At 31.8% G+C, this 72,089-nt stretch overlaps 1 long non-coding RNA gene across 1 annotated transcript; it reads left to right on the top strand.

Moving 5' to 3' along the window:
- The first annotated feature begins 17,033 nt into the window (after window positions 1-17,033).
- LOC146993015 (uncharacterized) lies at window positions 17,034-32,817 on the top strand. The gene is made up of 3 exons (XR_015038983.1): window positions 17,034-17,158; window positions 22,257-22,374; window positions 32,680-32,817. It is a non-coding gene; the product is annotated as an uncharacterized LOC146993015 (long non-coding RNA).
- The last annotated feature ends 39,272 nt before the right edge of the window (window positions 32,818-72,089 follow it).

Genomic DNA, 72,089 nt, shown 5'->3' with positions numbered 1-72,089 from the left:
AGTGTATATGTATAGCTCTTTTAATGTTAATAAATTGCGAGTTTGATTCTTACTCTTTTTTCATCTGTTATGTCACTAATTCTGTGTGGGAATTAAGATATTTTAATATATAACACCTGCTTCAAAGCTAACAGTAAAGCTTATTTTGTTTATTTGTCATTTAAAATTACCTGCTTATTATCTTTTGGTGCCATCCTTCTACCAGCGCTGAAATTATTTACTCTTCTCGAAGATCATTATCCGTAATAACTGTCTAAATTCTTTTCCCTTCGTTGTTCATGTTGTACCCATACATTAAAAACCCCTTTTGCTTACTGTACTTCTGTCATATTAGGGAAATCATTTGCTTTTCTATCGACTGCAGTCATGATTTTAGTTACAGTGTAGCACATTGCTGGAATTTAAAACAAAGAAGGTACTTTTGAAGTACAGTAAGACCCCGCTTAACGCTGTTTCGTTTAGAGCTGTTTCGGTTTAGCGCTCTTTTATTTCAACCCGGGGATTCTCCGAAATTGTGCGCAGCGCTAGGTTTCCAAATAACATATCCGAAACAGTGTAGTTGTGTTTCTTGCTTTGTGGGCGCATTTTTATCATTTGAAATATTTGTTGACATTATTGTAAGTTTAAATTTGTATAATACTATAACGATTAATACAGTGACAAATATTATGATCTTTAGTTTTTATCATGGGTGATAATAAAAAACAAGAAAAGAAAGCAACCAGAAAAAGCATTTCACTGGAAACTCAAATGCAAGTGATTAGAAGATTAGATTCTGGTGAACATCAATCTCAAATTAGTGCTGCATTGATTTTGGCAACTTCAACAATAAGGACAATCCTTAAGAATAAAGAAAAAATACTGTCATCGGCAACTGCAACTACGTCAAGCTCTGCAACTAGAATCACCCGTTCTAGAAATAACATTATAGAGGAAATGGAAAAACGACTGTCTATATGGATTGACGACGAAATTGAACGCAATATGCCATTAAGCCAATCTATCATAATGCCTTCTTGACAAAAAGGCAGAAAATTGGAAACCCAGAATAGACTGAATGATCTGACTGAGAATTGTATTTGTTTTTAAAAGTATATGCGTTTATATTGTTTTTATTTTTGTAAGAAATAAATGTTTGATTTTATTTTTATTAAACAAACATAATTGAATTTAATGCCTAACCATTTTTTATCCGTCTTCCCCTAACCCCATTATTTACATGTTAAGATAGCCTCTCTTAGCGCTGTTTCGCATTACGCTCTACTTCGATGGAACGTATCCCCCACGTTAAGCGGGGTCTTACTGTATTATATATTAAGAAACAATATTAGATATTTCTCTTTGTGTATAATTATTCTTTAATATCAAAGTAGTTAAAATCTAATGATTCCTTTTTTTCCCCCCTTGGCCTCTTCTAGTGTAATTTGTCATCATTTTTGTGCCCTCTTGGATTGCAGAACATGATATCGTGAAAGAAAAAGAATGAAGATGAAAAGAACAGAGAAATAGTGCAGAGGAAAAATACATCTGTGGCTGGTAATTCTTGTTTTATATCAACTTTATTTCCACTAGAAATGCTTGAATGTTATAATTTGTGCATCCCTTTTCACATGTTGCTTTATATTGGAGTTTTACTAGTTGTTTATTTTACATGAACGCTTCACATTATGTTTTAATGTTCAGGGTAGCATTTATGCATTAATTTCTTAGGTTTTGAATTCCGTATTGAAGTGTTTGAATTGGTGCTTTCTTTATATTGTGTTGTAATATTCGAAGTGAGGTCGAACTGTTAATCACACTATAATTATCAGAAGTCTGAGATTTGTTAGGGTTCTGTTGCTTTGTAGTGGTTTCAAAATTACTGCTGTAGTGTAATTTTTTCACAAGTGGCCTACTTTCGCATTACCAGGAGGAGGCTAAACCTTTTCCTCTCTGTGTGGCCTAATATTTTCCCTGTCCAACGGGGTCTTCTCTTCCCAACAGGTCAGTGTAATTGCACTGCCTGTGTATAAACCAATTTTGTTTCACTTTTTTTCTGAATTTAGAGTCTCTCTATCAAGTGCGGTTTCTCTTAAAACCATTCAAAGTTAAATGTTGAAGAAAAAAATGTAAATAAAAATTTAATGAGTACTCGTAAAGAAAATTAGTGGAGCCAAATTGTCTTCTGTTAAGGCTGCTCAAAATGTGCTTTTTCGTAGTTGTTTTAAGCATACATTATTATATTTTTTAGTTAATCTGAACTATTTTGGCATATTGTGAAGTTTTATGAACCAATTTGCGAAGATCTATTTAAAATTGATTTCATAAGTAAAAGTTTATTTTGAAATAAAATCAGAGATGTTTTATTATTTTATTAGTAAAATTCTGCAGATTAACTTTCAGCTTTGTTTTGAAAAGCACTCTGAAAGTTTCTTTTGGACTTCTTTCCATTTATTTGCAAATGCGTGACAGAATTATTTTTTGAAAAAGCTGATGTCTTTTGCTTATACGAATGACTGATGCAACTGTAACCGCGTCGCTGTAAAGAGCACATGTTTCCTAGTAGCTCTTTTAAAGTATCCTGTTTTTTCTTTAATTGGGTCATTGTCTGCTAGAAGATCAGACGTTGCTTTTGTGTTATTTAACAATTCCTTCATCTTATCTTCAGTTAAAAGCTCTACTTCGTAATGAGCGCTTTTATTATCAAGGGGTTTTATAAGCACCCAATTCTTCTTTTGTAATTTTCTGATTCATTGTTTGACTTCTCTGTCTTCCATATGTAAAATTCTTCAGCATCCTTTGCTTTTGAGATTTGTAAGATTTTTTGGACTTCAATTTAAGTCGATGGAAATTGTTTAAAGTAGCAGATAAATTCTTTGCGGTGTTGATGGATGAATGTCGAACCACGTATGAATGAAATTCTAGCAGTGGACAAATTAAATGGAATCCTTTAAGGTACTGCTATGCGCGAAATCACGCTTTACAAGTCTGCGCTCAGCACGTACCTGCCGTATTAAAAATGATAGACTACGAAACATCACTTGAAGAATCATATGAGGTATGTGGAATGTAGATTGGGTGTTTAGTTGTGATAGGTAAACAGTCTATACAGATGACCGGAAATAATAAAAGTTTAGATGGGTTAATATAAAGTATTTTATTCATGGACCATGGATTAGTCATAAACAGTACTTGTGTAAAAACAGATTAAAGTATATGAATTCGCTGTTTAAGAAAGGGATTCCTCTCTCAAAGTATGCAGTCTGTATGATAGCTGGAATAGCGAGGTGTTGCGTCTCCAGGGAAACAAAATCTGTTATTCTGTAATTTTTACTGAAAATGCTTGTTTAAACTTTGTTACCTAGATAACCTATTTTTAACTCTTTCTGTATGAAAACGAAACCAAATACAGACAAAGAAATAAAATTGCATTCCTTCCTTTGGTGCAGTTATGTGCAACTTTAACAAAGTATAAAAATGTGTGGTATAATATGTTAAAGAAATGTATACTCTTTGTATTATTTACAAAAAATTCAGCAAGATGAAAATTAAATATAGGGAAATTATATTTTAATGTGAAATTATACACTGCATTTCTTCTGAGAGTGTTTTTTCCCTCTGGTACATACCATGTTATGGCTAAATCCATGCAGTCCGGATGTTTGTTTGTTATCCTGTATCTGAACATTGATTTTAACAAGTTCGTTGTTGAAAATCCTCCTTTACATTTATAAGTAGATCGAAAGCAGGAATTTATCTTTTTAAAAGTTTAACAGTTCATGATTTTTCTGATCTAGGACAATTCAAATGGCTTTTTGTGATATTCTTGATCTTATTTAGGATGAAAATCAGTTATTTCCAATTCTAGATCTGTAGAATTGTTATTTAACTTATTTGCAATCTTTTACCATTTTTCTTAAATACTAGTATTATGTAATGGGTTTGAAGTGAATGAAGTAGTTGGCCTAATTTTTAAGTACACTCAAAACATCTAATTTAGAAACTAATTTAAGCTCAATGAAATTTTCCAAATGTTTGTTTCAGTTTTCTTATATTTCACGCTTTAGTTCTCCAGATTTTCAAAGTGGTAAAACGTACATTACATTATGTTAAAAATGTATATCCCTTATATTTGTGTAATATTTTCACAAAATTAATTTTGATTTAAAATACCCTTGAATTCAAAGACTTTAGTTCTCTCCCCCCTCAAGTTTAAGATTTTGGTTATTATGTCTGTAAGAATGACTAATGACCAATTATCTGCAATAATTTCTTCATAAGTTTTGTTTCTGTATTTTTAAAATTCTTCTATGAAACTTTTGTAACAGAAGGTGGGATGGAACCCAGGCAGCCAGACAGAATGTCCCTTCCCTGAGTGAAAATTTCTATCATTTCACTGAAAGTGACATTATAATATTTCAGAATAAACCCTCGTAACACTAATAAATGTATGTAGATTTTTTTTTAATGTTTATATAATGCGTGTTTGGTTCTTACAATATTTTGAGCTATTATATTACTAATTCTGTATGTGAATTAAGACAGTTTAATATAGAACACCTGCTTCAAGGCTAAAAGTAAAGTATTGGAATTATGTTTTACCTTTCGTGTGTTTTCAGACGTAGGTACTATTCTACAATTATTCTACAATTTACGGAATTTCTCGGTATTGGACATCTCACATAGCTGACAAAATTTCATTCCTATGTTTAGGTTTTATAGTACAATAAGTTGAGCATCCCTACATTAGTATATGACTTTCATTCGTTCGAAAGAAAAAAAGAGTATCTTAGTTTTCTTGAATTTTTGGTCAAAATTTTAGTATGTAGGTAATTGCAATAGCTCTTCCACGAAATTGCATTTAAATTTTTTGCGACTCTTCAAAATGTTGTTTGATTCAATGGTATTTGATGTGTTTTGGCTTGCTGTATTAAAGCTGGGCTCGAACCCGGGCAGCTAGACAGTATGTTCTTTCCCTGTGTGAAATATTGCTATAATTTCATTAAAGTGGCGTGGTAATATTTCAGCATAATTCCTTGTACATTGGACTAAGCGTTCCTCTCTCATAGATGGGGTTACCTAAGTACAGAACTTAAAATTAGAAACGGTTCGTACGTTAAAATTCTGATGAAATATTTCTTTTATGGTTTATGACATTTGTTTCCAATATGTTCTTCGAAATCTGTTTTTAGAATGTTGTTTTTGAGCCCTTTCTAAAAAAAAAAAATCTATAAAAGTGTATATGTATAGCTCTTTTAATGTTAATATATTGCGAGTTTGATTCTTACTCTTTTTTCATCTGTTATGTCACTAATTCTGTGTGGGAATTAAGATATTTTAATATATAACACCTGCTTCAAAGCTAACAGTAAAGCTTATTTTGTTTATTTGTCATTTAAAATTACCTGCTTATTATCTTTTGGTGCCATCCTTCTACCAGCGCTGAAATTATTTACTCTTCTCGCAGATCATTATCCGTAATAACTGTCTAAATTCTTTTCCCTTCGTTGTTCATGTTGTACCCATACATTAAAAACCCCTTTTGCTTACTGTACTTCTGTCATATTAGGGAAATCATTTGCTTTTCTATCGACTGCAGTCATGATTTTAGTTACAGTGTAGCACATTGCTGGAATTTAAAACAAAGAAGGTACTTTTGAAGTACAGTAAGACCCCGCTTAACGCTGTTTCGTTTAGAGCTGTTTCGGTTTAGCGCTCTTTTATTTCAACCCGGGGATTCTCCGAAATTGTGCGCAGCGCTAGGTTTCCAAATAACATATCCGAAACAGTGTAGTTGTGTTTCTTGCTTTGTGGGCGCATTTTTATCATTTGAAATATTTGTTGACATTATTGTAAGTTTAAATTTGTATAATACTATAACGATTAATACAGTGACAAATATTATGATCTTTAGTTTTTATCATGGGTGATAATAAAAAACAAGAAAAGAAAGCAACCAGAAAAAGCATTTCACTGGAAACTCAAATGCAAGTGATTAGAAGATTAGATTCTGGTGAACATCAATCTCAAATTAGTGCTGCATTGATTTTGGCAACTTCAACAATAAGGACAATCCTTAAGAATAAAGAAAAAATACTGTCATCGGCAACTGCAACTATGTCAAGCTCTGCAACTAGAATCACCCGTTCTAGAAATAACATTATAGAGGAAATGGAAAAACGACTGTCTATATGGATTGACGACGAAATTGAATGCAATATGCCATTAAGCCAATCTATCATAATGCCTTCTTGACAAAAAGGCAGAAAATTGGAAACCCAGAATCGACTGAATGATCTGACTGAGAATTGTATTTGTTTTTAAAAGTATATGCGTTTATATTGTTTTTATTTTTGTAAGAAATAAATGTTTGATTTTATTTTTATTAAACAAACATAATTGAATTTAATGCCTAACCATTTTTTATCCGTCTTCCCCTAACCCCATTATTTACATGTTAAGATAGCCTCTCTCAGCGCTGTTTCGCATTACGCTCTACTTCGATGGAACGTATCCCCCACGTTAAGCGGGGTCTTACTGTATTATATATTAAGAAACAATATTAGATATTTCTCTTTGTGTATAATTATTCTTTAATATCAAAGTAGTTAAAATCTAATGATTCCTTTTTTTCCCCCCTTGGCCTCTTCTAGTGTAATTTGTCATCATTTTTGTGCCCTCTTGGATTGCAGAACATGATATCGTGAAAGAAAAAGAATGAAGATGAAAAGAACAGAGAAATAGTGCAGAGGAAAAATACATCTGTGGCTGGTAATTCTTGTTTTATATCAACTTTATTTCCACTAGAAATGCTTGAATGTTATAATTTGTGCATCCCTTTTCACATGTTCCTTTATATTGGAGTTTTACTAGTTGTTTATTTTACATGAACGCTTCACATTATGTTTTAATGTTCAGGGTAGCATTTATGCATTAATTTCTTAGGTTTTGAATTCCGTATTGAAGTGTTTGAATTGGTGCTTTCTTTATATTGTATTGTAATATTCGAAGTGAGGTCGAACTGTTAATCACACTATAATTATCAGAAGCCTGAGATTTGTTAGGGTTCTGTTGCTTTGTAGTGGTTTCAAAATTACTGCTGTAGTGTAATTTTTTCACAAGTGGCCTACTTTCGCATTACCAGGAGGAGGCTAAACCTTTTCCTCTCTGTGTGGCCTAATATTTACCCTGTCCAACGGGGTCTTCTCTTCCCAACAGGTCAGTGTAATTGCACTGCCTGTGTATAAACCAATTTTGTTTCACTTTTTTTCTGAATTTAGAGTTACTCTGTCAAGTGCGGTTTCACTTAAAACCATTCAAAGTTAAATGTTGAAAAAAAAAATGTAAATAAAAATTTAATGAGTACTCGTAAAGAAAATTAGTGGAGCCAAATTGTCTTCTGTTAAGGCTGCTCAAAATGTGCTTTTTCGTAGTTGTTTTAAGCATACATTATTATATTTTTTAGTTAATCTGAACTATTTTGGCATATTGTGAAGTTTTATGAACCAATTTGCGAAGATCTATTTAAAATTGATTCCATAAGTAAAAGTTCATTTTGAAATAAAATCAGAGATGTTTTATTATTTTATTAGTAAAATTCTGCAGATTAACTTTCAGCTTTGTTTTGAAAAGCACTCTGAAAGTTTCTTTTGGACTTCTTTCCATTCTCTTGGCAAATGCGTGACAGAATTATTTTTTGAAAAAGCTGATGTCTTTTGCTTATACGAATGACTGATGCAACTGTAACCGCGTCGCTGTAAAGAGCCCATGTTTCCCAGTAGCTCTTTTAAAGTATCCTGTTTTTTCTTTAATTTGGTCATTGTCTGCTAGAAGATCAGACGTTGCTTTTGTGTTATTTAACAATTCCTTCATCTTATCTTCAGTTAAAAGCTCTACTTCTTAATGAGCGCTTTTATTATCAAGGGGTTTTATAAGCACCCAATTCTTCTTTTGTAATTTTCTGATTCATTGTTTGACTTCTCTGTCTTCCATATGTAAAATTCTTCAGCATCCTTTGCTTTTGAGATTTGTAAGATTTTTTGGACTTCAATTTAAGTCGATGGAAATTGTTTAAAGTAGCAGATAAATTCTTTGCGGTGTTGATGGATGAATGTCGAACCACGTATGAATGAAATTCTAGCAGTGGACAAATTAAATGGAATCCTTTAAGGTACTGCTATATGCGAAATCACGCTTTACAAGTCTGCGCTCAGCACGTACCTGCCGTATTAAAAATGATAGACTACGAAACATCACTTGAAGAATCATATGAGGTATGTGGAATGTAGATTGGGTGTTTAGTTGTGATAGGTAAACAGTCTATACAGATGACCGGAAATAATAAAAGTTTAGATGGGTTAATATAAAGTATTTTACTCCTGGACCATGGATTAGTCATAAACAGTACTTGTGTAAAAACAGATTAAAGTATATGAATTCCCTGTTTAAGAAAGGGGTTCCTCTCTGAAAGTATGCAGTCTGTATGATAGCTGGAATAGCGAGGTGTTGCTTCTCCAGGGAAACAAAATCTGTTATTCTGTAATTTTTGCTGAAAATGCTTGTTTAAACTTTGTTACCTAGATAACCTATTTTTAACTCTTTCTGTATGAAAACGAAACCAAATACAGACAAAGAAATAAAATTGCATTCCTTCCTTTGGTGCAGTTATGTGCAACTTTAACAAAGTATAAAAATGTGTGGTATAATATGTTAAAGAAATGTATACTCTTTGTATTATTTACAAAAAATTCAGCAAGATGAAAATTAAATATAGGGAAATTATATTTTAATGTGAAATTATACACTGCATTTCTTCTGAGAGTGTTTTTTCCCTCTGGTACATACCATGTTATGGCTAAATCCATGCAGTCCGGATGTTTGTTTGTTATCCTGTATCTGAACATTGATTTTAACAAGTTCGTTGTTGAAAATCCTCCTTTACATTTATAAGTAGATCGAAAGCAGGAATTTATCTTTTTAAAAGTTTAACAGTTCATGATTTTTCTGATCTAGGACAATTCAAATGGCTTTTTGTGATATTCTTGATCTTATTTAGGATGAAAATCAGTTATTTCCAATTCTAGATCTGTAGAATTGTTATTTAACTTATTTGCAATCTTTTACCATTTTTCTTAAATACTAGTATTATGTAATGGGTTTGAAGTGAATGAAGTAGTTGGCCTAATTTTTAAGTACACTCAAAACATCTAATTTAGAAACTAATTTAAGCTCAATGAAATTTTCCAAATGTTTGTTTCAGTTTTCTTATATTTCACGCTTTAGTTCTCCAGATTTTCAAAGTGGTAAAACGTACATTACATTATGTTAAAAATGTATATCCCTTATATTTGTGTAATATTTTCACAAAATTAATTTTGATTTAAAATACCCTTGAATTCAAAGACTTTAGTTCTCTCCCCCCTCAAGTTTAAGATTTTGGTTATTATGTCTGTAAGAATGACTAATGACCAATTATCTGCAATAATTTCTTCATAAGTTTTGTTTCTGTATTTTTAAAATTCTTCTATGAAACTTTTGTAACAGAAGGTGGGATGGAACCCAGGCAGCCAGACAGAATGTCCCTTCCCTGAGTGAAAATTTCTATCATTTCACTGAAAGTGACATTATAATATTTCAGAATAAACCCTCGTAACACTAATAAATGTATGTAGATTTTTTTTTAATGTTTATATAATGCGTGTTTGGTTCTTACAATATTTTGAGCTATTATATTACTAATTCTGTATGTGAATTAAGACAGTTTAATATAGAACACCTGCTTCAAGGCTAAAAGTAAAGTATTGGAATTATGTTTTACCTTTCGTGTGTTTTCAGACGTAGGTTCTATTCTACAATTTACGGAATTTCTCGGTATTGGACATCTCACATAGCTGACAAAATTTCATTCCTATGTTTAGGTTTTATAGTACAATAAGTTGAGCATCCCTACATTAGTATATGACTTTCATTCGTTCGAAAGAAAAAAAGAGTATCTTAGTTTTCTTGAATTTTTGGTCAAAATTTTAGTATGTAGGTAATTGCAATAGCTCTTCCACGAAATTGCATTTAAATTTTTTGCGACTCTTCAAAATGTTGTTTGATTCAATGGTATTTGATGTGTTTTGGCTTGCTGTATTAAAGCTGGGCTCGAACCCGGGCAGCTAGACAGTATGTTCTTTCCCTGTGTGAAATATTGCTATAATTTCATTAAAGTGGCGTGGTAATATTTCAGCATAATTCCTTGTACATTGGACTAAGCGTTCCTCTCTCATAGATGGGGTTACCTAAGTACAGAACTTAAAATTAGAAACGGTTCGTACGTTAAAATTCTGATGAAATATTTCTTTTATGGTTTATGACATTTGTTTCCAATATGTTCTTCGAAATCTGTTTTTAGAATGTTGTTTTTGAGCCCTTTCTAAAAAAAAAAAATCTATAAAAGTGTATATGTATAGCTCTTTTAATGTTAATATATTGCGAGTTTGATTCTTACTCTTTTTTCATCTGTTATGTCACTAATTCTGTGTGGGAATTAAGATATTTTAATATATAACACCTGCTTCAAAGCTAACAGTAAAGCTTATTTTGTTTATTTGTCATTTAAAATTACCTGCTTATTATCTTTTGGTGCAATCCTTCTACCAGCGCTGAAATTATTTACTCTTCTCGAAGATCATTATCCGTAATAACTGTCTAAATTCTTTTCCCTTCGTTGTTCATGTTGTACCCATACATTAAAAACCCCTTTTGCTTACTGTACTTCTGTCATATTAGGGAAATCATTTGCTTTTCTATCGACTGCAGTCATGATTTTAGTTACAGTGTAGCACATTGCTGGAATTTAAAACAAAGAAGGTACTTTTGAAGTACAGTAAGACCCCGCTTAACGCTGTTTCGTTTAGAGCTGTTTCGGTTTAGCGCTCTTTTATTTCAACCCGGGGATTCTCCGAAATTGTGCGCAGCGCTAGGTTTCCAAATAACATATCCGAAACAGTGTAGTTGTGTTTCTTGCTTTGTGGGCGCATTTTTATCATTTGAAATATTTGTTGACATTATTGTAAGTTTAAATTTGTATAATACTATAACGATTAATACAGTGACAAATATTATGATCTTTAGTTTTTATCATGGGTGATAATAAAAAACAAGAAAAGAAAGCAACCAGAAAAAGCATTTCACTGGAAACTCAAATGCAAGTGATTAGAAGACTAGATTCTGGTGAACGTCAATCTCAAATTAGTGCTGCATTGATTTTGGCAACTTCAACAATAAGGACAATCCTTAAGAATAAAGAAAAAATACTGTCATCGGCAACTGCAACTACGTCAAGCTCTGCAACTAGAATCACCCGTTCTAGAAATAACATTACAGAGGAAATGGAAAAACGACTGTCTATATGGATTGACGACGAAATTGAACGCAATATGCCATTAAGCCAATCTATCATAATGCCTTCTTGACAAAAAGGCAGAAAATTGGAAACCCAGAATAGACTGAATGATCTGACTGAGAATTGTATTTGTTTTTAAAAGTATATGCGTTTATATTGTTTTTATTTTTGTAAGAAATAAATGTTTGATTTTATTTTTATTAAACAAACATAATTGAATTTAATGCCTAACCATTTTTTATCCGTCTTCCCCTAACCCCATTATTTACATGTTAAGATAGCCTCTCTTAGCGCTGTTTCGCATTACGCTCTACTTCGATGGAACGTATCCCCCACGTTAAGCGGGGTCTTACTGTATTATATATTAAGAAACAATATTAGATATTTCTCTTTGTGTATAATTATTCTTTAATATCAAAGTAGTTAAAATCTAATGATTCCTTTTTTTCCCCCCTTGGCCTCTTCTAGTGTAATTTGTCATCATTTTTGTGCCCTCTTGGATTGCAGAACATGATATCGTGAAAGAAAAAGAATGAAGATGAAAAGAACAGAGAAATAGTGCAGAGGAAAAATACATCTGTGGCTGGTAATTCTTGTTTTATATCAACTTTATTTCCACTAGAAATGCTTGAATGTTATAATTTGTGCATCCCTTTTCACATGTTGCTTTATATTGGAGTTTTACTAGTTGTTTATTTTACATGAACGCTTCACATTATGTTTTAATGTTCAGGGTAGCATTTATGCATTAATTTCTTAGGTTTTGAATTCCGTATTGAAGTGTTTGAATTGGTGCTTTCTTTATATTGTGTTGTAATATTCGAAGTGAGGTCGAACTGTTAATCACACTATAATTATCAGAAGTCTGAGATTTGTTAGGGTTCTGTTGCTTTGTAGTGGTTTCAAAATTACTGCTGTAGTGTAATTTTTTCACAAGTGGCCTACTTTCGCATTACCAGGAGGAGGCTAAACCTTTTCCTCTCTGTGTGGCCTAATATTTTCCCTGTCCAACGGGGTCTTCTCTTCCCAACAGGTCAGTGTAATTGCACTGCCTGTGTATAAACCAATTTTGTTTCACTTTTTTTCTGAATTTAGAGTCTCTCTATCAAGTGCGGTTTCTCTTAAAACCATTCAAAGTTAAATGTTGAAGAAAAAAATGTAAATAAAAATTTAATGAGTACTCGTAAAGAAAATTAGTGGAGCCAAATTGTCTTCTGTTAAGGCTGCTCAAAATGTGCTTTTTCGTAGTTGTTTTAAGCATACATTATTATATTTTTTAGTTAATCTGAACTATTTTGGCATATTGTGAAGTTTTATGAACCAATTTGCGAAGATCTATTTAAAATTGATTCCATAAGTAAAAGTTCATTTTGAAATAAAATCAGAGATGTTTTATTATTTTATTAGTAAAATTCTGCAGATTAACTTTCAGCTTTGTTTTGAAAAGCACTCTGAAAGTTTCTTTTGGACTTCTTTCCATTCTCTTGGCAAATGCGTGACAGAATTATTTTTTGAAAAAGCTGATGTCTTTTGCTTATACGAATGACTGATGCAACTGTAACCGCGTCGCTGTAAAGAGCCCATGTTTCCCAGTAGCTCTTTTAAAGTATCCTGTTTTTTCTTTAATTTGGTCATTGTCTGCTAGAAGATCAGACGTTGCTTTTGTGTTATTTAACAATTCCTTCATCTTATCTTCAGTTAAAAGCTCTACTTCTTAATGAGCGCTTTTATTATCAAGGGGTTTTATAAGCACCCAATTCTTCTTTTGTAATTTTCTGATTCATTGTTTGACTTCTCTGTCTTCCATATGTAAAATTCTTCAGCATCCTTTGCTTTTGAGATTTGTAAGATTTTTTGGACTTCAATTTAAGTCGATGGAAATTGTTTAAAGTAGCAGATAAATTCTTTGCGGTGTTGATGGATGAATGTCGAACCACGTATGAATGAAATTCTAGCAGTGGACAAATTAAATGGAATCCTTTAAGGTACTGCTATATGCGAAATCACGCTTTACAAGTCTGCGCTCAGCACGTACCTGCCGTATTAAAAATGATAGACTACGAAACATCACTTGAAGAATCATATGAGGTATGTGGAATGTAGATTGGGTGTTTAGTTGTGATAGGTAAACAGTCTATACAGATGACCGGAAATAATAAAAGTTTAGATGGGTTAATATAAAGTATTTTACTCCTGGACCATGGATTAGTCATAAACAGTACTTGTGTAAAAACAGATTAAAGTATATGAATTCGCTGTTTAAGAAAGGGATTCCTCTCTCAAAGTATGCAGTCTGTATGATAGCTGGAATAGCGAGGTGTTGCTTCTCCAGGGAAACAAAATCTGTTATTCTGTAATTTTTGCTGAAAATGCTTGTTTAAACTTTGTTACCTAGATAACCTATTTTTAACTCTTTCTGTATGAAAACGAAACCAAATACAGACAAAGAAATAAAATTGCATTCCTTCCTTTGGTGCAGTTATGTGCAACTTTAACAAAGTATAAAAATGTGTGGTATAATATGTTAAAGAAATGTATACTCTTTGTATTATTTACAAAAAATTCAGCAAGATGAAAATTAAATATAGGGAAATTATATTTTAATGTGAAATTATACACTGCATTTCTTCTGAGAGTGTTTTTTCCCTCTGGTACATACCATGTTATGGCTAAATCCATGCAGTCCGGATGTTTGTTTGTTATCCTGTATCTGAACATTGATTTTAACAAGTTCGTTGTTGAAAATCCTCCTTTACATTTATAAGTAGATCGAAAGCAGGAATTTATCTTTTTAAAAGTTTAACAGTTCATGATTTTTCTGATCTAGGACAATTCAAATGGCTTTTTGTGATATTCTTGATCTTATTTAGGATGAAAATCAGTTATTTCCAATTCTAGATCTGTAGAATTGTTATTTAACTTATTTGCAATCTTTTACCATTTTTCTTAAATACTAGTATTATGTAATGGGTTTGAAGTGAATGAAGTAGTTGGCCTAATTTTTAAGTACACTCAAAACATCTAATTTAGAAACTAATTTAAGCTCAATGAAATTTTCCAAATGTTTGTTTCAGTTTTCTTATATTTCACGCTTTAGTTCTCCAGATTTTCAAAGTGGTAAAACGTACATTACATTATGTTAAAAATGTATATCCCTTATATTTGTGTAATATTTTCACAAAATTAATTTTGATTTAAAATACCCTTGAATTCAAAGACTTTAGTTCTCTCCCCCCTCAAGTTTAAGATTTTGGTTATTATGTCTGTAAGAATGACTAATGACCAATTATCTGCAATAATTTCTTCATAAGTTTTGTTTCTGTATTTTTAAAATTCTTCTATGAAACTTTTGTAACAGAAGGTGGGATGGAACCCAGGCAGCCAGACAGAATGTCCCTTCCCTGAGTGAAAATTTCTATCATTTCACTGAAAGTGACATTATAATATTTCAGAATAAACCCTCGTAACACTAATAAATGTATGTAGATTTTTTTTTAATGTTTATATAATGCGTGTTTGGTTCTTACAATATTTTGAGCTATTATATTACTAATTCTGTATGTGAATTAAGACAGTTTAATATAGAACACCTGCTTCAAGGCTAAAAGTAAAGTATTGGAATTATGTTTTACCTTTCGTGTGTTTTCAGACGTAGGTTCTATTCTACAATTTACGGAATTTCTCGGTATTGGACATCTCACATAGCTGACAAAATTTCATTCCTATGTTTAGGTTTTATAGTACAATAAGTTGAGCATCCCTACATTAGTATATGACTTTCATTCGTTCGAAAGAAAAAAAGAGTATCTTAGTTTTCTTGAATTTTTGGTCAAAATTTTAGTATGTAGGTAATTGCAATAGCTCTTCCACGAAATTGCATTTAAATTTTTTGCGACTCTTCAAAATGTTGTTTGATTCAATGGTATTTGATGTGTTTTGGCTTGCTGTATTAAAGCTGGGCTCGAACCCGGGCAGCTAGACAGTATGTTCTTTCCCTGTGTGAAATATTGCTATAATTTCATTAAAGTGGCGTGGTAATATTTCAGCATAATTCCTTGTACATTGGACTAAGCGTTCCTCTCTCATAGATGGGGTTACCTAAGTACAGAACTTAAAATTAGAAACGGTTCGTACGTTAAAATTCTGATGAAATATTTCTTTTATGGTTTATGACATTTGTTTCCAATATGTTCTTCGAAATCTGTTTTTAGAATGTTGTTTTTGAGCCCTTTCTAAAAAAAAAAAATCTATAAAAGTGTATATGTATAGCTCTTTTAATGTTAATATATTGCGAGTTTGATTCTTACTCTTTTTTCATCTGTTATGTCACTAATTCTGTGTGGGAATTAAGATATTTTAATATATAACACCTGCTTCAAAGCTAACAGTAAAGCTTATTTTGTTTATTTGTCATTTAAAATTACCTGCTTATTATCTTTTGGTGCCATCCTTCTACCAGCGCTGAAATTATTTACTCTTCTCGAAGATCATTATCCGTAATAACTGTCTAAATTCTTTTCCCTTCGTTGTTCATGTTGTACCCATACATTAAAAACCCCTTTTGCTTACTGTACTTCTGTCATATTAGGGAAATCATTTGCTTTTCTATCGACTGCAGTCATGATTTTAGTTACAGTGTAGCACATTGCTGGAATTTAAAACAAAGAAGGTACTTTTGAAGTACAGTAAGACCCCGCTTAACGCTGTTTCGTTTAGAGCTGTTTCGGTTTAGCGCTCTTTTATTTCAACCCGGGGATTCTCCGAAATTGTGCGCAGCGCTAGGTTTCCAAATAACATATCCGAAACAGTGTAGTTGTGTTTCTTGCTTTGTGGGCGCATTTTTATCATTTGAAATATTTGTTGACATTATTGTAAGTTTAAATTTGTATAATACTATAACGATTAATACAGTGACAAATATTATGATCTTTAGTTTTTATCATGGGTGATAATAAAAAACAAGAAAAGAAAGCAACCAGAAAAAGCATTTCACTGGAAACTCAAATGCAAGTGATTAGAAGATTAGATTCTGGTGAACGTCAATCTCAAATTAGTGCTGCATTGATTTTGGCAACTTCAACAATAAGGACAATCCTTAAGAATAAAGAAAAAATACTGTCATCGGCAACTGCAACTACGTCAAGCTCTGCAACTAGAATCACCCGTTCTAGAAATAACATTATAGAGGAAATGGAAAAACGACTGTCTATATGGATTGACGACGAAATTGAACGCAATATGCCATTAAGCCAATCTATCATAATGCCTTCTTGACAAAAAGGCAGAAAATTGGAAACCCAGAATAGACTGAATGATCTGACTGAGAATTGTATTTGTTTTTAAAAGTATATGCGTTTATATTGTTTTTATTTTTGTAAGAAATAAATGTTTGATTTTATTTTTATTAAACAAACATAATTGAATTTAATGCCTAACCATTTTTTATCCGTCTTCCCCTAACCCCATTATTTACATGTTAAGATAGCCTCTCTTAGCGCTGTTTCGCATTACGCTCTACTTCGATGGAACGTATCCCCCACGTTAAGCGGGGTCTTACTGTATTATATATTAAGAAACAATATTAGATATTTCTCTTTGTGTATAATTATTCTTTAATATCAAAGTAGTTAAAATCTAATGATTCCTTTTTTTCCCCCCTTGGCCTCTTCTAGTGTAATTTGTCATCATTTTTGTGCCCTCTTGGATTGCAGAACATGATATCGTGAAAGAAAAAGAATGAAGATGAAAAGAACAGAGAAATAGTGCAGAGGAAAAATACATCTGTGGCTGGTAATTCTTGTTTTATATCAACTTTATTTCCACTAGAAATGCTTGAATGTTATAATTTGTGCATCCCTTTTCACATGTTGCTTTATATTGGAGTTTTACTAGTTGTTTATTTTACATGAACGCTTCACATTATGTTTTAATGTTCAGGGTAGCATTTATGCATTAATTTCTTAGGTTTTGAATTCCGTATTGAAGTGTTTGAATTGGTGCTTTCTTTATATTGTGTTGTAATATTCGAAGTGAGGTCGAACTGTTAATCACACTATAATTATCAGAAGTCTGAGATTTGTTAGGGTTCTGTTGCTTTGTAGTGGTTTCAAAATTACTGCTGTAGTGTAATTTTTTCACAAGTGGCCTACTTTCGCATTACCAGGAGGAGGCTAAACCTTTTCCTCTCTGTGTGGCCTAATATTTTCCCTGTCCAACGGGGTCTTCTCTTCCCAACAGGTCAGTGTAATTGCACTGCCTGTGTATAAACCAATTTTGTTTCACTTTTTTTCTGAATTTAGAGTCTCTCTATCAAGTGCGGTTTCTCTTAAAACCATTCAAAGTTAAATGTTGAAGAAAAAAATGTAAATAAAAATTTAATGAGTACTCGTAAAGAAAATTAGTGGAGCCAAATTGTCTTCTGTTAAGGCTGCTCAAAATGTGCTTTTTCGTAGTTGTTTTAAGCATACATTATTATATTTTTTAGTTAATCTGAACTATTTTGGCATATTGTGAAGTTTTATGAACCAATTTGCGAAGATCTATTTAAAATTGATTTCATAAGTAAAAGTTCATTTTGAAATAAAATCAGAGATGTTTTATTATTTTATTAGTAAAATTCTGCAGATTAACTTTCAGCTTTGTTTTGAAAAGCACTCTGAAAGTTTCTTTTGGACTTCTTTCCATTTATTTGCAAATGCGTGACAGAATTATTTTTTGAAAAAGCTGATGTCTTTTGCTTATACGAATGACTGATGCAACTGTAACCGCGTCGCTGTAAAGAGCACATGTTTCCTAGTAGCTCTTTTAAAGTATCCTGTTTTTTCTTTAATTGGGTCATTGTCTGCTAGAAGATCAGACGTTGCTTTTGTGTTATTTAACAATTCCTTCATCTTATCTTCAGTTAAAAGCTCTACTTCGTAATGAGCGCTTTTATTATCAAGGGGTTTTATAAGCACCCAATTCTTCTTTTGTAATTTTCTGATTCATTGTTTGACTTCTCTGTCTTCCATATGTAAAATTCTTCAGCATCCTTTGCTTTTGAGATTTGTAAGATTTTTTGGACTTCAATTTAAGTCGATGGAAATTGTTTAAAGTAGCAGATAAATTCTTTGCGGTGTTGATGGATGAATGTCGAACCACGTATGAATGAAATTCTAGCAGTGGACAAATTAAATGGAATCCTTTAAGGTACTGCTATGCGCGAAATCACGCTTTACAAGTCTGCGCTCAGCACGTACCTGCCGTATTAAAAATGATAGACTACGAAACATCACTTGAAGAATCATATGAGGTATGTGGAATGTAGATTGGGTGTTTAGTTGTGATAGGTAAACAGTCTATACAGATGACCGGAAATAATAAAAGTTTAGATGGGTTAATATAAAGTATTTTACTCATGGACCATGGATTAGTCATAAACAGTACTTGTGTAAAAACAGATTAAAGTATATGAATTCGCTGTTTAAGAAAGGGATTCCTCTCTCAAAGTATGCAGTCTGTATGATAGCTGGAATAGCGAGGTGTTGCGTCTCCAGGGAAACAAAATCTGTTATTCTGTAATTTTTACTGAAAATGCTTGTTTAAACTTTGTTACCTAGATAACCTATTTTTAACTCTTTCTGTATGAAAACGAAACCAAATACAGACAAAGAAATAAAATTGCATTCCTTCCTTTGGTGCAGTTATGTGCAACTTTAACAAAGTATAAAAATGTGTGGTATAATATGTTAAAGAAATGTATACTCTTTGTATTATTTACAAAAAATTCAGCAAGATGAAAATTAAATATAGGGAAATTATATTTTAATGTGAAATTATACACTGCATTTCTTCTGAGAGTGTTTTTTCCCTCTGGTACATACCATGTTATGGCTAAATCCATGCAGTCCGGATGTTTGTTTGTTATCCTGTATCTGAACATTGATTTTAACAAGTTCGTTGTTGAAAATCCTCCTTTACATTTATAAGTAGATCGAAAGCAGGAATTTATCTTTTTAAAAGTTTAACAGTTCATGATTTTTCTGATCTAGGACAATTCAAATGGCTTTTTGTGATATTCTTGATCTTATTTAGGATGAAAATCAGTTATTTCCAATTCTAGATCTGTAGAATTGTTATTTAACTTATTTGCAATCTTTTACCATTTTTCTTAAATACTAGTATTATGTAATGGGTTTGAAGTGAATGAAGTAGTTGGCCTAATTTTTAAGTACACTCAAAACATCTAATTTAGAAACTAATTTAAGCTCAATGAAATTTTCCAAATGTTTGTTTCAGTTTTCTTATATTTCACGCTTTAGTTCTCCAGATTTTCAAAGTGGTAAAACGTACATTACATTATGTTAAAAATGTATATCCCTTATATTTGTGTAATATTTTCACAAAATTAATTTTGATTTAAAATACCCTTGAATTCAAAGACTTTAGTTCTCTCCCCCCTCAAGTTTAAGATTTTGGTTATTATGTCTGTAAGAATGACTAATGACCAATTATCTGCAATAATTTCTTCATAAGTTTTGTTTCTGTATTTTTAAAATTCTTCTATGAAACTTTTGTAACAGAAGGTGGGATGGAACCCAGGCAGCCAGACAGAATGTCCCTTCCCTGAGTGAAAATTTCTATCATTTCACTGAAAGTGACATTATAATATTTCAGAATAAACCCTCGTAACACTAATAAATGTATGTAGATTTTTTTTTAATGTTTATATAATGCGTGTTTGGTTCTTACAATATTTTGAGCTATTATATTACTAATTCTGTATGTGAATTAAGACAGTTTAATATAGAACACCTGCTTCAAGGCTAAAAGTAAAGTATTGGAATTATGTTTTACCTTTCGTGTGTTTTCAGACGTAGGTACTATTCTACAATTATTCTACAATTTACGGAATTTCTCGGTATTGGACATCTCACATAGCTGACAAAATTTCATTCCTATGTTTAGGTTTTATAGTACAATAAGTTGAGCATCCCTACATTAGTATATGACTTTCATTCGTTCGAAAGAAAAAAAGAGTATCTTAGTTTTCTTGAATTTTTGGTCAAAATTTTAGTATGTAGGTAATTGCAATAGCTCTTCCACGAAATTGCATTTAAATTTTTTGCGACTCTTCAAAATGTTGTTTGATTCAATGGTATTTGATGTGTTTTGGCTTGCTGTATTAAAGCTGGGCTCGAACCCGGGCAGCTAGACAATATGTTCTTTCCCTGTGTGAAATATTGCTATAATTTCATTAAAGTGGCGTGGTAATATTTCAGCATAATTCCTTGTACATTGGACTAAGTGTTCCTCTCTCATAGATGAGGTTACCTAAGTACAGAACTTAAAATTAGAAACGGTTCGTACGTTAAAATTCTGATGAAATATTTCTTTTATGGTTTATGACATTTGTTTCCAATATGTTCTTCGAAATCTGTTTTTAGAATGTTGTTTTTGAGCCCTTTCTAAAAAAAAAAAAAATCTATAAAAGTGTATATGTATAGCTCTTTTAATGTTAATAAATTGCGAGTTTGATTCTTACTCTTTTTTCATCTGTTATGTCACTAATTCTGTGTGGGAATTAAGATATGTTAATATATAACACCTGCTTCAAAGCTAACAGTAAAGCTTATTTTGTTTATTTGTCATTTAAAATTACCTGCTTATTATCTTTTGGTGCCATCCTTCTACCAGCGCTGAAATTATTTACTCTTCTCGAAGATCATTATCCGTAATAACTGTCTAAATTCTTTTCCCTTCGTTGTTCATGTTGTACCCATACATTAAAAACCCCTTTTGCTTACTGTACTTCTGTCATATTAGGGAAATCATTTGCTTTTCTATCGACTGCAGTCATGATTTTAGTTACAGTGTAGCACATTGCTGGAATTTAAAACAAAGAAGGTACTTTTGAAGTACAGTAAGACCCCGCTTAACGCTGTTTCGTTTAGAGCTGTTTCGGTTTAGCGCTCTTTTATTTCAACCCGGGGATTCTCCGAAATTGTGCGCAGCGCTAGGTTTCCAAATAACATATCCGAAACAGTGTAGTTGTGTTTCTTGCTTTGTGGGCGCATTTTTATCATTTGAAATATTTGTTGACATTATTGTAAGTTTAAATTTGTATAATACTATAACGATTAATACAGTGACAAATATTATGATCTTTAGTTTTTATCATGGGTGATAATAAAAAACAAGAAAAGAAAGCAACCAGAAAAAGCATTTCACTGGAAACTCAAATGCAAGTGATTAGAAGATTAGATTCTGGTGAACGTCAATCTCAAATTAGTGCTGCATTGATTTTGGCAACTTCAACAATAAGGACAATCCTTAAGAATAAAGAAAAAATACTGTCATCGGCAACTGCAACTACGTCAAGCTCTGCAACTAGAATCACCCGTTCTAGAAATAACATTATAGAGGAAATGGAAAAACGACTGTCTATATGGATTGAAGACGAAATTGAACGCAATATACCATTAAGCCAATCTATCATAATGCCTTCTTGACAAAAAGGCAGAAAATTGGAAACCCAGAATAGACTGAATGATCTGACTGAGAATTGTATTTGTTTTTAAAAGTATATGCGTTTATATTGTTTTTATTTTTGTAAGAAATAAATGTTTGATTTTATTTTTATTAAACAAACATTATTAAATTTAATTCCTAACCATTTTTTATCCGTCTTCCCCTAAGCCCATTATTTACATGTTAAGATAGCCTCTCTTAGCGCTGTTTCGCATTACGCTCTACTTCGATGGAACGTATCCCCCACATTAAGCGGGGTCTTACTGTATTATATATTAAGAAACAATATTAGATATTTCTCTTTGTGTATAATTATTCTTTAATATCAAAGTAGTTAAAATCTAATGATTCCTTTTTTTCCCCCCTTGGCCTCTTCTAGTGTAATTTGTCATCATTTTTGTGCCCACTTGGATTGCAGAACATGATATCGTGAAAGAAAAAGAACGAAGATGAAAAGAACAGAGAAATAGTGCAGAGGAAAAATACATCTGTGGCTGGTAATTCTTGTTTTATATCAACTTTATTTCCACTAGAAATGCTTGAATGTTATAACTTGTACGTCCCTTTTTGCTTTATATTGGAGTTTTACTAGTTGTTTATTTTACATGAACGCTTCACATTATGTTTTAATGTTCAGGGTAGCATTTATGCGTTAATTTCTTAGGTTTTGAATTCCATATTGAAGTGTTTGAATTGGTGCTTTCTTTATATTGTATTGTAATATTCGAAGTGAGGTCGAACTGTTAATCACACTATAATTATCAGAAGCCTGAGATTTGTTAGGGTTCTGTTGCTTTGTAGTGGTTTCAAAATTACTGCTGTAGTGTAATTTTTTCACAAGTGGCCTACTTTCGCATTACCAGGAGGAGGCTAAACCTTTTCCTCTCTGTGTGGCCTAATATTTACCCTGTCCAACGGGGTCTTCTCTTCCCAACAGGTCAGTGTAATTGCACTGCCTGTGTATAAACCAATTTTGTTTCACTTTTTTTCTGAATTTAGAGTCACTCTATCAAGTGCGGTTTCACTTAAAACCATTCAAAGTTAAATGTTGAAAAAAAAAATGTAAATAAAAATTTAATGAGTACTCGTAAAGAAAATTAGTGGAGCCAAATTGTCTTCTGTTAAGGCTGCTGAAAATGTGCTTTTTCGTAGTTGTTTTAAGCATACATTATTATATTTTTTAGTTAATCTGAACTATTTTGGCATATTGTGAAGTTTTATGAACCAATTTGCGAAGATCTATTTAAAATTGATTCCATAAGTAAAAGTTCATTTTGAAATAAAATCAGAGATGTTTTATTATTTTATTAGTAAAATTCTGCAGATTAACTTTCAGCTTTGTTTTGAAAAGCACTCTGAAAGTTTCTTTTGGACTTCTTTCCATTTATTTGCAAATGCGTGACAGAATTATTTTTTGAAAAAGCTGATGTCTTTTGCTTATACGAATGACTGATGCAACTGTAACCGCGTCGCTGTAAAGAGCACATGTTTCCTAGTAGCTCTTTTAAAGTATCCTGTTTTTTCTTTAATTGGGTCATTGTCTGCTAGAAGATCAGACGTTGCTTTTGTGTTATTTAACAATTCCTTCATCTTATCTTCAGTTAAAAGCTCTACTTCGTAATGAGCGCTTTTATTATCAAGGGGTTTTATAAGCACCCAATTCTTCTTTTGTAATTTTCTGATTCATTGTTTGACTTCTCTGTCTTCCATATGTAAAATTCTTCAGCATCCTTTGCTTTTGAGATTTGTAAGATTTTTTGGACTTCAATTTAAGTCGATGGAAATTGTTTAAAGTAGCAGATAAATTCTTTGCGGTGTTGATGGATGAATGTCGAACCACGTATGAATGAAATTCTAGCAGTGGACAAATTAAATGGAATCCTTTAAGGTACTGCTATGCGCGAAATCACGCTTTACAAGTCTGCGCTCAGCACGTACCTGCCGTATTAAAAATGATAGACTACGAAACATCACTTGAAGAATCATATGAGGTATGTGGAATGTAGATTGGGTGTTTAGTTGTGATAGGTAAACAGTCTATACAGATGACCGGAAATAATAAAAGTTTAGATGGGTTAATATAAAGTATTTTACTCATGGACCATGGATTAGTCATAAACAGTACTTGTGTAAAAACAGATTAAAGTATATGAATTCGCTGTTTAAGAAAGGGATTCCTCTCTCAAAGTATGCAGTCTGTATGATAGCTGGAATAGCGAGGTGTTGCGTCTCCAGGGAAACAAAATCTGTTATTCTGTAATTTTTACTGAAAATGCTTGTTTAAACTTTTTTACCTAGATAACCTATTTTTAACTCTTTCTGTATGAAAACGAAACCAAATACAGACAAAGAAATAAAATTGCATTCCTTCCTTTGGTGCAGTTATGTGCAACTTTAACAAAGTATAAAAATGTGTGGTATAATATGTTAAAGAAATGTATACTCTTTGTATTATTTACAAAAAATTCAGCAAGATGAAAATTAAATATAGGGAAATTATATTTTAATGTGAAATTATACACTGCATTTCTTCTGAGAGTGTTTTTTCCCTCTGGTACATACCATGTTATGGCTAAATCCATGCAGTCCGGATGTTTGTTTGTTATCCTGTATCTGAACATTGATTTTAACAAGTTCGTTGTTGAAAATCCTCCTTTACATTTATAAGTAGATCGAAAGCAGGAATTTATCTTTTTAAAAGTTTAACAGTTCATGATTTTTCTGATCTAGGACAATTCAAATGGCTTTTTGTGATATTCTTGATCTTATTTAGGATGAAAATCAGTTATTTCCAATTCTAGATCTGTAGAATTGTTATTTAACTTATTTGCAATCTTTTACCATTTTTCTTAAATACTAGTATTATGTAATGGGTTTGAAGTGAATGAAGTAGTTGGCCTAATTTTTAAGTACACTCAAAACATCTAATTTAGAAACTAATTTAAGCTCAATGAGATTTTCCAAATGTTTGTTTCAGTTTTCTTATATTTCACGCTTTAGTTCTCCAGATTTTCAAAGTGGTAAAACGTACATTACATTATGTTAAAAATGTATATCCCTTATATTTGTGTAATATTTTCACAAAATTAATTTTGATTTAAAATACCCTTGAATTCAAAGACTTTAGTTCTCTCCCCCCTCAAGTTTAAGATTTTGGTTATTATGTCTGTAAGAATGACTAATGACCAATTATCTGCAATAATTTCTTCATAAGTTTTGTTTCTGTATTTTTAAAATTCTTCTATGAAACTTTTGTAACAGAAGGTGGGATGGAACCCAGGCAGCCAGACAGAATGTCCCTTCCCTGAGTGAAAATTTCTATCATTTCACTGAAAGTGACATTATAATATTTCAGAATAAACCCTCGTAACACTAATAAATGTATGTAGATTTTTTTTTAATGTTTATATAATGCGTGTTTGGTTCTTACAATATTTTGAGCTATTATATTACTAATTCTGTATGTGAATTAAGACAGTTTAATATAGAACACCTGCTTCAAGGCTAAAAGTAAAGTATTGGAATTATGTTTTACCTTTCGTGTGTTTTCAGACGTAGGTACTATTCTACAATTATTCTACAATTTACGGAATTTCTCGGTATTGGACATCTCACATAGCTGACAAAATTTCATTCCTATGTTTAGGTTTTATAGTACAATAAGTTGAGCATCCCTACATTAGTATATGACTTTCATTCGTTCGAAAGAAAAAAAGAGTATCTTAGTTTTCTTGAATTTTTGGTCAAAATTTTAGTATATAGGTAATTGCAATAGCTCTTCCACGAAATTGCATTTAAATTTTTTGCGACTCTTCAAAATGTTGTTTGATTCAATGGTATTTGATGTGTTTTGGCTTGCTGTATTAAAGCTGGGCTCGAACCCGGGCAGCTAGACAATATGTTCTTTCCCTGTGTGAAATATTGCTATAATTTCATTAAAGTGGCGTGGTAATATTTCAGCATAATTCCTTGTACATTGGACTAAGTGTTCCTCTCTCATAGATGAGGTTACCTAAGTACAGAACTTAAAATTAGAAACGGTTCGTACGTTAAAATTCTGATGAAATATTTCTTTTATGGTTTATGACATTTGTTTCCAATATGTTCTTCGAAATCTGTTTTTAGAATGTTGTTTTTGAGCCCTTTCTAAAAAAAAAAAATCTATAAAAGTGTATATGTATAGCTCTTTTAATGTTAATATATTGCGAGTTTGATTCTTACTCTTTTTTCATCTGTTATGTCACTAATTCTGTGTGGGAATTAAGATATTTTAATATATAACACCTGCTTCAAAGCTAACAGTAAAGCTTATTTTGTTTATTTGTCATTTAAAATTACCTGCTTATTATCTTTTGGTGCCATCCTTCTACCAGCGCTGAAATTATTTACTCTTCTCGAAGATCATTATCCGTAATAACTGTCTAAATTCTTTTCCCTTCGTTGTTCATGTTGTACCCATACATTAAAAACCCCTTTTGCTTACTGTACTTCTGTCATATTAGGGAAATCATTTGCTTTTCTATCGACTGCAGTCATGATTTTAGTTACAGTGTAGCACATTGCTGGAATTTAAAACAAAGAAGGTACTTTTGAAGTACAGTAAGACCCCGCTTAACGCTGTTTCGTTTAGAGCTGTTTCGGTTTAGCGCTCTTTTATTTCAACCCGGGGATTCTCCGAAATTGTGCGCAGCGCTAGGTTTCCAAATAACATATCCGAAACAGTGTAGTTGTGTTTCTTGCTTTGTGGGCGCATTTTTATCATTTGAAATATTTGTTGACATTATTGTAAGTTTAAATTTGTATAATACTATAACGATTAATACAGTGACAAATATTATGATCTTTAGTTTTTATCATGGGTGATAATAAAAAACAAGAAAAGAAAGCAACCAGAAAAAGCATTTCACTGGAAACTCAAATGCAAGTGATTAGAAGATTAGATTCTGGTGAACGTCAATCTCAAATTAGTGCTGCATTGATTTTGGCAACTTCAACAATAAGGACAATCCTTAAGAATAAAGAAAAAATACTGTCATCGGCAACTGCAACTACGTCAAGCTCTGCAACTAGAATCACCCGTTCTAGAAATAACATTATAGAGGAAATGGAAAAACGACTGTCTATATGGATTGACGACGAAATTGAACGCAATATGCCATTAAGCCAATCTATCATAATGCCTTCTTGACAAAAAGGAAGAAAATTGGAAACCCAGAATAGACTGAATGATCTGACTGAGAATTGTATTTGTTTTTAAAAGTATATGCGTTTATATTGTTTTTATTTTTGTAAGAAATAAATGTTTGATTTTATTTTTATTAAACAAACATAATTGAATTTAATGCCTAACCATTTTTTATCCGTCTTCCCCTAACCCCATTATTTACATGTTAAGATAGCCTCTCTTAGCGCTGTTTCGCATTACGCTCTACTTCGATGGAACGTATCCCCCACGTTAAGCGGGGTCTTACTGTATTATATATTAAGAAACAATATTAGATATTTCTCTTTGTGTATAATTATTCTTTAATATCAAAGTAGTTAAAATCTAATGATTCCTTTTTTTCCCCCCTTGGCCTCTTCTAGTGTAATTTGTCATCATTTTTGTGCCCTCTTGGATTGCAGAACATGATATCGTGAAAGAAAAAGAATGAAGATGAAAAGAACAGAGAAATAGTGCAGAGGAAAAATACATCTGTGGCTGGTAATTCTTGTTTTATATCAACTTTATTTCCACTAGAAATGCTTGAATGTTATAATTTGTGCATCCCTTTTCACATGTTGCTTTATATTGGAGTTTTACTAGTTGTTTATTTTACATGAACGCTTCACATTATGTTTTAATGTTCAGGGTAGCATTTATGCATTAATTTCTTAGGTTTTGAATTCCGTATTGAAGTGTTTGAATTGGTGCTTTCTTTATATTGTGTTGTAATATTCGAAGTGAGGTCGAACTGTTAATCACACTATAATTATCAGAAGTCTGAGATTTGTTAGGGTTCTGTTGCTTTGTAGTGGTTTCAAAATTACTGCTGTAGTGTAATTTTTTCACAAGTGGCCTACTTTCGCATTACCAGGAGGAGGCTAAACCTTTTCCTCTCTGTGTGGCCTAATATTTTCCCTGTCCAACGGGGTCTTCTCTTCCCAACAGGTCAGTGTAATTGCACTGCCTGTGTATAAACCAATTTTGTTTCACTTTTTTTCTGAATTTAGAGTCTCTCTATCAAGTGCGGTTTCTCTTAAAACCATTCAAAGTTAAATGTTGAAGAAAAAAATGTAAATAAAAATTTAATGAGTACTCGTAAAGAAAATTAGTGGAGCCAAATTGTCTTCTGTTAAGGCTGCTCAAAATGTGCTTTTTCGTAGTTGTTTTAAGCATACATTATTATATTTTTTAGTTAATCTGAACTATTTTGGCATATTGTGAAGTTTTATGAACCAATTTGCGAAGATCTATTTAAAATTGATTTCATAAGTAAAAGTTCATTTTGAAATAAAATCAGAGATGTTTTATTATTTTATTAGTAAAATTCTGCAGATTAACTTTCAGCTTTGTTTTGAAAAGCACTCTGAAAGTTTCTTTTGGACTTCTTTCCATTTATTTGCAAATGCGTGACAGAATTATTTTTTGAAAAAGCTGATGTCTTTTGCTTATACGAATGACTGATGCAACTGTAACCGCGTCGCTGTAAAGAGCACATGTTTCCTAGTAGCTCTTTTAAAGTATCCTGTTTTTTCTTTAATTGGGTCATTGTCTGCTAGAAGATCAGACGTTGCTTTTGTGTTATTTAACAATTCCTTCATCTTATCTTCAGTTAAAAGCTCTACTTCGTAATGAGCGCTTTTATTATCAAGGGGTTTTATAAGCACCCAATTCTTCTTTTGTAATTTTCTGATTCATTGTTTGACTTCTCTGTCTTCCATATGTAAAATTCTTCAGCATCCTTTGCTTTTGAGATTTGTAAGATTTTTTGGACTTCAATTTAAGTCGATGGAAATTGTTTAAAGTAGCAGATAAATTCTTTGCGGTGTTGATGGATGAATGTCGAACCACGTATGAATGAAATTCTAGCAGTGGACAAATTAAATGGAATCCTTTAAGGTACTGCTATGCGTGAAATCACGCTTTACAAGTCTGCGCTCAGCACGTACCTGCCGTATTAAAAATGATAGACTACGAAACATCACTTGAAGAATCGTATGAGGTATGTGGAATGTAGATTGGGTGTTTAGTTGTGATAGGTAAACAGTCTATACAGATGACCGGAAATAATAAAAGTTTAGATGGGTTAATATAAAGTATTTTACTCATGGACCATGGATTAGTCATAAACAGTACTTGTGTAAAAACAGATTAAAGTATATGAATTCGCTGTTTAAGAAAGGGATTCCTCTCTCAAAGTATGCAGTCTGTATGATAGCTGGAATAGCGAGGTGTTGCGTCTCCAGGGAAACAAAATCTGTTATTCTGTAATTTTTACTGAAAATGCTTGTTTAAACTTTGTTACCTAGATAACCTATTTTTAACTCTTTCTGTATGAAAACGAAACCAAATACAGACAAAGAAATAAAATTGCATTCCTTCCTTTGGTGCAGTTATGTGCAACTTTAACAAAGTATAAAAATGTGTGGTATAATATGTTAAAGAAATGTATACTCTTTGTATTATTTACAAAAAATTCAGCAAGATGAAAATTAAATATAGGGAAATTATATTTTAATGTGAAATTATACACTGCATTTCTTCTGAGAGTGTTTTTTCCCTCTGGTACATACCATGTTATGGCTAAATCCATGCAGTCCGGATGTTTGTTTGTTATCCTGTATCTGAACATTGATTTTAACAAGTTCGTTGTTGAAAATCCTCCTTTACATTTATAAGTAGATCGAAAGCAGGAATTTATCTTTTTAAAAGTTTAACAGTTCATGATTTTTCTGATCTAGGACAATTCAAATGGCTTTTTGTGATATTCTTGATCTTATTTAGGATGAAAATCAGTTATTTCCAATTCTAGATCTGTAGAATTGTTATTTAACTTATTTGCAATCTTTTACCATTTTTCTTAAATACTAGTATTATGTAATGGGTTTGAAGTGAATGAAGTATTTGGCCTAATTTTTAAGTACACTCAAAACATCTAATTTAGAAACTAATTTAAGCTCAATGAAATTTTCCAAATGTTTGTTTCAGTTTTCTTATATTTCACGCTTTAGTTCTCCAGATTTTCAAAGTGGTAAAACGTACATTACATTATGTTAAAAATGTATATCCCTTATATTTGTGTAATATTTTCACAAAATTAATTTTGATTTAAAATACCCTTGAATTCAAAGACTTTAGTTCTCTCCCCCCTCAAGTTTAAGATTTTGGTTATTATGTCTGTAAGAATGACTAATGACCAATTATCTGCAATAATTTCTTCATAAGTTTTGTTTCTGTATTTTTAAAATTCTTCTATGAAACTTTTGTAACAGAAGGTGGGATGGAACCCAGGCAGCCAGACAGAATGTCCCTTCCCTGAGTGAAAATTTCTATCATTTCACTGAAAGTGACATTATAATATTTCAGAATAAACCCTCGTAACACTAATAAATGTATGTAGATTTTTTTTTAATGTTTATATAATGCGTGTTTGGTTCTTACAATATTTTGAGCTATTATATTACTAATTCTGTATGTGAATTAAGACAGTTTAATATAGAACACCTGCTTCAAGGCTAAAAGTAAAGTATTGGAATTATGTTTTACCTTTCGTGTGTTTTCAGACGTAGGTACTATTCTACAATTATTCTACAATTTACGGAATTTCTCGGTATTGGACATCTCACATAGCTGACAAAATTTCATTCCTATGTTTAGGTTTTATAGTACAATAAGTTGAGCATCCCTACATTAGTATATGACTTTCATTCGTTCGAAAGAAAAAAAGAGTATCTTAGTTTTCTTGAATTTTTGGTCAAAATTTTAGTATGTAGGTAATTGCAATAGCTCTTCCACGAAATTGCATTTAAATTTTTTGCGACTCTTCAAAATGTTGTTTGATTCAATGGTATTTGATGTGTTTTGGCTTGCTGTATTAAAGCTGGGCTCGAACCCGGGCAGCTAGACAATATGTTCTTTCCCTGTGTGAAATATTGCTATAATTTCAGTAAAGTGGCGTGGTAATATTTCAGCATAATTCCTTGTACATTGGACTAAGTGTTCCTCTCTCATAGATGAGGTTACCTAAGTACAGAACTTAAAATTAGAAACGGTTCGTACGTTAAAATTCTGATGAAATATTTCTTTTATGGTTTATGACATTTGTTTCCAATATGTTCTTCGAAATCTGTTTTTAGAATGTTGTTTTTGAGCCCTTTCTAAAAAAAAAAAAAATCTATAAAAGTGTATATGTATAGCTCTTTTAATGTTAATAAATTGCGAGTTTGATTCTTACTCTTTTTTCATCTGTTATGTCACTAATTCTGTGTGGGAATTAAGATATTTTAATATATAACACCTGCTTCAAAGCTAACAGTAAAGCTTATTTTGTTTATTTGTCATTTAAAATTACCTGCTTATTATCTTTTGGTGCCATCCTTCTACCAGCGCTGAAATTATTTACTCTTCTCGAAGATCATTATCCGTAATAACTGTCTAAATTCTTTTCCCTTCGTTGTTCATGTTGTACCCATACATTAAAAACCCCTTTTGCTTACTGTACTTCTGTCATATTAGGGAAATCATTTGCTTTTCTATCGACTGCAGTCATGATTTTAGTTACAGTGTAGCACGTTGCTGGAATTTAAAACAAAGAAGGTACTTTTGAAGTACAGTAAGACCCCGCTTAACGCTGTTTCGTTTAGAGCTGTTTCGGTTTAGCGCTCTTTTATTTCAACCCGGGGATTCTCCGAAATTGTGCGCAGCGCTAGGTTTCCAAATAACATATCCGAAACAGTGTAGTTGTGTTTCTTGCTTTGTGGGCGCATTTTTATCATTTGAAATATTTGTTGACATTATTGTAAGTTTAAATTTGTATAATACTATAACGATTAATACAGTGACAAATATTATGATCTTTAGTTTTTATCATGGGTGATAATAAAAAACAAGAAAAGAAAGCAACCAGAAAAAGCATTTCACTGGAAACTCAAATGCAAGTGATTAGAAGATTAGATTCTGGTGAACATCAATCTCAAATTAGTGCTGCATTGATTTTGGCAACTTCAACAATAAGGACAATCCTTAAGAATAAAGAAAAAATACTGTCATCGGCAACTGCAACTACGTCAAGCTCTGCAACTAGAATCACCCGTTCTAGAAATAACATTATAGAGGAAATGGAAAAACGACTGTCTATATGGATTGACGACGAAATTGAACGCAATATGCCATTAAGCCAATCTATCATAATGCCTTCTTGACAAAAAGGCAGAAAATTGGAAACCCAGAATCGACTGAATGATTTGACTGAGAATTGTATTTGTTTTTAAAAGTATATGCGTTTATATTGTTTTTATTTTTGTAAGAAATAAATGTTTGATTTTATTTTTATTAAACAAACATAATTGAATTTAATGCCTAACCATTTTTTATCCGTCTTCCCCTAACCCCATTATTTACATGTTAAGATAGCCTCTCTTAGCGCTGTTTCGCATTACGCTCTACTTCGATGGAACGTATCCCCCACGTTAAGCGGGGTCTTACTGTATTATATATTAAGAAACAATATTAGATATTTCTCTTTGTGTATAATTATTCTTTAATATCAAAGTAGTTAAAATCTAATGATTCCTTTTTTTCCCCCCTTGGCCTCTTCTAGTGTAATTTGTCATCATTTTTGTGCCCACTTGGATTGCAGAACATGATATCGTGAAAGAAAAAGAACGAAGATGAAAAGAACAGAGAAATAGTGCAGAGGAAAAATACATCTGTGGCTGGTAATTCTTGTTTTATATCAACTTTATTTCCACTAGAAATGCTTGAATGTTATAACTTGTACGTCCCTTTTTGCTTTATATTGGAGTTTTACTAGTTGTTTATTTTACATGAACGCTTCACATTATGTTTTAATGTTCAGGGTAGCATTTATGCGTTAATTTCTTAGGTTTTGAATTCCATATTGAAGTGTTTGAATTGGTGCTTTCTTTATATTGTATTGTAATATTCGAAGTGAGGTCGAACTGTTAATCACACTATAATTATCAGAAGCCTGAGATTTGTTAGGGTTCTGTTGCTTTGTAGTGGTTTCAAAATTACTGCTGTAGTGTAATTTTTTCACAAGTGGCCTACTTTCGCATTACCAGGAGGAGGCTAAACCTTTTCCTCTCTGTGTGGCCTAATATTTACCCTGTCCAACGGGGTCTTCTCTTCCCAACAGGTCAGTGTAATTGCACTGCCTGTGTATAAACCAATTTTGTTTCACTTTTTTTCTGAATTTAGAGTCACTCTATCAAGTGCGGTTTCACTTAAAACCATTCAAAGTTAAATGTTGAAAAAAAAAATGTAAATAAAAATTTAATGAGTACTCGTAAAGAAAATTAGTGGAGCCAAATTGTCTTCTGTTAAGGCTGCTCAAAATGTGCTTTTTCGTAGTTGTTTTAAGCATACATTATTATATTTTTTAGTTAATCTGAACTATTTTGGCATATTGTGAAGTTTTATGAACCAATTTGCGAAGATCTATTTAAAATTGATTCCATAAGTAAATGTTCATTTTGAAATAAAATCAGAGATGTTTTATTATTTTATTAGTAAAATTCTGCAGATTAACTTTCAGCTTTGTTTTGAAAAGCACTCTGAAAGTTTCTTTTGGACTTCTTTCCATTTATTTGCAAATGCGTGACAGAATTATTTTTTGAAAAAGCTGATGTCTTTTGCTTATACGAATGACTGATGCAACTGTAACCGCGTCGCTGTAAAGAGCACATGTTTCCTAGTAGCTCTTTTAAAGTATCCTGTTTTTTCTTTAATTGGGTCATTGTCTGCTAGAAGATCAGACGTTGCTTTTGTGTTATTTAACAATTCCTTCATCTTATCTTCAGTTAAAAGCTCTACTTCGTAATGAGCGCTTTTATTATCAAGGGGTTTTATAAGCACCCAATTCTTCTTTTGTAATTTTCTGATTCATTGTTTGACTTCTCTGTCTTCCATATGTAAAATTCTTCAGCATCCTTTGCTTTTGAGATTTGTAAGATTTTTTGGACTTCAATTTAAGTCGATGGAAATTGTTTAAAGTAGCAGATAAATTCTTTGCGGTGTTGATGGATGAATGTCGAACCACGTATGAATGAAATTCTAGCAGTGGACAAATTAAATGGAATCCTTTAAGGTACTGCTATGCGCGAAATCACGCTTTACAAGTCTGCGCTCAGCACGTACCTGCCGTATTAAAAATGATAGACTACGAAACATCACTTGAAGAATCATATGAGGTATGTGGAATGTAGATTGGGTGTTTAGTTGTGATAGGTAAACAGTCTATACAGATGACCGGAAATAATAAAAGTTTAGATGGGTTAATATAAAGTATTTTACTCATGGACCATGGATTAGTCATAAACAGTACTTGTGTAAAAACAGATTAAAGTATATGAATTCGCTGTTTAAGAAAGGGATTCCTCTCTCAAAGTATGCAGTCTGTATGATAGCTGGAATTGCGAGGTGTTGCGTCTCCAGGGAAACAAAATCTGTTATTCTGTAATTTTTACTGAAAATGCTTGTTTAAACTTTGTTACCTAGATAACCTATTTTTAACTCTTTCTGTATGAAAACAAAACCAAATACAGACAAAGAAATAAAATTGCATTCCTTCCTTTGGTGCAGTTTTGTGCAACTTTAACAAAGTATAAAAATGTGTGGTATAATATGTTAAAGAAATGTATACTCTTTGTATTATTTACAAAAAATTCAGCAAGATGAAAATTAAATATAGGGAAATTATATTTTAATGTGAAATTATACACTGCATTTCTTCTGAGAGTGTTTTTTCCCTCTGGTACATACCATGTTATGGCTAAATCCATGCAGTCCGGATGTTTGTTTGTTATCCTGTATCTGAACATTGATTTTAACAAGTTCGTTGTTGAAAATCCTCCTTTACATTTATAAGTAGATCGAAAGCAGGAATTTATCTTTTTAAAAGTTTAACAGTTCATGATTTTTCTGATCTAGGACAATTCAAATGGCTTTTTGTGATATTCTTGATCTTATTTAGGATGAAAATCAGTTATTTCCAATTCTAGATCTGTAGAATTGTTATTTAACTTATTTGCAATCTTTTACCATTTTTCTTAAATACTAGTATTATGTAATGGGTTTGAAGTGAATGAAGTAGTTGGCCTAATTTTTAAGTACACTCAAAACATCTAATTTAGAAACTAATTTAAGCTCAATGAGATTTTCCAAATGTTTGTTTCAGTTTTCTTATATTTCACGCTTTAGTTCTCCAGATTTTCAAAGTGGTAAAACGTACATTACATTATGTTAAAAATGTATATCCCTTATATTTGTGTAATATTTTCACAAAATTAATTTTGATTTAAAATACCCTTGAATTCAAAGACTTTAGTTCTCTCCCCCCTCAAGTTTAAGATTTTGGTTATTATGTCTGTAAGAATGACTAATGACCAATTATCTGCAATAATTTCTTCATAAGTTTTGTTTCTGTATTTTTAAAATTCTTCTATGAAACTTTTGTAACAGAAGGTGGGATGGAACCCAGGCAGCCAGACAGAATGTCCCTTCCCTGAGTGAAAATTTCTATCATTTCACTGAAAGTGACATTATAATATTTCAGAATAAACCCTCGTAACACTAATAAATGTATGTAGATTTTTTTTAATGTTTATATAATGCGTGTTTGGTTCTTACAATATTTTGAGCTATTATATTACTAATTCTGTATGTGAATTAAGACAGTTTAATATAGAACACCTGCTTCAAGGCTAAAAGTAAAGTATTGGAATTATGTTTTACCTTTCGTGTGTTTTCAGACGTAGGTACTATTCTACAATTATTCTACAATTTACGGAATTTCTCGGTATTGGACATCTCACATAGCTGACAAAATTTCATTCCTATGTTTAGGTTTTATAGTACAATAAGTTGAGCATCCCTACATTAGTATATGACTTTCATTCGTTCGAAAGAAAAAAAGAGTATCTTAGTTTTCTTGAATTTTTGGTCAAAATTTTAGTATGTAGGTAATTGCAATAGCTCTTCCACGAAATTGCATTTAAATTTTTTGCGACTCTTCAAAATGTTGTTTGATTCAATGGTATTTGATGTGTTTTGGCTTGCTGTATTAAAGCTGGGCTCGAACCCGGGCAGCTAGACAATATGTTCTTTCCCTGTGTGAAATATTGCTATAATTTCATTAAAGTGGCGTGGTAATATTTCAGCATAATTCCTTGTACATTGGACTAAGTGTTCCTCTCTCATAGATGAGGTTACCTAAGTACAGAACTTAAAATTAGAAACGGTTCGTACGTTAAAATTCTGATGAAATATTTCTTTTATGGTTTATGACATTTGTTTCCAATATGTTCTTCGAAATCTGTTTTTAGAATGTTGTTTTTGAGCCCTTTCTAAAAAAAAAAAAATCTATAAAAGTGTACATGTATAGCTCTTTTAATGTTAATATATTGCGAGTTTGATTCTTACTCTTTTTTCATCTGTTATGTCACTAATTCTGTGTGGGAATTAAGATATTTTAATATATAACACCTGCTTCAAAGCTAACAGTAAAGCTTATTTTGTTTATTTGTCATTTAAAATTACCTGCTTATTATCTTTTGGTGCCATCCTTCTACCAGCGCTGAAATTATTTACTCTTCTCGAAGATCATTATCCGTAATAACTGTCTAAATTCTTTTCCCTTCGTTGTTCATGTTGTACCCATACATTAAAAACCCCTTTTGCTTACTGTACTTCTGTCATATTAGGGAAATCATTTGCTTTTCTATCGACTGCAGTCATGATTTTAGTTACAGTGTAGCACATTGCTGGAATTTAAAACAAAGAAGGTACTTTTGAAGTACAGTAAGACCCCGCTTAACGCTGTTTCGTTTAGAGCTGTTTCGGTTTAGCGCTCTTTTATTTCAACCCGGGGATTCTCCGAAATTGTGCGCAGCGCTAGGTTTCCAAATAACATATCCGAAACAGTGTAGTTGTGTTTCTTGCTTTGTGGGCGCATTTTTATCATTTGAAATATTTGTTGACATTATTGTAAGTTTAAATTTGTATAATACTATAACGATTAATACAGTGACAAATATTATGATCTTTAGTTTTTATCATGGGTGATAATAAAAAACAAGAAAAGAAAGCAACCAGAAAAAGCATTTCACTGGAAACTCAAATGCAAGTGATTAGAAGATTAGATTCTGGTGAACATCAATCTCAAATTAGTGCTGCATTGATTTTGGCAACTTCAACAATAAGGACAATCCTTAAGAATAAAGAAAAAATACTGTCATCGGCAACTGCAACTACGTCAAGCTCTGCAACTAGAATCACCCGTTCTAGAAATAACATTATAGAGGAAATGGAAAAACGACTGTCTATATGGATTGACGACGAAATTGAACGCAATATGCCATTAAGCCAATCTATCATAATGCCTTCTTGACAAAAAGGCAGAAAATTGGAAACCCAGAATCGACTGAATGATCTGACTGAGAATTGTATTTGTTTTTAAAAGTATATGCGTTTATATTGTTTTTATTTTTGTAAGAAATAAATGTTTGATTTTATTTTTATTAAACAAACATAATTGAATTTAATGCCTAACCATTTTTTATCCGTCTTCCCCTAACCCCATTATTTACATGTTAAGATAGCCTCTCTTAGAGCTGTTTCGCATTACGCTCTACTTCGATGGAACGTATCCCCCACGTTAAGCGGGGTCTTACTGTATTATATATTAAGAAACAATATTAGATATTTCTCTTTGTGTATAATTATTCTTTAATATCAAAGTAGTTAAAATCTAATGATTCCTTTTTTTCCCCCCTTGGCCTCTTCTAGTGTAATTTGTCATCATTTTTGTGCCCTCTTGGATTGCAGAACATGATATCGTGAAAGAAAAAGAATGAAGATGAAAAGAACAGAGAAATAGTGCAGAGGAAAAATACATCTGTGGCTGGTAATTCTTGTTTTATATCAACTTTATTTCCACTAGAAATGCTTGAATGTTATAATTTGTGCATCCCTTTTCACATGTTGCTTTATATTGGAGTTTTACTAGTTGTTTATTTTACATGAACGCTTCACATTATGTTTTAATGTTCAGGGTAGCATTTATGCATTAATTTCTTAGGTTTTGAATTCCGTATTGAAGTGTTTGAATTGGTGCTTTCTTTATATTGTGTTGTAATATTCGAAGTGAGGTCAAACTGTTAATCACACTATAATTATCAGAAGTCTGAGATTTGTTAGGGTTCTGTTGCTTTGTAGTGGTTTCAAAATTACTGCTGTAGTGTAATTTTTTCACAAGTGGCCTACTTTCGCATTACCAGGAGGAGGCTAAACCTTTTCCTCTCTGTGTGGCCTAATATTTTCCCTGTCCAACGGGGTCTTCTCTTCCCAACAGGTCAGTGTAATTGCACTGCCTGTGTATAAACCAATTTTGTTTCACTTTTTTTCTGAATTTAGAGTCTCTCTATCAAGTGCGGTTTCTCTTAAAACCATTCAAAGTTAAATGTTGAAGAAAAAAATGTAAATAAAAATTTAATGAGTACTCGTAAAGAAAATTAGTGGAGCCAAATTGTCTTCTGTTAAGGCTGCTCAAAATGTGCTTTTTCGTAGTTGTTTTAAGCATACATTATTATATTTTTTAGTTAATCTGAACTATTTTGGCATATTGTGAAGTTTTATGAACCAATTTGCGAAGATCTATTTAAAATTGATTCCATAAGTAAAAGTTCATTTTGAAATAAAATCAGAGATGTTTTATTATTTTATTAGTAAAATTCTGCAGATTAACTTTCAGCTTTGTTTTGAAAAGCACTCTGAAAGTTTCTTTTGGACTTCTTTCCATTTATTTGCAAATGCGTGACAGAATTATTTTTTGAAAAAGCTGATGTCTTTTGCTTATACGAATGACTGATGCAACTGTAACCGCGTCGCTGTAAAGAGCACATGTTTCCTAGTAGCTCTTTTAAAGTATCCTGTTTTTTCTTTAATTGGGTCATTGTCTGCTAGAAGATCAGACGTTGCTTTTGTGTTATTTAACAATTCCTTCATCTTATCTTCAGTTAAAAGCTCTACTTCGTAATGAGCGCTTTTATTATCAAGGGGTTTTATAAGCACCCAATTCTTCTTTTGTAATTTTCTGATTCATTGTTTGACTTCTCTGTCTTCCATATGTAAAATTCTTCAGCATCCTTTGCTTTTGAGATTTGTAAGATTTTTTGGACTTCAATTTAAGTCGATGGAAATTGTTTAAAGTAGCAGATAAATTCTTTGCGGTGTTGATGGATGAATGTCGAACCACGTATGAATGAAATTCTAGCAGTGGACAAATTAAATGGAATCCTTTAAGGTACTGCTATGCGCGAAATCACGCTTTACAAGTCTGCGCTCAGCACGTACCTGCCGTATTAAAAATGATAGACTACGAAACATCACTTGAAGAATCATATGAGGTATGTGGAATGTAGATTGGGTGTTTAGTTGTGATAGGTAAACAGTCTATACAGATGACCGGAAATAATAAAAGTTTAGATGGGTTAATATAAAGTATTTTACTCATGGACCATGGATTAGTCATAAACAGTACTTGTGTAAAAACAGATTAAAGTATATGAATTCGCTGTTTAAGAAAGGGATTCCTCTCTCAAAGTATGCAGTCTGTATGATAGCTGGAATTGCGAGGTGTTGCGTCTCCAGGGAAACAAAATCTGTTATTCTGTAATTTTTACTGAAAATGCTTGTTTAAACTTTGTTACCTAGATAACCTATTTTTAACTCTTTCTGTATGAAAACAAAACCAAATACAGACAAAGAAATAAAATTGCATTCCTTCCTTTGGTGCAGTTATGTGCAACTTTAACAAAGTATAAAAATGTGTGGTATAATATGTTAAAGAAATGTATACTCTTTGTATTATTTACAAAAAATTCAGCAAGATGAAAATTAAATATAGGGAAATTATATTTTAATGTGAAATTATACACTGCATTTCTTCTGAGAGTGTTTTTTCCCTCTGGTACATACCATGTTATGGCTAAATCCATGCAGTCCGGATGTTTGTTTGTTATCCTGTATCTGAACATTGATTTTAACAAGTTCGTTGTTGAAAATCCTCCTTTACATTTATAAGTAGATCGAAAGCAGGAATTTATCTTTTTAAAAGTTTAACAGTTCATGATTTTTCTGATCTAGGACAATTCAAATGGCTTTTTGTGATATTCTTGATCTTATTTAGGATGAAAATCAGTTATTTCCAATTCTAGATCTGTAGAATTGTTATTTAACTTATTTGCAATCTTTTACCATTTTTCTTAAATACTAGTATTATGTAATGGGTTTGAAGTGAATGAAGTAGTTGGCCTAATTTTTAAGTACACTCAAAACATCTAATTTAGAAACTAATTTAAGCTCAATGAGATTTTCCAAATGTTTGTTTCAGTTTTCTTATATTTCACGCTTTAGTTCTCCAGATTTTCAAAGTGGTAAAACGTACATTACATTATGTTAAAAATGTATATCCCTTATATTTGTGTAATATTTTCACAAAATTAATTTTGATTTAAAATACCCTTGAATTCAAAGACTTTAGTTCTCTCCCCCCTCAAGTTTAAGATTTTGGTTATTATGTCTGTAAGAATGACTAATGACCAATTATCTGCAATAATTTCTTCATAAGTTTTGTTTCTGTATTTTTAAAATTCTTCTATGAAACTTTTGTAACAGAAGGTGGGATGGAACCCAGGCAGCCAGACAGAATGTCCCTTCCCTGAGTGAAAATTTCTATCATTTCACTGAAAGTGACATTATAATATTTCAGAATAAACCCTCGTAACACTAATAAATGTATGTAGATTTTTTTTTAATGTTTATATAATGCGTGTTTGGTTCTTACAATATTTTGAGCTATTATATTACTAATTCTGTATGTGAATTAAGACAGTTTAATATAGAACACCTGCTTCAAGGCTAAAAGTAAAGTATTGGAATTATGTTTTACCTTTCGTGTGTTTTCAGACGTAGGTACTATTCTACAATTATTCTACAATTTACGGAATTTCTCGGTATTGGACATCTCACATAGCTGACAAAATTTCATTCCTATGTTTAGGTTTTATAGTACAATAAGTTGAGCATCCCTACATTAGTATATGACTTTCATTCGTTCGAAAGAAAAAAAGAGTATCTTAGTTTTCTTGAATTTTTGGTCAAAATTTTAGTATGTAGGTAATTGCAATAGCTCTTCCACGAAATTGCATTTAAATTTTTTGCGACTCTTCAAAATGTTGTTTGATTCAATGGTATTTGATGTGTTTTGGCTTGCTGTATTAAAGCTGGGCTCGAACCCGGGCAGCTAGACAATATGTTCTTTCCCTGTGTGAAATATTGCTATAATTTCATTAAAGTGGCGTGGTAATATTTCAGCATAATTCCTTGTACATTGGACTAAGTGTTCCTCTCTCATAGATGAGGTTACCTAAGTACAGAACTTAAAATTAGAAACGGTTCGTACGTTAAAATTCTGATGAAATATTTCTTTTATGGTTTATGACATTTGTTTCCAATATGTTCTTCGAAATCTGTTTTTAGAATGTTGTTTTTGAGCCCTTTCTAAAAAAAAAAAAAATCTATAAAAGTGTATATGTATAGCTCTTTTAATGTTAATATATTGCGAGTTTGATTCTTACTCTTTTTTCATCTGTTATGTCACTAATTCTGTGTGGGAATTAAGATATTTTAATATATAACACCTGCTTCAAAGCTAACAGTAAAGCTTATTTTGTTTATTTGTCATTTAAAATTACCTGCTTATTATCTTTTGGTGCCATCCTTCTACCAGCGCTGAAATTATTTACTCTTCTCGAAGATCATTATCCGTAATAACTGTCTAAATTCTTTTCCCTTCGTTGTTCATGTTGTACCCATACATTAAAAACCCCTTTTGCTTACTGTACTTCTGTCATATTAGGGAAATCATTTGCTTTTCTATCGACTGCAGTCATGATTTTAGTTACAGTGTAGCACATTGCTGGAATTTAAAACAAAGAAGGTACTTTTGAAGTACAGTAAGACCCCGCTTAACGCTGTTTCGTTTAGAGCTGTTTCGGTTTAGCGCTCTTTTATTTCAACCCGGGGATTCTCCGAAATTGTGCGCAGCGCTAGGTTTCCAAATAACATATCCGAAACAGTGTAGTTGTGTTTCTTGCTTTGTGGGCGCATTTTTATCATTTGAAATATTTGTTGACATTATTGTAAGTTTAAATTTGTATAATACTATAACGATTAATACAGTGACAAATATTATGATCTTTAGTTTTTATCATGGGTGATAATAAAAAACAAGAAAAGAAAGCAACCAGAAAAAGCATTTCACTGGAAACTCAAATGCAAGTGATTAGAAGATTAGATTCTGGTGAACATCAATCTCAAATTAGTGCTGCATTGATTTTGGCAACTTCAACAATAAGGACAATCCTTAAGAATAAAGAAAAAATACTGTCATCGGCAACTGCAACTACGTCAAGCTCTGCAACTAGAATCACCCGTTCTAGAAATAACATTATAGAGGAAATGGAAAAACGACTGTCTATATGGATTGACGACGAAATTGAACGCAATATGCCATTAAGCCAATCTATCATAATGCCTTCTTGACAAAAAGGCAGAAAATTGGAAACCCAGAATCGACTGAATGATCTGACTGAGAATTGTATTTGTTTTTAAAAGTATATGCGTTTATATTGTTTTTATTTTTGTAAGAAATAAATGTTTGATTTTATTTTTATTAAACAAACATAATTGAATTTAATGCCTAACCATTTTTTATCCGTCTTCCCCTAACCCCATTATTTACATGTTAAGATAGCCTCTCTTAGCGCTGTTTCGCATTACGCTCTACTTCGATGGAACGTATCCCCCACGTTAAGCGGGGTCTTACTGTATTATATATTAAGAAACAATATTAGATATTTCTCTTTGTGTATAATTATTCTTTAATATCAAAGTAGTTAAAATCTAATGATTCCTTTTTTTCCCCCCTTGGCCTCTTCTAGTGTAATTTGTCATCATTTTTGTGCCCTCTTGGATTGCAGAACATGATATCGTGAAAGAAAAAGAATGAAGATGAAAAGAACAGAGAAATAGTGCAGAGGAAAAATACATCTGTGGCTGGTAATTCTTGTTTTATATCAACTTTATTTCCACTAGAAATGCTTGAATGTTATAATTTGTGCATCCCTTTTCACATGTTGCTTTATATTGGAGTTTTACTAGTTGTTTATTTTACATGAACGCTTCACATTATGTTTTAATGTTCAGGGTAGCATTTATGCATTAATTTCTTAGGTTTTGAATTCCGTATTGAAGTGTTTGAATTGGTGCTTTCTTTATATTGTGTTGTAATATTCGAAGTGAGGTCGAACTGTTAATCACACTATAATTATCAGAAGTCTGAGATTTGTTAGGGTTCTGTTGCTTTGTAGTGGTTTCAAAATTACTGCTGTAGTGTAATTTTTTCACAAGTGGCCTACTTTCGCATTACCAGGAGGAGGCTAAACCTTTTCCTCTCTGTGTGGCCTAATATTTTCCCTGTCCAACGGGGTCTTCTCTTCCCAACAGGTCAGTGTAATTGCACTGCCTGTGTATAAACCAATTTTGTTTCACTTTTTTTCTGAATTTAGAGTCTCTCTATCAAGTGCGGTTTCTCTTAAAACCATTCAAAGTTAAATGTTGAAGAAAAAAATGTAAATAAAAATTTAATGAGTACTCGTAAAGAAAATTAGTGGAGCCAAATTGTCTTCTGTTAAGGCTGCTCAAAATGTGCTTTTTCGTAGTTGTTTTAAGCATACATTATTATATTTTTTAGTTAATCTGAACTATTTTGGCATATTGTGAAGTTTTATGAACCAATTTGCGAAGATCTATTTAAAATTGATTCCATAAGTAAAAGTTCATTTTGAAATAAAATCAGAGATGTTTTATTATTTTATTAGTAAAATTCTGCAGATTAACTTTCAGCTTTGTTTTGAAAAGCACTCTGAAAGTTTCTTTTGGACTTCTTTCCATTTATTTGCAAATGCGTGACAGAATTATTTTTTGAAAAAGCTGATGTCTTTTGCTTATACGAATGACTGATGCAACTGTAACCGCGTCGCTGTAAAGAGCACATGTTTCCTAGTAGCTCTTTTAAAGTATCCTGTTTTTTCTTTAATTGGGTCATTGTCTGCTAGAAGATCAGACGTTGCTTTTGTGTTATTTAACAATTCCTTCATCTTATCTTCAGTTAAAAGCTCTACTTCGTAATGAGCGCTTTTATTATCAAGGGGTTTTATAAGCACCCAATTCTTCTTTTGTAATTTTCTGATTCATTGTTTGACTTCTCTGTCTTCCATATGTAAAATTCTTCAGCATCCTTTGCTTTTGAGATTTGTAAGATTTTTTGGACTTCAATTTAAGTCGATGGAAATTGTTTAAAGTAGCAGATAAATTCTTTGCGGTGTTGATGGATGAATGTCGAACCACGTATGAATGAAATTCTAGCAGTGGACAAATTAAATGGAATCCTTTAAGGTACTGCTATGCGCGAAATCACGCTTTACAAGTCTGCGCTCAGCACGTACCTGCCGTATTAAAAATGATAGACTACGAAACATCACTTGAAGAATCATATGAGGTATGTGGAATGTAGATTGGGTGTTTAGTTGTGATAGGTAAACAGTCTATACAGATGACCGGAAATAATAAAAGTTTAGATGGGTTAATATAAAGTATTTTACTCATGGACCATGGATTAGTCATAAACAGTACTTGTGTAAAAACAGATTAAAGTATATGAATTCGCTGTTTAAGAAAGGGATTCCTCTCTCAAAGTATGCAGTCTGTATGATAGCTGGAATTGCGAGGTGTTGCGTCTCCAGGGAAACAAAATCTGTTATTCTGTAATTTTTACTGAAAATGCTTGTTTAAACTTTGTTACCTAGATAACCTATTTTTAACTCTTTCTGTATGAAAACAAAACCAAATACAGACAAAGAAATAAAATTGCATTCCTTCCTTTGGTGCAGTTTTGTGCAACTTTAACAAAGTATAAAAATGTGTGGTATAATATGTTAAAGAAATGTATACTCTTTGTATTATTTACAAAAAATTCAGCAAGATGAAAATTAAATATAGGGAAATTATATTTTAATGTGAAATTATACACTGCATTTCTTCTGAGAGTGTTTTTTCCCTCTGGTACATACCATGTTATGGCTAAATCCATGCAGTCCGGATGTTTGTTTGTTATCCTGTATCTGAACATTGATTTTAACAAGTTCGTTGTTGAAAATCCTCCTTTACATTTATAAGTAGATCGAAAGCAGGAATTTATCTTTTTAAAAGTTTAACAGTTCATGATTTTTCTGATCTAGGACAATTCAAATGGCTTTTTGTGATATTCTTGATCTTATTTAGGATGAAAATCAGTTATTTCCAATTCTAGATCTGTAGAATTGTTATTTAACTTATTTGCAATCTTTTACCATTTTTCTTAAATACTAGTATTATGTAATGGGTTTGAAGTGAATGAAGTAGTTGGCCTAATTTTTAAGTACACTCAAAACATCTAATTTAGAAACTAATTTAAGCTCAATGAGATTTTCCAAATGTTTGTTTCAGTTTTCTTATATTTCACGCTTTAGTTCTCCAGATTTTCAAAGTGGTAAAACGTACATTACATTATGTTAAAAATGTATATCCCTTATATTTGTGTAATATTTTCACAAAATTAATTTTGATTTAAAATACCCTTGAATTCAAAGACTTTAGTTCTCTCCCCCCTCAAGTTTAAGATTTTGGTTATTATGTCTGTAAGAATGACTAATGACCAATTATCTGCAATAATTTCTTCATAAGTTTTGTTTCTGTATTTTTAAAATTCTTCTATGAAACTTTTGTAACAGAAGGTGGGATGGAACCCAGGCAGCCAGACAGAATGTCCCTTCCCTGAGTGAAAATTTCTATCATTTCACTGAAAGTGACATTATAATATTTCAGAATAAACCCTCGTAACACTAATAAATGTATGTAGATTTTTTTTTAATGTTTATATAATGCGTGTTTGGTTCTTACAATATTTTGAGCTATTATATTACTAATTCTGTATGTGAATTAAGACAGTTTAATATAGAACACCTGCTTCAAGGCTAAAAGTAAAGTATTGGAATTATGTTTTACCTTTCGTGTGTTTTCAGACGTAGGTACTATTCTACAATTATTCTACAATTTACGGAATTTCTCGGTATTGGACATCTCACATAGCTGACAAAATTTCATTCCTATGTTTAGGTTTTATAGTACAATAAGTTGAGCATCCCTACATTAGTATATGACTTTCATTCGTTCGAAAGAAAAAAAGAGTATCTTAGTTTTCTTGAATTTTTGGTCAAAATTTTAGTATGTAGGTAATTGCAATAGCTCTTCCACGAAATTGCATTTAAATTTTTTGCGACTCTTCAAAATGTTGTTTGATTCAATGGTATTTGATGTGTTTTGGCTTGCTGTATTAAAGCTGGGCTCGAACCCGGGCAGCTAGACAGTATGTTCTTTCCCTGTGTGAAATATTGCTATAATTTCATTAAAGTGGCGTGGTAATATTTCAGCATAATTCCTTGTACATTGGACTAAGTGTTCCTCTCTCATAGATGAGGTTACCTAAGTACAGAACTTAAAATTAGAAACGGTTCGTACGTTAAAATTCTGATGAAATATTTCTTTTATGGTTTATGACATTTGTTTCCAATATGTTCTTCGAAATCTGTTTTTAGAATGTTGTTTTTGAGCCCTTTCTAAAAAAAAAAAAAATCTATAAAAGTGTATATGTATAGCTCTTTTAATGTTAATATATTGCGAGTTTGATTCTTACTCTTTTTTCATCTGTTATGTCACTAATTCTGTGTGGGAATTAAGATATTTTAATATATAACACCTGCTTCAAAGCTAACAGTAAAGCTTATTTTGTTTATTTGTCATTTAAAATTACCTGCTTATTATCTTTTGGTGCCATCCTTCTACCAGCGCTGAAATTATTTACTCTTCTCGAAGATCATTATCCGTAATAACTGTCTAAATTCTTTTCCCTTCGTTGTTCATGTTGTACCCATACATTAAAAACCCCTTTTGCTTACTGTACTTCTGTCATATTAGGGAAATCATTTGCTTTTCTATCGACTGCAGTCATGATTTTAGTTACAGTGTAGCACATTGCTGGAATTTAAAACAAAGAAGGTACTTTTGAAGTACAGTAAGACCCCGCTTAACGCTGTTTCGTTTAGAGCTGTTTCGGTTTAGCGCTCTTTTATTTCAACCCGGGGATTCTCCGAAATTGTGCGCAGCGCTAGGTTTCCAAATAACATATCCGAAACAGTGTAGTTGTGTTTCTTGCTTTGTGGGCGCATTTTTATCATTTGAAATATTTGTTGACATTATTGTAAGTTTAAATTTGTATAATACTATAACGATTAATACAGTGACAAATATTATGATCTTTAGTTTTTATCATGGGTGATAATAAAAAACAAGAAAAGAAAGCAACCAGAAAAAGCATTTCACTGGAAACTCAAATGCAAGTGATTAGAAGATTAGATTCTGGTGAACATCAATCTCAAATTAGTGCTGCATTGATTTTGGCAACTTCAACAATAAGGACAATCCTTAAGAATAAAGAAAAAATACTGTCATCGGCAACTGCAACTACGTCAAGCTCTGCAACTAGAATCACCCGTTCTAGAAATAACATTATAGAGGAAATGGAAAAACGACTGTCTATATGGATTGACGACGAAATTGAACGCAATATGCCATTAAGCCAATCTATCATAATGCCTTCTTGACAAAAAGGCAGAAAATTGGAAACCCAGAATCGACTGAATGATCTGACTGAGAATTGTATTTGTTTTTAAAAGTATATGCGTTTATATTGTTTTTATTTTTGTAAGAAATAAATGTTTGATTTTATTTTTATTAAACAAACATAATTGAATTTAATGCCTAACCATTTTTTATCCGTCTTCCCCTAACCCCATTATTTACATGTTAAGATAGCCTCTCTTAGCGCTGTTTCGCATTACGCTCTACTTCGATGGAACGTATCCCCCACGTTAAGCGGGGTCTTACTGTATTATATATTAAGAAACAATATTAGATATTTCTCTTTGTGTATAATTATTCTTTAATATCAAAGTAGTTAAAATCTAATGATTCCTTTTTTTCCCCCCTTGGCCTCTTCTAGTGTAATTTGTCATCATTTTTGTGCCCTCTTGGATTGCAGAACATGATATCGTGAAAGAAAAAGAATGAAGATGAAAAGAACAGAGAAATAGTGCAGAGGAAAAATACATCTGTGGCTGGTAATTCTTGTTTTATATCAACTTTATTTCCACTAGAAATGCTTGAATGTTATAATTTGTGCATCCCTTTTCACATGTTGCTTTATATTGGAGTTTTACTAGTTGTTTATTTTACATGAACGCTTCACATTATGTTTTAATGTTCAGGGTAGCATTTATGCATTAATTTCTTAGGTTTTGAATTCCGTATTGAAGTGTTTGAATTGGTGCTTTCTTTATATTGTGTTGTAATATTCGAAGTGAGGTCGAACTGTTAATCACACTATAATTATCAGAAGTCTGAGATTTGTTAGGGTTCTGTTGCTTTGTAGTGGTTTCAAAATTACTGCTGTAGTGTAATTTTTTCACAAGTGGCCTACTTTCGCATTACCAGGAGGAGGCTAAACCTTTTCCTCTCTGTGTGGCCTAATATTTTCCCTGTCCAACGGGGTCTTCTCTTCCCAACAGGTCAGTGTAATTGCACTGCCTGTGTATAAACCAATTTTGTTTCACTTTTTTTCTGAATTTAGAGTCTCTCTATCAAGTGCGGTTTCTCTTAAAACCATTCAAAGTTAAATGTTGAAGAAAAAAATGTAAATAAAAATTTAATGAGTACTCGTAAAGAAAATTAGTGGAGCCAAATTGTCTTCTGTTAAGGCTGCTCAAAATGTGCTTTTTCGTAGTTGTTTTAAGCATACATTATTATATTTTTTAGTTAATCTGAACTATTTTGGCATATTGTGAAGTTTTATGAACCAATTTGCGAAGATCTATTTAAAATTGATTCCATAAGTAAAAGTTCATTTTGAAATAAAATCAGAGATGTTTTATTATTTTATTAGTAAAATTCTGCAGATTAACTTTCAGCTTTGTTTTGAAAAGCACTCTGAAAGTTTCTTTTGGACTTCTTTCCATTTATTTGCAAATGCGTGACAGAATTATTTTTTGAAAAAGCTGATGTCTTTTGCTTATACGAATGACTGATGCAACTGTAACCGCGTCGCTGTAAAGAGCACATGTTTCCTAGTAGCTCTTTTAAAGTATCCTGTTTTTTCTTTAATTGGGTCATTGTCTGCTAGAAGATCAGACGTTGCTTTTGTGTTATTTAACAATTCCTTCATCTTATCTTCAGTTAAAAGCTCTACTTCGTAATGAGCGCTTTTATTATCAAGGGGTTTTATAAGCACCCAATTCTTCTTTTGTAATTTTCTGATTCATTGTTTGACTTCTCTGTCTTCCATATGTAAAATTCTTCAGCATCCTTTGCTTTTGAGATTTGTAAGATTTTTTGGACTTCAATTTAAGTCGATGGAAATTGTTTAAAGTAGCAGATAAATTCTTTGCGGTGTTGATGGATGAATGTCGAACCACGTATGAATGAAATTCTAGCAGTGGACAAATTAAATGGAATCCTTTAAGGTACTGCTATGCGCGAAATCACGCTTTACAAGTCTGCGCTCAGCACGTACCTGCCGTATTAAAAATGATAGACTACGAAACATCACTTGAAGAATCATATGAGGTATGTGGAATGTAGATTGGGTGTTTAGTTGTGATAGGTAAACAGTCTATACAGATGACCGGAAATAATAAAAGTTTAGATGGGTTAATATAAAGTATTTTACTCATGGACCATGGATTAGTCATAAACAGTACTTGTGTAAAAACAGATTAAAGTATATGAATTCGCTGTTTAAGAAAGGGATTCCTCTCTCAAAGTATGCAGTCTGTATGATAGCTGGAATTGCGAGGTGTTGCGTCTCCAGGGAAACAAAATCTGTTATTCTGTAATTTTTACTGAAAATGCTTGTTTAAACTTTGTTACCTAGATAACCTATTTTTAACTCTTTCTGTATGAAAACAAAACCAAATACAGACAAAGAAATAAAATTGCATTCCTTCCTTTGGTGCAGTTTTGTGCAACTTTAACAAAGTATAAAAATGTGTGGTATAATATGTTAAAGAAATGTATACTCTTTGTATTATTTACAAAAAATTCAGCAAGATGAAAATTAAATATAGGGAAATTATATTTTAATGTGAAATTATACACTGCATTTCTTCTGAGAGTGTTTTTTCCCTCTGGTACATACCATGTTATGGCTAAATCCATGCAGTCCGGATGTTTGTTTGTTATCCTGTATCTGAACATTGATTTTAACAAGTTCGTTGTTGAAAATCCTCCTTTACATTTATAAGTAGATCGAAAGCAGGAATTTATCTTTTTAAAAGTTTAACAGTTCATGATTTTTCTGATCTAGGACAATTCAAATGGCTTTTTGTGATATTCTTGATCTTATTTAGGATGAAAATCAGTTATTTCCAATTCTAGATCTGTAGAATTGTTATTTAACTTATTTGCAATCTTTTACCATTTTTCTTAAATACTAGTATTATGTAATGGGTTTGAAGTGAATGAAGTAGTTGGCCTAATTTTTAAGTACACTCAAAACATCTAATTTAGAAACTAATTTAAGCTCAATGAGATTTTCCAAATGTTTGTTTCAGTTTTCTTATATTTCACGCTTTAGTTCTCCAGATTTTCAAAGTGGTAAAACGTACATTACATTATGTTAAAAATGTATATCCCTTATATTTGTGTAATATTTTCACAAAATTAATTTTGATTTAAAATACCCTTGAATTCAAAGACTTTAGTTCTCTCCCCCCTCAAGTTTAAGATTTTGGTTATTATGTCTGTAAGAATGACTAATGACCAATTATCTGCAATAATTTCTTCATAAGTTTTGTTTCTGTATTTTTAAAATTCTTCTATGAAACTTTTGTAACAGAAGGTGGGATGGAACCCAGGCAGCCAGACAGAATGTCCCTTCCCTGAGTGAAAATTTCTATCATTTCACTGAAAGTGACATTATAATATTTCAGAATAAACCCTCGTAACACTAATAAATGTATGTAGATTTTTTTTTAATGTTTATATAATGCGTGTTTGGTTCTTACAATATTTTGAGCTATTATATTACTAATTCTGTATGTGAATTAAGACAGTTTAATATAGAACACCTGCTTCAAGGCTAAAAGTAAAGTATTGGAATTATGTTTTACCTTTCGTGTGTTTTCAGACGTAGGTACTATTCTACAATTATTCTACAATTTACGGAATTTCTCGGTATTGGACATCTCACATAGCTGACAAAATTTCATTCCTATGTTTAGGTTTTATAGTACAATAAGTTGAGCATCCCTACATTAGTATATGACTTTCATTCGTTCGAAAGAAAAAAAGAGTATCTTAGTTTTCTTGAATTTTTGGTCAAAATTTTAGTATGTAGGTAATTGCAATAGCTCTTCCACGAAATTGCATTTAAATTTTTTGCGACTCTTCAAAATGTTGTTTGATTCAATGGTATTTGATGTGTTTTGGCTTGCTGTATTAAAGCTGGGCTCGAACCCGGGCAGCTAGACAATATGTTCTTTCCCTGTGTGAAATATTGCTATAATTTCATTAAAGTGGCGTGGTAATATTTCAGCATAATTCCTTGTACATTGGACTAAGTGTTCCTCTCTCATAGATGAGGTTACCTAAGTACAGAACTTAAAATTAGAAACGGTTCGTACGTTAAAATTCTGATGAAATATTTCTTTTATGGTTTATGACATTTGTTTCCAATATGTTCTTCGAAATCTGTTTTTAGAATGTTGTTTTTGAGCCCTTTCTAAAAAAAAAAAAAAATCTATAAAAGTGTATATGTATAGCTCTTTTAATGTTAATATATTGCGAGTTTGATTCTTACTCTTTTTTCATCTGTTATGTCACTAATTCTGTGTGGGAATTAAGATATTTTAATATATAACACCTGCTTCAAAGCTAACAGTAAAGCTTATTTTGTTTATTTGTCATTTAAAATTACCTGCTTATTATCTTTTGGTGCCATCCTTCTACCAGCGCTGAAATTATTTACTCTTCTCGAAGATCATTATCCGTAATAACTGTCTAAATTCTTTTCCCTTCGTTGTTCATGTTGTACCCATACATTAAAAACCCCTTTTGCTTACTGTACTTCTGTCATATTAGGGAAATCATTTGCTTTTCTATCGACTGCAGTCATGATTTTAGTTACAGTGTAGCACATTGCTGGAATTTAAAACAAAGAAGGTACTTTTGAAGTACAGTAAGACCCCGCTTAACGCTGTTTCGTTTAGAGCTGTTTCGGTTTAGCGCTCTTTTATTTCAACCCGGGGATTCTCCGAAATTGTGCGCAGCGCTAGGTTTCCAAATAACATATCCGAAACAGTGTAGTTGTGTTTCTTGCTTTGTGGGCGCATTTTTATCATTTGAAATATTTGTTGACATTATTGTAAGTTTAAATTTGTATAATACTATAACGATTAATACAGTGACAAATATTATGATCTTTAGTTTTTATCATGGGTGATAATAAAAAACAAGAAAAGAAAGCAACCAGAAAAAGCATTTCACTGGAAACTCAAATGCAAGTGATTAGAAGATTAGATTCTGGTGAACATCAATCTCAAATTAGTGCTGCATTGATTTTGGCAACTTCAACAATAAGGACAATCCTTAAGAATAAAGAAAAAATACTGTCATCGGCAACTGCAACTACGTCAAGCTCTGCAACTAGAATCACCCGTTCTAGAAATAACATTATAGAGGAAATGGAAAAACGACTGTCTATATGGATTGACGACGAAATTGAACGCAATATGCCATTAAGCCAATCTATCATAATGCCTTCTTGACAAAAAGGCAGAAAATTGGAAACCCAGAATCGACTGAATGATCTGACTGAGAATTGTATTTGTTTTTAAAAGTATATGCGTTTATATTGTTTTTATTTTTGTAAGAAATAAATGTTTGATTTTATTTTTATTAAACAAACATAATTGAATTTAATGCCTAACCATTTTTTATCCGTCTTCCCCTAACCCCATTATTTACATGTTAAGATAGCCTCTCTTAGCGCTGTTTCGCATTACGCTCTACTTCGATGGAACGTATCCCCCACGTTAAGCGGGGTCTTACTGTATTATATATTAAGAAACAATATTAGATATTTCTCTTTGTGTATAATTATTCTTTAATATCAAAGTAGTTAAAATCTAATGATTCCTTTTTTTCCCCCCTTGGCCTCTTCTAGTGTAATTTGTCATCATTTTTGTGCCCTCTTGGATTGCAGAACATGATATCGTGAAAGAAAAAGAATGAAGATGAAAAGAACAGAGAAATAGTGCAGAGGAAAAATACATCTGTGGCTGGTAATTCTTGTTTTATATCAACTTTATTTCCACTAGAAATGCTTGAATGTTATAATTTGTGCATCCCTTTTCACATGTTGCTTTATATTGGAGTTTTACTAGTTGTTTATTTTACATGAACGCTTCACATTATGTTTTAATGTTCAGGGTAGCATTTATGCATTAATTTCTTAGGTTTTGAATTCCGTATTGAAGTGTTTGAATTGGTGCTTTCTTTATATTGTGTTGTAATATTCGAAGTGAGGTCGAACTGTTAATCACACTATAATTATCAGAAGTCTGAGATTTGTTAGGGTTCTGTTGCTTTGTAGTGGTTTCAAAATTACTGCTGTAGTGTAATTTTTTCACAAGTGGCCTACTTTCGCATTACCAGGAGGAGGCTAAACCTTTTCCTCTCTGTGTGGCCTAATATTTTCCCTGTCCAACGGGGTCTTCTCTTCCCAACAGGTCAGTGTAATTGCACTGCCTGTGTATAAACCAATTTTGTTTCACTTTTTTTCTGAATTTAGAGTCTCTCTATCAAGTGCGGTTTCTCTTAAAACCATTCAAAGTTAAATGTTGAAGAAAAAAATGTAAATAAAAATTTAATGAGTACTCGTAAAGAAAATTAGTGGAGCCAAATTGTCTTCTGTTAAGGCTGCTCAAAATGTGCTTTTTCGTAGTTGTTTTAAGCATACATTATTATATTTTTTAGTTAATCTGAACTATTTTGGCATATTGTGAAGTTTTATGAACCAATTTGCGAAGATCTATTTAAAATTGATTCCATAAGTAAAAGTTCATTTTGAAATAAAATCAGAGATGTTTTATTATTTTATTAGTAAAATTCTGCAGATTAACTTTCAGCTTTGTTTTGAAAAGCACTCTGAAAGTTTCTTTTGGACTTCTTTCCATTTATTTGCAAATGCGTGACAGAATTATTTTTTGAAAAAGCTGATGTCTTTTGCTTATACGAATGACTGATGCAACTGTAACCGCGTCGCTGTAAAGAGCACATGTTTCCTAGTAGCTCTTTTAAAGTATCCTGTTTTTTCTTTAATTGGGTCATTGTCTGCTAGAAGATCAGACGTTGCTTTTGTGTTATTTAACAATTCCTTCATCTTATCTTCAGTTAAAAGCTCTACTTCGTAATGAGCGCTTTTATTATCAAGGGGTTTTATAAGCACCCAATTCTTCTTTTGTAATTTTCTGATTCATTGTTTGACTTCTCTGTCTTCCATATGTAAAATTCTTCAGCATCCTTTGCTTTTGAGATTTGTAAGATTTTTTGGACTTCAATTTAAGTCGATGGAAATTGTTTAAAGTAGCAGATAAATTCTTTGCGGTGTTGATGGATGAATGTCGAACCACGTATGAATGAAATTCTAGCAGTGGACAAATTAAATGGAATCCTTTAAGGTACTGCTATGCGCGAAATCACGCTTTACAAGTCTGCGCTCAGCACGTACCTGCCGTATTAAAAATGATAGACTACGAAACATCACTTGAAGAATCATATGAGGTATGTGGAATGTAGATTGGGTGTTTAGTTGTGATAGGTAAACAGTCTATACAGATGACCGGAAATAATAAAAGTTTAGATGGGTTAATATAAAGTATTTTACTCATGGACCATGGATTAGTCATAAACAGTACTTGTGTAAAAACAGATTAAAGTATATGAATTCGCTGTTTAAGAAAGGGATTCCTCTCTCAAAGTATGCAGTCTGTATGATAGCTGGAATAGCGAGGTGTTGCGTCTCCAGGGAAACAAAATCTGTTATTCTGTAATTTTTACTGAAAATGCTTGTTTAAACTTTGTTACCTAGATAACCTATTTTTAACTCTTTCTGTATGAAAACGAAACCAAATACAGACAAAGAAATAAAATTGCATTCCTTCCTTTGGTGCAGTTTTGTGCAACTTTAACAAAGTATAAAAATGTGTGGTATAATATGTTAAAGAAATGTATACTCTTTGTATTATTTACAAAAAATTCAGCAAGATGAAAATTAAATATAGGGAAATTATATTTTAATGTGAAATTATACACTGCATTTCTTCTGAGAGTGTTTTTTCCCTCTGGTACATACCATGTTATGGCTAAATCCATGCAGTCCGGATGTTTGTTTGTTATCCTGTATCTGAACATTGATTTTAACAAGTTCGTTGTTGAAAATCCTCCTTTACATTTATAAGTAGATCGAAAGCAGGAATTTATCTTTTTAAAAGTTTAACAGTTCATGATTTTTCTGATCTAGGACAATTCAAATGGCTTTTTGTGATATTCTTGATCTTATTTAGGATGAAAATCAGTTATTTCCAATTCTAGATCTGTAGAATTGTTATTTAACTTATTTGCAATCTTTTACCATTTTTCTTAAATACTAGTATTATGTAATGGGTTTGAAGTGAATGAAGTAGTTGGCCTAATTTTTAAGTACACTCAAAACATCTAATTTAGAAACTAATTTAAGCTCAATGAGATTTTCCAAATGTTTGTTTCAGTTTTCTTATATTTCACGCTTTAGTTCTCCAGATTTTCAAAGTGGTAAAACGTACATTACATTATGTTAAAAATGTATATCCCTTATATTTGTGTAATATTTTCACAAAATTAATTTTGATTTAAAATACCCTTGAATTCAAAGACTTTAGTTCTCTCCCCCCTCAAGTTTAAGATTTTGGTTATTATGTCTGTAAGAATGACTAATGACCAATTATCTGCAATAATTTCTTCATAAGTTTTGTTTCTGTATTTTTAAAATTCTTCTATGAAACTTTTGTAACAGAAGGTGGGATGGAACCCAGGCAGCCAGACAGAATGTCCCTTCCCTGAGTGAAAATTTCTATCATTTCACTGAAAGTGACATTATGATATTTCAGAATAAACCCTCGTAACACTAATAAATGTATGTAGATTTTTTTTTAATGTTTATATAATGCGTGTTTGGTTCTTACAATATTTTGAGCTATTATATTACTAATTCTGTATGTGAATTAAGACAGTTTAATATAGAACACCTGCTTCAAGGCTAAAAGTAAAGTATTGGAATTATGTTTTACCTTTCGTGTGTTTTCAGACGTAGGTACTATTCTACAATTATTCTACAATTTACGGAATTTCTCGGTATTGGACATCTCACATAGCTGACAAAATTTCATTCCTATGTTTAGGTTTTATAGTACAATAAGTTGAGCATCCCTACATTAGTATATGACTTTCATTCGTTCGAAAGAAAAAAAGAGTATCTTAGTTTTCTTGAATTTTTGGTCAAAATTTTAGTATGTAGGTAATTGCAATAGCTCTTCCACGAAATTGCATTTAAATTTTTTGCGACTCTTCAAAATGTTGTTTGATTCAATGGTATTTGATGTGTTTTGGCTTGCTGTATTAAAGCTGGGCTCGAACCCGGGCAGCTAGACAATATGTTCTTTCCCTGTGTGAAATATTGCTATAATTTCATTAAAGTGGCGTGGTAATATTTCAGCATAATTCCTTGTACATTGGACTAAGTGTTCCTCTCTCATAGATGAGGTTACCTAAGTACAGAACTTAAAATTAGAAACGGTTCGTACGTTAAAATTCTGATGAAATATTTCTTTTATGGTTTATGACATTTGTTTCCAATATGTTCTTCGAAATCTGTTTTTAGAATGTTGTTTTTGAGCCCTTTCTAAAAAAAAAAAAAATCTATAAAAGTGTATATGTATAGCTCTTTTAATGTTAATATATTGCGAGTTTGATTCTTACTCTTTTTTCATCTGTTATGTCACTAATTCTGTGTGGGAATTAAGATATTTTAATATATAACACCTGCTTCAAAGCTAACAGTAAAGCTTATTTTGTTTATTTGTCATTTAAAATTACCTGCTTATTATCTTTTGGTGCCATCCTTCTACCAGCGCTGAAATTATTTACTCTTCTCGAAGATCATTATCCGTAATAACTGTCTAAATTCTTTTCCCTTCGTTGTTCATGTTGTACCCATACATTAAAAACCCCTTTTGCTTACTGTACTTCTGTCATATTAGGGAAATCATTTGCTTTTCTATCGACTGCAGTCATGATTTTAGTTACAGTGTAGCACATTGCTGGAATTTAAAACAAAGAAGGTACTTTTGAAGTACAGTAAGACCCCGCTTAACGCTGTTTCGTTTAGAGCTGTTTCGGTTTAGCGCTCTTTTATTTCAACCCGGGGATTCTCCGAAATTGTGCGCAGCGCTAGGTTTCCAAATAACATATCCGAAACAGTGTAGTTGTGTTTCTTGCTTTGTGGGCGCATTTTTATCATTTGAAATATTTGTTGACATTATTGTAAGTTTAAATTTGTATAATACTATAACGATTAATACAGTGACAAATATTATGATCTTTAGTTTTTATCATGGGTGATAATAAAAAACAAGAAAAGAAAGCAACCAGAAAAAGCATTTCACTGGAAACTCAAATGCAAGTGATTAGAAGATTAGATTCTGGTGAACATCAATCTCAAATTAGTGCTGCATTGATTTTGGCAACTTCAACAATAAGGACAATCCTTAAGAATAAAGAAAAAATACTGTCATCGGCAACTGCAACTACGTCAAGCTCTGCAACTAGAATCACCCGTTCTAGAAATAACATTATAGAGGAAATGGAAAAACGACTGTCTATATGGATTGACGACGAAATTGAACGCAATATGCCATTAAGCCAATCTATCATAATGCCTTCTTGACAAAAAGGCAGAAAATTGGAAACCCAGAATCGACTGAATGATCTGACTGAGAATTGTATTTGTTTTTAAAAGTATATGCGTTTATATTGTTTTTATTTTTGTAAGAAATAAATGTTTGATTTTATTTTTATTAAACAAACATAATTGAATTTAATGCCTAACCATTTTTTATCCGTCTTCCCCTAACCCCATTATTTACATGTTAAGATAGCCTCTCTTAGCGCTGTTTCGCATTACGCTCTACTTCGATGGAACGTATCCCCCACGTTAAGCGGGGTCTTACTGTATTATATATTAAGAAACAATATTAGATATTTCTCTTTGTGTATAATTATTCTTTAATATCAAAGTAGTTAAAATCTAATGATTCCTTTTTTTCCCCCCTTGGCCTCTTCTAGTGTAATTTGTCATCATTTTTGTGCCCTCTTGGATTGCAGAACATGATATCGTGAAAGAAAAAGAATGAAGATGAAAAGAACAGAGAAATAGTGCAGAGGAAAAATACATCTGTGGCTGGTAATTCTTGTTTTATATCAACTTTATTTCCACTAGAAATGCTTGAATGTTATAATTTGTGCATCCCTTTTCACATGTTGCTTTATATTGGAGTTTTACTAGTTGTTTATTTTACATGAACGCTTCACATTATGTTTTAATGTTCAGGGTAGCATTTATGCATTAATTTCTTAGGTTTTGAATTCCGTATTGAAGTGTTTGAATTGGTGCTTTCTTTATATTGTGTTGTAATATTCGAAGTGAGGTCGAACTGTTAATCACACTATAATTATCAGAAGTCTGAGATTTGTTAGGGTTCTGTTGCTTTGTAGTGGTTTCAAAATTACTGCTGTAGTGTAATTTTTTCACAAGTGGCCTACTTTCGCATTACCAGGAGGAGGCTAAACCTTTTCCTCTCTGTGTGGCCTAATATTTTCCCTGTCCAACGGGGTCTTCTCTTCCCAACAGGTCAGTGTAATTGCACTGCCTGTGTATAAACCAATTTTGTTTCACTTTTTTTCTGAATTTAGAGTCTCTCTATCAAGTGCGGTTTCTCTTAAAACCATTCAAAGTTAAATGTTGAAGAAAAAAATGTAAATAAAAATTTAATGAGTACTCGTAAAGAAAATTAGTGGAGCCAAATTGTCTTCTGTTAAGGCTGCTCAAAATGTGCTTTTTCGTAGTTGTTTTAAGCATACATTATTATATTTTTTAGTTAATCTGAACTATTTTGGCATATTGTGAAGTTTTATGAACCAATTTGCGAAGATCTATTTAAAATTGATTCCATAAGTAAAAGTTCATTTTGAAATAAAATCAGAGATGTTTTATTATTTTATTAGTAAAATTCTGCAGATTAACTTTCAGCTTTGTTTTGAAAAGCACTCTGAAAGTTTCTTTTGGACTTCTTTCCATTTATTTGCAAATGCGTGACAGAATTATTTTTTGAAAAAGCTGATGTCTTTTGCTTATACGAATGACTGATGCAACTGTAACCGCGTCGCTGTAAAGAGCACATGTTTCCTAGTAGCTCTTTTAAAGTATCCTGTTTTTTCTTTAATTGGGTCATTGTCTGCTAGAAGATCAGACGTTGCTTTTGTGTTATTTAACAATTCCTTCATCTTATCTTCAGTTAAAAGCTCTACTTCGTAATGAGCGCTTTTATTATCAAGGGGTTTTATAAGCACCCAATTCTTCTTTTGTAATTTTCTGATTCATTGTTTGACTTCTCTGTCTTCCATATGTAAAATTCTTCAGCATCCTTTGCTTTTGAGATTTGTAAGATTTTTTGGACTTCAATTTAAGTCGATGGAAATTGTTTAAAGTAGCAGATAAATTCTTTGCGGTGTTGATGGATGAATGTCGAACCACGTATGAATGAAATTCTAGCAGTGGACAAATTAAATGGAATCCTTTAAGGTACTGCTATGCGCGAAATCACGCTTTACAAGTCTGCGCTCAGCACGTACCTGCCGTATTAAAAATGATAGACTACGAAACATCACTTGAAGAATCATATGAGGTATGTGGAATGTAGATTGGGTGTTTAGTTGTGATAGGTAAACAGTCTATACAGATGACCGGAAATAATAAAAGTTTAGATGGGTTAATATAAAGTATTTTACTCATGGACCATGGATTAGTCATAAACAGTACTTGTGTAAAAACAGATTAAAGTATATGAATTCGCTGTTTAAGAAAGGGATTCCTCTCTCAAAGTATGCAGTCTGTATGATAGCTGGAATAGCGAGGTGTTGCGTCTCCAGGGAAACAAAATCTGTTATTCTGTAATTTTTACTGAAAATGCTTGTTTAAACTTTGTTACCTAGATAACCTATTTTTAACTCTTTCTGTATGAAAACGAAACCAAATACAGACAAAGAAATAAAATTGCATTCCTTCCTTTGGTGCAGTTATGTGCAACTTTAACAAAGTATAAAAATGTGTGGTATAATATGTTAAAGAAATGTATACTCTTTGTATTATTTACAAAAAATTCAGCAAGATGAAAATTAAATATAGGGAAATTATATTTTAATGTGAAATTATACACTGCATTTCTTCTGAGAGTGTTTTTTCCCTCTGGTACATACCATGTTATGGCTAAATCCATGCAGTCCGGATGTTTGTTTGTTATCCTGTATCTGAACATTGATTTTAACAAGTTCGTTGTTGAAAATCCTCCTTTACATTTATAAGTAGATCGAAAGCAGGAATTTATCTTTTTAAAAGTTTAACAGTTCATGATTTTTCTGATCTAGGACAATTCAAATGGCTTTTTGTGATATTCTTGATCTTATTTAGGATGAAAATCAGTTATTTCCAATTCTAGATCTGTAGAATTGTTATTTAACTTATTTGCAATCTTTTACCATTTTTCTTAAATACTAGTATTATGTAATGGGTTTGAAGTGAATGAAGTAGTTGGCCTAATTTTAAAGTACACTCAAAACATCTAATTTAGAAACTAATTTAAGCTCAATGAGATTTTCCAAATGTTTGTTTCAGTTTTCTTATATTTCACGCTTTAGTCCTCCAGATTTTCAAAGTGGTAAAACGTACATTACATTATGTTAAAAATGTATATCCCTTATATTTGTGTAATATTTTCACAAAATTAATTTTGATTTAAAATACCCTTGAATTCAAAGACTTTAGTTCTCTCCCCCCTCAAGTTTAAGATTTTGGTTATTATGTCTGTAAGAATGACTAATGACCAATTATCTGCAATAATTTCTTCATAAGTTTTGTTTCTGTATTTTTAAAATTCTTCTATGAAACTTTTGTAACAGAAGGTGGGATGGAACCCAGGCAGCCAGACAGAATGTCCCTTCCCTGAGTGAAAATTTCTATCATTTCACTGAAAGTGACATTATGATATTTCAGAATAAACCCTCGTAACACTAATAAATGTATGTAGATTTTTTTTTAATGTTTATATAATGCGTGTTTGGTTCTTACAATATTTTGAGCTATTATATTACTAATTCTGTATGTGAATTAAGACAGTTTAATATAGAACACCTGCTTCAAGGCTAAAAGTAAAGTATTGGAATTATGTTTTACCTTTCGTGTGTTTTCAGACGTAGGTACTATTCTACAATTATTCTACAATTTACGGAATTTCTCGGTATTGGACATCTCACATAGCTGACAAAATTTCATTCCTATGTTTAGGTTTTATAGTACAATAAGTTGAGCATCCCTACATTAGTATATGACTTTCATTCGTTCGAAAGAAAAAAAGAGTATCTTAGTTTTCTTGAATTTTTGGTCAAAATTTTAGTATGTAGGTAATTGCAATAGCTCTTCCACGAAATTGCATTTAAATTTTTTGCGACTCTTCAAAATGTTGTTTGATTCAATGGTATTTGATGTGTTTTGGCTTGCTGTATTAAAGCTGGGCTCGAACCCGGGCAGCTAGACAATATGTTCTTTCCCTGTGTGAAATATTGCTATAATTTCATTAAAGTGGCGTGGTAATATTTCAGCATAATTCCTTGTACATTGGACTAAGTGTTCCTGTCTCATAGATGAGGTTACCTAAGTACAGAACTTAAAATTAGAAACGGTTCGTACATTAAAATTCTGATGAAATATTTCTTTTATGGTTTATGACATTTGTTTCCAATATGTTCTTCGAAATCTGTTTTTAGAATGTTGTTTTTGAGCCCTTTCTAAAAAAAAAAAAAATCTATAAAAGTGTATATGTATAGCTCTTTTAATGTTAATATATTGCGAGTTTGATTCTTACTCTTTTTTCATCTGTTATGTCACTAATTCTGTGTGGGAATTAAGATATTTTAATATATAACACCTGCTTCAAAGCTAACAGTAAAGCTTATTTTGTTTATTTGTCATTTAAAATTACCTGCTTATTATCTTTTGGTGCCATCCTTCTACCAGCGCTGAAATTATTTACTCTTCTCGAAGATCATTATCCGTAATAACTGTCTAAATTCTTTTCCCTTCGTTGTTCATGTTGTACCCATACATTAAAAACCCCTTTTGCTTACTGTACTTCTGTCATATTAGGGAAATCATTTGCTTTTCTATCGACTGCAGTCATGATTTTAGTTACAGTGTAGCACATTGCTGGAATTTAAAACAAAGAAGGTACTTTTGAAGTACAGTAAGACCCCGCTTAACGCTGTTTCGTTTAGAGCTGTTTCGGTTTAGCGCTCTTTTATTTCAACCCGGGGATTCTCCGAAATTGTGCGCAGCGCTAGGTTTCCAAATAACATATCCGAAACAGTGTAGTTGTGTTTCTTGCTTTGTGGGCGCATTTTTATCATTTGAAATATTTGTTGACATTATTGTAAGTTTAAATTTGTATAATACTATAACGATTAATACAGTGACAAATATTATGATCTTTAGTTTTTATCATGGGTGATAATAAAAAACAAGAAAAGAAAGCAACCAGAAAAAGCATTTCACTGGAAACTCAAATGCAAGTGATTAGAAGATTAGATTCTGGTGAACATCAATCTCAAATTAGTGCTGCATTGATTTTGGCAACTTCAACAATAAGGACAATCCTTAAGAATAAAGAAAAAATACTGTCATCGGCAACTGCAACTACGTCAAGCTCTGCAACTAGAATCACCCGTTCTAGAAATAACATTATAGAGGAAATGGAAAAACGACTGTCTATATGGATTGACGACGAAATTGAACGCAATATGCCATTAAGCCAATCTATCATAATGCCTTCTTGACAAAAAGGCAGAAAATTGGAAACCCAGAATCGACTGAATGATCTGACTGAGAATTGTATTTGTTTTTAAAAGTATATGCGTTTATATTGTTTTTATTTTTGTAAGAAATAAATGTTTGATTTTATTTTTATTAAACAAACATAATTGAATTTAATGCCTAACCATTTTTTATCCGTCTTCCCCTAACCCCATTATTTACATGTTAAGATAGCCTCTCTTAGCGCTGTTTCGCATTACGCTCTACTTCGATGGAACGTATCCCCCACGTTAAGCGGGGTCTTACTGTATTATATATTAAGAAACAATATTAGATATTTCTCTTTGTGTATAATTATTCTTTAATATCAAAGTAGTTAAAATCTAATGATTCCTTTTTTTCCCCCCTTGGCCTCTTCTAGTGTAATTTGTCATCATTTTTGTGCCCTCTTGGATTGCAGAACATGATATCGTGAAAGAAAAAGAATGAAGATGAAAAGAACAGAGAAATAGTGCAGAGGAAAAATACATCTGTGGCTGGTAATTCTTGTTTTATATCAACTTTATTTCCACTAGAAATGCTTGAATGTTATAATTTGTGCATCCCTTTTCACATGTTGCTTTATATTGGAGTTTTACTAGTTGTTTATTTTACATGAACGCTTCACATTATGTTTTAATGTTCAGGGTAGCATTTATGCATTAATTTCTTAGGTTTTGAATTCCGTATTGAAGTGTTTGAATTGGTGCTTTCTTTATATTGTGTTGTAATATTCGAAGTGAGGTCGAACTGTTAATCACACTATAATTATCAGAAGTCTGAGATTTGTTAGGGTTCTGTTGCTTTGTAGTGGTTTCAAAATTACTGCTGTAGTGTAATTTTTTCACAAGTGGCCTACTTTCGCATTACCAGGAGGAGGCTAAACCTTTTCCTCTCTGTGTGGCCTAATATTTTCCCTGTCCAACGGGGTCTTCTCTTCCCAACAGGTCAGTGTAATTGCACTGCCTGTGTATAAACCAATTTTGTTTCACTTTTTTTCTGAATTTAGAGTCTCTCTATCAAGTGCGGTTTCTCTTAAAACCATTCAAAGTTAAATGTTGAAGAAAAAAATGTAAATAAAAATTTAATGAGTACTCGTAAAGAAAATTAGTGGAGCCAAATTGTCTTCTGTTAAGGCTGCTCAAAATGTGCTTTTTCGTAGTTGTTTTAAGCATACATTATTATATTTTTTAGTTAATCTGAACTATTTTGGCATATTGTGAAGTTTTATGAACCAATTTGCGAAGATCTATTTAAAATTGATTCCATAAGTAAAAGTTCATTTTGAAATAAAATCAGAGATGTTTTATTATTTTATTAGTAAAATTCTGCAGATTAACTTTCAGCTTTGTTTTGAAAAGCACTCTGAAAGTTTCTTTTGGACTTCTTTCCATTTATTTGCAAATGCGTGACAGAATTATTTTTTGAAAAAGCTGATGTCTTTTGCTTATACGAATGACTGATGCAACTGTAACCGCGTCGCTGTAAAGAGCACATGTTTCCTAGTAGCTCTTTTAAAGTATCCTGTTTTTTCTTTAATTGGGTCATTGTCTGCTAGAAGATCAGACGTTGCTTTTGTGTTATTTAACAATTCCTTCATCTTATCTTCAGTTAAAAGCTCTACTTCGTAATGAGCGCTTTTATTATCAAGGGGTTTTATAAGCACCCAATTCTTCTTTTGTAATTTTCTGATTCATTGTTTGACTTCTCTGTCTTCCATATGTAAAATTCTTCAGCATCCTTTGCTTTTGAGATTTGTAAGATTTTTTGGACTTCAATTTAAGTCGATGGAAATTGTTTAAAGTAGCAGATAAATTCTTTGCGGTGTTGATGGATGAATGTCGAACCACGTATGAATGAAATTCTAGCAGTGGACAAATTAAATGGAATCCTTTAAGGTACTGCTATGCGCGAAATCACGCTTTACAAGTCTGCGCTCAGCACGTACCTGCCGTATTAAAAATGATAGACTACGAAACATCACTTGAAGAATCATATGAGGTATGTGGAATGTAGATTGGGTGTTTAGTTGTGATAGGTAAACAGTCTATACAGATGACCGGAAATAATAAAAGTTTAGATGGGTTAATATAAAGTATTTTACTCATGGACCATGGATTAATCATAAACAGTACTTGTGTAAAAACAGATTAAAGTATATGAATTCGCTGTTTAAGAAAGGGATTCCTCTCTCAAAGTATGCAGTCTGTATGATAGCTGGAATAGCGAGGTGTTGCGTCTCCAGGGAAACAAAATCTGTTATTCTGTAATTTTTACTGAAAATGCTTGTTTAAACTTTGTTACCTAGATAACCTATTTTTAACTCTTTCTGTATGAAAACGAAACCAAATACAGACAAAGAAATAAAATTGCATTCCTTCCTTTGGTGCAGTTATGTGCAACTTTAACAAAGTATAAAAATGTGTGGTATAATATGTTAAAGAAATGTATACTCTTTGTATTATTTACAAAAAATTCAGCAAGATGAAAATTAAATATAGGGAAATTATATTTTAATGTGAAATTATACACTGCATTTCTTCTGAGAGTGTTTTTTCCCTCTGGTACATACCATGTTATGGCTAAATCCATGCAGTCCGGATGTTTGTTTGTTATCCTGTATCTGAACATTGATTTTAACAAGTTCGTTGTTGAAAATCCTCCTTTACATTTATAAGTAGATCGAAAGCAGGAATTTATCTTTTTAAAAGTTTAACAGTTCATGATTTTTCTGATCTAGGACAATTCAAATGGCTTTTTGTGATATTCTTGATCTTATTTAGGATGAAAATCAGTTATTTCCAATTCTAGATCTGTAGAATTGTTATTTAACTTATTTGCAATCTTTTACCATTTTTCTTAAATACTAGTATTATGTAATGGGTTTGAAGTGAATGAAGTAGTTGGCCTAATTTTTAAGTACACTCAAAACATCTAATTTAGAAACTAATTTAAGCTCAATGAGATTTTCCAAATGTTTGTTTCAGTTTTCTTATATTTCACGCTTTAGTTCTCCAGATTTTCAAAGTGGTAAAACGTACATTACATTATGTTAAAAATGTATATCCCTTATATTTGTGTAATATTTTCACAAAATTAATTTTGATTTAAAATACCCTTGAATTCAAAGACTTTAGTTCTCTTCCCCCTCAAGTTTAAGATTTTGGTTATTATGTCTGTAAGAATGACTAATGACCAATTATCTGCAATAATTTCTTCATAAGTTTTGTTTCTGTATTTTTAAAATTCTTTTATGAAACTTTTGTAACAGAAGGTGGGATGGAACCCAGGCAGCCAGACAGAATGTCCCTTCCCTGAGTGAAAATTTCTATCATTTCACTGAAAGTGACATTATAATATTTCAGAATAAACCCTCGTAACACTAATAAATGTATGTAGATTTTTTTTTAATGTTTATATAATGCGTGTTTGGTTCTTACAATATTTTGAGCTATTATATTACTAATTCTGTATGTGAATTAAGACAGTTTAATATAGAACACCTGCTTCAAGGCTAAAAGTAAAGTATTGGAATTATGTTTTACCTTTCGTGTGTTTTCAGACGTAGGTACTATTCTACAATTATTCTACAATTTACGGAATTTCTCGGTATTGGACATCTCACATAGCTGACAAAATTTCATTCCTATGTTTAGGTTTTATAGTACAATAAGTTGAGCATCCCTACATTAGTATATGACTTTCATTCGTTCGAAAGAAAAAAAGAGTATCTTAGTTTTCTTGAATTTTTGGTCAAAATTTTAGTATGTAGGTAATTGCAATAGCTCTTCCACGAAATTGCATTTAAATTTTTTGCGACTCTTCAAAATGTTGTTTGATTCAATGGTATTTGATGTGTTTTGGCTTGCTGTATTAAAGCTGGGCTCGAACCCGGGCAGCTAGACAATATGTTCTTTCCCTGTGTGAAATATTGCTATAATTTCATTAAAGTGGCGTGGTAATATTTCAGCATAATTCCTTGTACATTGGACTAAGTGTTCCTGTCTCATAGATGAGGTTACCTAAGTACAGAACTTAAAATTAGAAACGGTTCGTACGTTAAAATTCTGATGAAATATTTCTTTTATGGTTTATGACATTTGTTTCCAATATGTTCTTCGAAATCTGTTTTTAGAATGTTGTTTTTGAGCCCTTTCTAAAAAAAAAAAAAATCTATAAAAGTGTATATGTATAGCTCTTTTAATGTTAATATATTGCGAGTTTGATTCTTACTCTTTTTTCATCTGTTATGTCACTAATTCTGTGTGGGAATTAAGATATTTTAATATATAACACCTGCTTCAAAGCTAACAGTAAAGCTTATTTTGTTTATTTGTCATTTAAAATTACCTGCTTATTATCTTTTGGTGCCATCCTTCTACCAGCGCTGAAATTATTTACTCTTCTCGAAGATCATTATCCGTAATAACTGTCTAAATTCTTTTCCCTTCGTTGTTCATGTTGTACCCATACATTAAAAACCCCTTTTGCTTACTGTACTTCTGTCATATTAGGGAAATCATTTGCTTTTCTATCGACTGCAGTCATGATTTTAGTTACAGTGTAGCACATTGCTGGAATTTAAAACAAAGAAGGTACTTTTGAAGTACAGTAAGACCCCGCTTAACGCTGTTTCGTTTAGAGCTGTTTCGGTTTAGCGCTCTTTTATTTCAACCCGGGGATTCTCCGAAATTGTGCGCAGCGCTAGGTTTCCAAATAACATATCCGAAACAGTGTAGTTGTGTTTCTTGCTTTGTGGGCGCATTTTTATCATTTGAAATATTTGTTGACATTATTGTAAGTTTAAATTTGTATAATACTATAACGATTAATACAGTGACAAATATTATGATCTTTAGTTTTTATCATGGGTGATAATAAAAAACAAGAAAAGAAAGCAACCAGAAAAAGCATTTCACTGGAAACTCAAATGCAAGTGATTAGAAGATTAGATTCTGGTGAACATCAATCTCAAATTAGTGCTGCATTGATTTTGGCAACTTCAACAATAAGGACAATCCTTAAGAATAAAGAAAAAATACTGTCATCGGCAACTGCAACTACGTCAAGCTCTGCAACTAGAATCACCCGTTCTAGAAATAACATTATAGAGGAAATGGAAAAACGACTGTCTATATGGATTGACGACGAAATTGAACGCAATATGCCATTAAGCCAATCTATCATAATGCCTTCTTGACAAAAAGGCAGAAAATTGGAAACCCAGAATCGACTGAATGATCTGACTGAGAATTGTATTTGTTTTTAAAAGTATATGCGTTTATATTGTTTTTATTTTTGTAAGAAATAAATGTTTGATTTTATTTTTATTAAACAAACATAATTGAATTTAATGCCTAACCATTTTTTATCCGTCTTCCCCTAACCCCATTATTTACATGTTAAGATAGCCTCTCTTAGCGCTGTTTCGCATTACGCTCTACTTCGATGGAACGTATCCCCCACGTTAAGCGGGGTCTTACTGTATTATATATTAAGAAACAATATTAGATATTTCTCTTTGTGTATAATTATTCTTTAATATCAAAGTAGTTAAAATCTAATGATTCCTTTTTTTCCCCCCTTGGCCTCTTCTAGTGTAATTTGTCATCATTTTTGTGCCCTCTTGGATTGCAGAACATGATATCGTGAAAGAAAAAGAATGAAGATGAAAAGAACAGAGAAATAGTGCAGAGGAAAAATACATCTGTGGCTGGTAATTCTTGTTTTATATCAACTTTATTTCCACTAGAAATGCTTGAATGTTATAATTTGTGCATCCCTTTTCACATGTTGCTTTATATTGGAGTTTTACTAGTTGTTTATTTTACATGAACGCTTCACATTATGTTTTAATGTTCAGGGTAGCATTTATGCATTAATTTCTTAGGTTTTGAATTCCGTATTGAAGTGTTTGAATTGGTGCTTTCTTTATATTGTGTTGTAATATTCGAAGTGAGGTCGAACTGTTAATCACACTATAATTATCAGAAGTCTGAGATTTGTTAGGGTTCTGTTGCTTTGTAGTGGTTTCAAAATTACTGCTGTAGTGTAATTTTTTCACAAGTGGCCTACTTTCGCATTACCAGGAGGAGGCTAAACCTTTTCCTCTCTGTGTGGCCTAATATTTTCCCTGTCCAACGGGGTCTTCTCTTCCCAACAGGTCAGTGTAATTGCACTGCCTGTGTATAAACCAATTTTGTTTCACTTTTTTTCTGAATTTAGAGTCTCTCTATCAAGTGCGGTTTCTCTTAAAACCATTCAAAGTTAAATGTTGAAGAAAAAAATGTAAATAAAAATTTAATGAGTACTCGTAAAGAAAATTAGTGGAGCCAAATTGTCTTCTGTTAAGGCTGCTCAAAATGTGCTTTTTCGTAGTTGTTTTAAGCATACATTATTATATTTTTTAGTTAATCTGAACTATTTTGGCATATTGTGAAGTTTTATGAACCAATTTGCGAAGATCTATTTAAAATTGATTCCATAAGTAAAAGTTCATTTTGAAATAAAATCAGAGATGTTTTATTATTTTATTAGTAAAATTCTGCAGATTAACTTTCAGCTTTGTTTTGAAAAGCACTCTGAAAGTTTCTTTTGGACTTCTTTCCATTTATTTGCAAATGCGTGACAGAATTATTTTTTGAAAAAGCTGATGTCTTTTGCTTATACGAATGACTGATGCAACTGTAACCGCGTCGCTGTAAAGAGCACATGTTTCCTAGTAGCTCTTTTAAAGTATCCTGTTTTTTCTTTAATTGGGTCATTGTCTGCTAGAAGATCAGACGTTGCTTTTGTGTTATTTAACAATTCCTTCATCTTATCTTCAGTTAAAAGCTCTACTTCGTAATGAGCGCTTTTATTATCAAGGGGTTTTATAAGCACCCAATTCTTCTTTTGTAATTTTCTGATTCATTGTTTGACTTCTCTGTCTTCCATATGTAAAATTCTTCAGCATCCTTTGCTTTTGAGATTTGTAAGATTTTTTGGACTTCAATTTAAGTCGATGGAAATTGTTTAAAGTAGCAGATAAATTCTTTGCGGTGTTGATGGATGAATGTCGAACCACGTATGAATGAAATTCTAGCAGTGGACAAATTAAATGGAATCCTTTAAGGTACTGCTATACGCGAAATCACGCTTTACAAGTCTGCGCTCAGCACGTACCTGCCGTATTAAAAATGATAGACTACGAAACATCACTTGAAGAATCATATGAGGTATGTGGAATGTAGATTGGGTGTTTAGTTGTGATAGGTAAACAGTCTATACAGATGACCGGAAATAATAAAAGTTTAGATGGGTTAATATAAAGTATTTTACTCATGGACCATGGATTAGTCATAAACAGTACTTGTGTAAAAACAGATTAAAGTATATGAATTCGCTGTTTAAGAAAGGGATTCCTCTCTCAAAGTATGCAGTCTGTATGATAGCTGGAATAGCGAGGTGTTGCGTCTCCAGGGAAACAAAATCTGTTATTCTGTAATTTTTACTGAAAATGCTTGTTTAAACTTTGTTACCTAGATAACCTATTTTTAACTCTTTCTGTATGAAAACGAAACCAAATACAGACAAAGAAATAAAATTGCATTCCTTCCTTTGGTGCAGTTATGTGCAACTTTAACAAAGTATAAAAATGTGTGGTATAATATGTTAAAGAAATGTATACTCTTTGTATTATTTACAAAAAATTCAGCAAGATGAAAATTAAATATAGGGAAATTATATTTTAATGTGAAATTATACACTGCATTTCTTCTGAGAGTGTTTTTTCCCTCTGGTACATACCATGTTATGGCTAAATCCATGCAGTCCGGATGTTTGTTTGTTATCCTGTATCTGAACATTGATTTTAACAAGTTCGTTGTTGAAAATCCTCCTTTACATTTATAAGTAGATCGAAAGCAGGAATTTATCTTTTTAAAAGTTTAACAGTTCATGATTTTTCTGATCTAGGACAATTCAAATGGCTTTTTGTGATATTCTTGATCTTATTTAGGATGAAAATCAGTTATTTCCAATTCTAGATCTGTAGAATTGTTATTTAACTTATTTGCAATCTTTTACCATTTTTCTTAAATACTAGTATTATGTAATGGGTTTGAAGTGAATGAAGTAGTTGGCCTAATTTTTAAGTACACTCAAAACATCTAATTTAGAAACTAATTTAAGCTCAATGAGATTTTCCAAATGTTTGTTTCAGTTTTCTTATATTTCACGCTTTAGTTCTCCAGATTTTCAAAGTGGTAAAACGTACATTACATTATGTTAAAAATGTATATCCCTTATATTTGTGTAATATTTTCACAAAATTAATTTTGATTTAAAATACCCTTGAATTCAAAGACTTTAGTTCTCTTCCCCCTCAAGTTTAAGATTTTGGTTATTATGTCTGTAAGAATGACTAATGACCAATTATCTGCAATAATTTCTTCATAAGTTTTGTTTCTGTATTTTTAAAATTCTTCTATGAAACTTTTGTAACAGAAGGTGGGATGGAACCC

Source organism: Stegodyphus dumicola, chromosome X2 (genome assembly GCF_044657685.1).
Source record: "Stegodyphus dumicola isolate Sdum_Otavi_A_Nest chromosome X2, ASM4465768v1".
In the NCBI taxonomy this organism is placed as follows: Eukaryota; Metazoa; Arthropoda; class Arachnida; order Araneae; family Eresidae; genus Stegodyphus; species Stegodyphus dumicola.
Note: the sequence above shows the minus strand (reverse complement) of the source record. Positions and strands in the feature narration are given on the sequence as shown.